The sequence below is a fragment of the Rutidosis leptorrhynchoides genome, chromosome 4, assembly GCF_046630445.1.
Source record: "Rutidosis leptorrhynchoides isolate AG116_Rl617_1_P2 chromosome 4, CSIRO_AGI_Rlap_v1, whole genome shotgun sequence".
Classification (NCBI taxonomy): domain Eukaryota; kingdom Viridiplantae; phylum Streptophyta; class Magnoliopsida; order Asterales; family Asteraceae; genus Rutidosis; species Rutidosis leptorrhynchoides.
In genome coordinates this window covers 289,701,365-289,773,453 of record NC_092336.1, presented here as the reverse complement: position 1 = coordinate 289,773,453, position 72,089 = coordinate 289,701,365, and positions in this window count along the sequence as shown.

Here is a 72,089-nt window from a genome sequence, read left to right as displayed (position 1 = left end):
AACTAAGTTCCTAATAGAAGGAAATAGTGAAAGGAAGATAGATCTTGAAGAGGTTCAAGATCAAGTAGATGATACACAATTGGCTGACACTAGCACTCAACATGAAAATGTTGAGAGTGATCAGATGGATGATCAAAATACACAAGACGTTCGCAAATCTAGTAGGATTAGTAATCCTCCTGAGAGATATGGGTTTCTCATGGATGGTTGCTATGTGGTTGATTTGGATGAACCGACAAACTACCAAGATGCTTTGTCAAGGACTGATAAAGATAAATGGTAGGAAGCCATGAAAGCTGAGATGCAATCCATGTATGACAACCAAGTTTGGGAACTGGTTGTACAACTTACTGCTCAAGGCTAGTTGATTGCAAATGGCTTTTCAAAATGAAAACAGACATACATGGAAACTTGGATACATATAAAGCAAGACTTGTAGCAAAAGGTTTCACTCAAACTCAAGGGGTTGACTATGATGAAACTTTTTCGCCTGTGGCAATGCTAAAGTCTATTAGGATATTGTTTGCCATTGCTGCTCATTATGATTATGAAATATGGCAAATGGATGTCAAGACCGCTTTCCTAAATGGATATCTTGTGGAAGATGTCTATATGGTTCAGCCTGAAGGTTTTGTTGATCCGAAATATCCTAAAAAGGTATGCAAGTTAAAGAAGTCAATCTACGGATTGAAACAAGCATCTAGAATGTGGAATCATCGTTTTAATGAGGAAGCCGAGAAATTTGGCTTAATTAAAAATGGAGATGAAGCTTGTGTATATAAGAAAGCTAGTGGGAGCACTATCATGTTCCTTGTACTGTATGTGGATGATATATTGTTATTTGGAAATGATATTCCGGCAATGCAAGGAGTTAAAACTTGGCTAAGTAAATGCTTCTCCATTAAGGATCTTGGAGAAGCACAATATGTTTTAGGGATTGGGATCTACAGGAATAGATCCAAGAAACTGATAGGTTTGAATCAAAGTGCATACATTGAAAAGATCTTGAAAAGGTTCAAGATGGACAACTCTAAGAAAGGTTTGGTACCTATTCAAAGAGGAACGCCTCTCAGTTCATCTCAGTATCCTACCACGAAAGATGAACAAGAGAGAATAAAGAAGGTCCCTTATGCATCTGCTATTGGGTCAATCATGTATGCAATGATATGCACTAGACCGGATGTGTCATGCGCTCTTAGCCTGACAAGTAGATACCAGAATAACCCAGGAAACAGTCATTGGATTGCTGTTAAAAGTATATTGAAATACCTTAGGAGGACTAAGGATATGTTTCTTATATACGGGTCTGGTGAGGAGGAACTCGCTGTAAAAGGTTACGTGGACGCGAGTTTCCAAACTGATCGAGATGATTCTCGATCACAATCCGGTTATGTCTTCACGTTAAATGGAGGTGCAGTCTCTTGGAAGAGTTCAAAACAGGATGTTGTTGCATTATCCACTACAGAGTCGGAGTACATCGCCGCATCATTGGCAGCTCAGGAAGCTGCATGGATGAAGAAATTCATCGATGACTTAGGAGTAGTCCCTTCCATTCAGGACCCTCTTGAGATCTTTTGTGACAACGAGGGTGCGATTGCTCAAATCAAAGAACCTCGTGCTCACCAAAAGACCCGTCACATTGAGCGGAGATTCAACTACATTAGGGATGAAGTTGAAAAGGGAAAGATATGTATTCGCAAAGTTCACACAGATGTTAATATAGCGGATCCTCTCACGAAGCTCTTACATGGACCAAAACATGCAGGACATGTTTGTGCATTAGGGCTTCGATATTCTAGTGATTGGTCATGATCTGTTTAAGTATTGTAACGGAACGAAATTGTTCAAACTCATTTATATAATTATGGCATTAATTTATTTTGAGTTATGTTCCTATTTTGCATATTTTATCCATGAATAAGTAATTATTCTAAATTCCGTAGTCGATCACATTTGTGGGAGCGAATGTGAGGTTTAGACTATTATAAACTTAGATTGGTATGCATTCACGGGATGAATGTGGGGCAAGGTTGCAACCAAGGTTCATAGATATTTGTAGGATACAAATATTGGAAGACCCGCCCTCAAGATTTACTAAATGGAGCCTTTGTGGTTGATCACAGGTAATCTTGAGTAAAGGTGAATATCATTGTATCCTCTGACCTGAGATACGTATTGGGCTCGGATATTTACCAAGTATTGTGCCTTGATTCTTTCCTTCGCTATTCTGAAATATGGTAGTTCATAAGGAAGAGCTCAGGTACAATGCAAGGTATATATTTAAGACGTATGTAGTCAAGATGGAATTTATCCCTCTTATTCGTTGAGAATCAGATGTCTAAGGCCTGATAAAGTTAAATCTAGAAGAGAGTGATCACTCTGTGTCTCTAGGATTTAACATGACATCTAGGATGAAAGGATGCAATGAAAAGATTCGCCTATTCATATTCGAGATGGAACTCGAAAGGGATGATGTTATTGAATGGCAAAAGTCATAACATATTGGGGGTGATGGACGGCCGTTAGGTGGTATCCGTCACTTGCATTAATTTCTTATGTTACTCGTGCAAGTGGGAGATTGATGGTATTTCGTATGCCCGAGAGACATATTAAATTAATGTGGCTAATGTGTTATGATCCAAGTCGGGTCATACCCAATAACAAGCTTACCGACACTTTATATGTATTTAATTTTAACGATTGGGTCGTTAAATATATATACGCGACACTTGAATTTTAGAAAATGGGTTTTCTAAAATATAATCACTTGAGATAAATTATTTGGATAATTTACATTTAATTATTTATAAGGTTAAATAATTATAGTGTGTGTTAAATTTTATAAAAGGGTTTATAAAACTTGCAAGTTTTATTAATAATTACATAGTTTTATTACATGTTTATAAAAAAATTAGTGTGATTATTATAAGACATGGGGGGCGGTTTTGAGGAGCCCCATGACCACCTCCCATGCTTATTCCTTTGGTACTTGTGTGGTCTCAAACCCCATGCTCATGCTTTACAAGTATTCCAAGGTTTTGACTCATTTTTGAATGCAAGTAACACACACATAAGAACAACAAAAAATTCTGCTCTCCCTTGGGCTGCTGGCTGATTTGTTTGAGTAAGAAAATAGAGCATTTTGTTTGCTAAACCAAGTGATTGAGTGTTCTAAAATCCTAACTAAACAAAGGTAGGTGTTGGTGATTGATTGCTTGGGGTATCACTTGCTTGAGGCTTCAAGTTAGAAGCTATATTCTCCATCATCTTCTTCATAAACTTGCTGTCCAAATTCAGCTCCTAACTCATCTTAGAGGATGTATAATCTTCTTCCTTCTTTGTTATATGTAAGCATTATTTCATAACTTGATAACTATATGGAATTCAACTAAAATGGTTATGCATATTAACTTGTTTTCTTAGTAATTATGCTTCTGCTTGTTATAACATAATATGAATTGGTTTCATGATTTTATTAACATTAAGAAACTTGTTATTATGTTGAATTCCATCAGACGGAACCCGGTATAGGGCTGAAAGAATTTGGGTACCAAAATTTGGAGATATGAGAGAAATGGTACTTAGAGAAGCTTATAAAACTAGATACTCAATACATCCTGGAACGGGAAAGATGTACAAGGATCTTAAGAAACATTTTTGGTGGCCGAGCATGAAAGCCGATGTTGCTAAATATGTAGGAGAATGTTTGACGTGTTCTAAGGTCAAAGCTGAGCATCAAAAACCATCAGGTCTACTTCAACAACCCGAAATCCCGGAATGGAAATGGGAAAACATTACCATGGATTTCATCACTAAATTGCCAAGGACTGCAAGTGGTTTTGATACTATTTGGGTAATAGTTGATCATCTCACCAAATCAGCACACTTCCTGCCAATAAGAGAAGATGACAAGATGGAGAAGTTAGCACGACTGTATTTGAAGGAAGTCGTCTCCAGACATGGAATACCAATCTCTATTATCTCTGATAGGGATGGCAGATTTATTTCAAGATTCTGGCAGACATTACAGCAAGCATTAAGAACTCGTCTAGACATGAGTACTGCCTATCATCCACAAACTGATGGGCAGAGTGAAAGGATGATACAAACACTTGAATACATGCTACGAGCATGTGTTATTGATTTCTGAAACAATTGGGATAGACACCTTCCATTAGCAGAATTTTCCTACAACAACAGCTACCATTCAAGCATTAAAATGGCGCCGTTTGAAGCACTTTATGGTAGAAAGTGCAGGTCTCTGATTTGTTGGAGTGAAGTGGGGGATAGACAGATTACGGGTCCGGAGATAATACAAGAGACTACTGAGAAGATCATCCAAATTAAACAACGGTTGAAAACCGCCCAAAGTCGACAAAAGAGCTACGCTGACATTAAAAGAAAAGATATAGAATTTAAAATTCGAGAGATGGTCATGCTTAAGGTTGCACCTTGGAAAGGCGTTGTTCGATTTGGTAAACGGGGGAATTAAATCCAAGGTATATTGGACCATTCAAGATTATTGATCGTGTCGGACCAGTTGCTTACCGACTTGAATTACCATAAAAACTCGCGACTGTACATAACACTTTCCATGTCTCGAATTTAAAGAAATGTTTTGCTAAAGAAGATCTCACTATTCCGTTAGACGAAATCCAAATCAACGAAAAACTACAATTCATCGAAGAACCCGTCGAAATAATGGATCGTGAGGTTAAAAGACTTAAGCAAAACAAGATACCAATTGTTAAGGTTCGATGGAATGCTCGTAGAGGACCCGAGTTCACCAGGGAATGAGAAGATCAGATGAAGAAGAAATACCCGCACTTATTTCCAGAAGATACGTCAACACCTCCAACTGCTTAAAATTTCGGGACGAAATTTATTTAACGGGTAGGTACTTTAGTGACCCGAACTTTTCCATGTTTATATATATTAAATTAAATTGATATTTATATGATTAAGTGTTTCCAACATGTTAAGAAATCAAACTTGTTAAGACTTGATTAATTGAAATAGGTTTTATATAGACAATTGACCACCCAAGTTGACCGGTGATTCACGAACGTTAAAACTTGTAAAAACTATATGATATCATATATACGGATATATATATAGTTAACATGATATTATGATAAGTAAAAATATCATTAAGTATATTAACAATGAACTACATATGTAAAAATAAGACTACTAACTTAATGATTTCGAAACGAGACATATATGTAACGATTATCGTTGTAACGACATTTAATGTATATATATCATATTAAGATATATTAATACATCATGATATCATGATAATGTAATAATTTAACATCTCATTTGTTATAATAAATAATGGGTTAACAATATTTAACATTATCGTTAACCTGAAGGTTTTAAAACAACATTTACATGTAACGACTAACGATGATTTAACGACTTAGTTAAAATGTATATACATGTAGTGTTTTAATATGTATTCATACACTTTTGAAAGACTTCAAGACACTTATCAAAATACTTCTACTTAACAAAAATGCTTACAATTACTTCCTCGTTCAGTTTCATCAACAATTCTACTCGTATGCACCCGTATTCGTACTCGTACAATACACAGCTTTTAGATGTATTTACTATTGGTATATGCACTCTAATGATCAGCTCTTAGCAGCCCATTTGAGCCACCTAACACATGTAGGAAGCATCATTTGGCAACTAGCATGAAATATCTCATTAAATTACAAAAATATTAGTAAACATTCATGACTTATTTACATGTAAACAAAATTACACATCCTTTATATCTAATCCATATACCAACGACCAAAAACACTTACAAACACTTTCATTCTTCAATTTTCTTCATCTAATTGATCTCTCTCAAGTTCTATATTCTAGTTCTAAGTGTTCTTCATAAATTCTATAAGTTCTAGTTTCATAAAATCAAGAATACTTCCAAGTTTGCTAGCTTACTTCCAATCTTGTAAAGTGATCATCCAACCTTAAGAAATATTTCTTATTTACAGTAAGATATCTTTCTAATACAAGGTAATACTCATATTCAAATTTTGATTCAATTTCTATAACTATAACAATCTTATTTCGAGTGGAAATCTTACTTGAACATGTTTTCGTGTCATGATTCTGCTTCAAGAACTTTCAAGCCATCCAAAAATCCTTTGAAGCTAGATCTATTTTTCTCATTTCCAGTAGGTTTATCCATAAAACCTTAGGTAGTAATGATGTTCATAACATCATTCAATTCATATATATAAAACTACCTTATTCGAAGGTTTATACTTGTAATCACTAGAACATAGTTTAGTTAATTCTAAACTTGTTCGCAAACAAAAGTTAATCCTTCTAACTTGACTTTTAAAATCAACTAGACACATGTTCTATATATATATATATATATATATATATATATATATATATATATATATATATATATATATATATATATATATATATATATATATATATATATATATATATATATATATATATGATATGCTAACTTAATGATTTAAAACCTGAAAACACGGAAAACACCATAAAATCGGATATACGTCGTCGTAGTAACACCGCGGGCTGTTTTGGGTTAGTTAATTAAAAACTATGATAAAATTTGATTTAAAAGTTGTTCTTCTGGGAAAATGATTTTTCTTATGAACATGAAACTATATCCAAAAATCATGGTTAAACTCAAAGTGGAAGTATGTTTTCCAAAATGGTCATCTAGACGTCGTTCTTTCGACTGAATGACTATCTTTACAAAAACGACTTGTAATCCGTATTTCCGACTACAAACCTATACTTTTTCTGTTTTGATTCATAAAATAGAGTTCAATATGAAACCATAGCAATTTGATTCACTCAAAACAGATTTAAAACGAAGAAGTTATGGGTAAAACAAGATTGGATATTTTTGATTGTTGTAGCTACGGGAAATATTGTAACAATTCTATACAAATCATATCCTAGCTAACTTATATTGTATTATAAATGTATTCTAATATATTATGTAATCTTGGGATACCATAGACATGTATGCAAATGTTTTGACATATCATATCGACCCATGTATATATATTATTTGGAACAACCATAGACACTCTATATACAGTAATGTTGGAGTTAGCTATACAGGGTTGAGGTTGATTCCAAAAATGTATATACTTTGAGTTGTGATCTAGCCTGAGACGTGTATACACTGGGTTGTGGATTGATTCAAGATAATTTATATCGATTTATTTCTGTACATCTGATTTTGGACAACTAGTTGTAGGTTACTAACGAGGACAGCTGACTTAATAAACTTAAAACATTAAATCGTATTAAAAATTTTGTAAATATATTTTGAACATACTTTGATATATATGTACATATTTGTTATAGGTTCGTGAATCGACCAGTGGCCAAGTCTTACTTCCCGACGAAGTAAAAATCTGTGAAAGTGAGTTATAGTCCCACTTTTAAAATCTAATATTTTGGGATGAGAATACATGCAATTTTATAAATGTTTAATAGACACAAGTAAATAAAACTACATTATATGGGTGAATAATCGAAGCCGAATATGCCCCTTTTTAGTCTGGTAATCTAAGAATTTAGGAACAGACCCCCAAATTGACGCGAATCCTAAAGATAGATCTATCGGGCCCAACAAGCCCCATTCTGGAATTTGGAATGCTTTAGTACTTTGATTTTATTATGTCCGATGGGTGTCCCAGAATGATGGGGATATTCTATATGCATCTTGTTAATGTCGGTTACCAGGTGTTCACCATATGAATGAATTTTATCTCTATGTATGGGATGTATATTGAAATATGAAATCTTGTGGTCTATTATTATGATTTGATAATATATAGGTTAAACCTATAACTCACCAACATTTTTGTTGACGTTTTAAGCATGTTTATTCTCAGGTGATTATTAAGAGCTTCCGCTGTTGCATACTAAAATAAGGACAAGATTTGAAGTCGATGCTTGTATGATATTGTGTAAAAACTGCATTCAAGAAACTTAATTTTGATGTAATATATTCTTAATGTAAACCATTATGTAATGGTCGTGTGTAAACAGTATATTTTAGATTATCATTATTTGATAATTTATGTAATGCTTTTTAAACCTTTATCGATAAAATAAAGGTTATGGTTGTTTTAAAAATGAATGCAGTCTTTGAAAAACGTCTCATATAGAGGTCAAAACCTCGCGATGAAATAAATTAATATGGAACGTTTATAATCAATATGAACGGGACATTTCAAAATAACCCTCTAAATTTCGGTTCCCATCACCACCTTTACTTCCTCTCCAAGTCCAACTTGTTCCCTAAGTAATTCCTAATTAAACCCTAATTCTAGAATTTTCCTAACACTCCTATAAATTGAGGCCTAACCTAAACGTTTTCATTGTACCAAATCACAACAACAATTCTCTCCCAAAAATCTCTCTCCCTCCCTCTTGTTTTCGGCCAAAACCGAAACCATCATCATCATCACCATCGAAAATCATCAATAATCTTCAAGGGTTTTGCAAGTGATCTTCAAGCGTTCTTCGTGTTCTTCATGAATCTTCAAAGTGTTCTTCAAGTTTTTCAAGGCTTTGATCTTCAATCTTCATCGTGTTCATCTTTTCTTTGTTAGTCATCTTCGAATCTTCAAAGGTATAAACATAAACCCTAAACTATCTACATAATCTTTGATTTTGTTTAATTCATATTCATGATTATAACTCATTCATACATAAACACACACAGATCTATATATACATGAAAAAGAAAAAAAATTATATATATATATATATATATATATATATATATATATATATATATATATATATATATGTATGTGTCGACCAAAAAAGAAAAAAAAAAGGAAAAAATAAAGTTTGATCTTTAAAACCTAGAAGATTAGATAAAGATTTGTTTGTGTTTAATTAAGGAAACAAAATAACTACATATATATATATATGCATGTAAAATATATATATATATATATATATATATATATATATATATATATATATATATATATATATATATATATACGAGTTATATATACATATACATATTAAAACCCTAAACCCTAATTACACCTAAACTATATTACTTTAATTAAAACCCTAACACTACTTTTTAACCCTAATCATTACCTAATCATTACTACATTAATTAAAACCCTAAACCTAACCCTAATTATTAAAACCCTAATTTATTAAACCCTAATTTACTAAACCCTAAGACATTAATTAAACCCTAGTCATTTATTACAAACCCTAATCCTTAAAATACTACTTTAATTAACTAACCCTAATTAATGAAACCCTAATACTACTTATACTATTCATTAACATGTATACACTATTACTGTTACTAACACCTACAACCTACTATTTATATTATACCACATAAGAACATTTTTAGATATGTATTAGAGATGTATAGATCTTCGAACTTTCTTGGCGAATGGTTTCTACGAAACTCTAGGTGGAAGGTTTTGGATTTTCTGATTTAAAGGATCCTATAGCTCAAGCCCCTAGATCTGAAATGGCCATTCGAAGGGAAATGGGTGATTGGAAGCTTATCTAATACGGCAAGTATCCTAAAATGGAAAACACCCTTAAAAGTAGAAACTTTCTAATTATATAAACTTACTAAAATAAGAACCCTACTAAAAGTGGAAACTTTCTAAAAATGGAAATTTACTAGGGAAGAAAACTTAGTAAAATGAACTATACTTAAAACACTATCATACCTAAACACTTACTTAAACATGGGCAAAAATACTTACTACTCTTAAATGTCAATAGGTTGACTTTCTGCTCGTTCATCCAAACTTTCTATTCCGAGGAATAACTCTCTCTCTCTACTTACTAAGGTGAACTCATAGCCCCTCTCTTTATTGCTAGCAAACTTACTTACTTATTTGGGGTGAGACACATGCTGTTTTTACATTTTACAATTTAGACACAAGTGCCAAACTTTTAAACTATGCTATGTCCGACTAAGTCCCTACAGTGATATTTTTAATTGCTCGTTGATCGCATGCTTAATTATTGGGGGTAGGCCTATCGGGAGTAACGTCCCCGATACATTTGACCAAGTCATTGTATTACTTAATAATGAAATTTAAACCGACAAGTATATACTACAACTTGTCATGGGGCAAACTTGATCGTTTAGTCAAAATATCACGAACTGGCATAACTTTTTGATCTGCGAGATCAACTTTACAAACTAAATCTTGTGGTATAAAACAACGGTCAAACTTATTTGTTAAACCTATGATTTCAATCAACCTTTTTGGTTGACACTTTAGCATGTTTTGTCTCAGGTGCAGTTTGATTCAAGCTTTATTTCTTACTGCTTACATAATGCTACTTAGACATAGGATCAAGAGATATCACATTATTTACTTTTGCATTTGAACATTTACATTATTGTTATTTCCGACATTGTAACGACATTTCATTTTCCGCTGCGTATGTAGTGACCCGAACTTTTCCATGTTTATATATATTAATTGAGATTGATATTTACATGATTAAATGTTTCCAACATGTTAAGCAATCAAACTTGTTAAGACTTGATTAATTGAAATATGTTTCATATAGACAATTGATCACCATGGTTGACCGGTGATTCACGAACGTTAAAACTTGTAAAAACTATATGATGACATATATATGGATATATATATATATATAGTTAACATGATACTATGATAAGTAAACATATCATTACGTATATTAACAATGAACTACATATGTAAAAACAAGACTACTAACTTAATGATTTTTAAACGAGACATATATGTAACGATTATCGTTGTAAAGACATTTAATGTATATATATCATATTAAGAGATATTCATACATGATAATATCATGATAATTTAATAATTTAAAATCTCATTTGATATTATAAACATTGGGTTAACAACATTTAACAAGATCGTTAACCTAAAGGTTTCAAAACAACACTTACATGTAACGACTAACGATGACTTAACGACTCAGTTAAAATGTATATACATGTAGTGTTTTAATATGTATTTATACACTTTTGAAAGACTTTAATACACTTATCAAAATACTTCTACTTAACAAAAATGCTTACAATTACATCCTCGTTCAGTTTCATCAACAATTCTACTCGTATGCACCCGTATTCGTACTCGTACAATACACAGCTTTTAGATGTATGTACTATTGGTATATACACTCCAATGATCAGCTCTTAGCAGCTCATGTGAGTCACCTAACACATGTGGGAACCATCATTTGGCAACTAGCATGAAATATCTCATAAAATTACAAAAATATGAGTAATCATTCATGACTTATTTACATGAAAACAAAATTACATATCCTTTATATCTAATCCATACACCAACGACCAAAAACACCTACAAACACTTTCATTCTTCAATTTTCCTCATCTAATTGATCTCTTTCAAGTTCTATCTTCAAGTTCTAAGTGTTCTTCATATATTCTACAAGTTCTAGTTACATAAAATCAAGAATACTTTCAAGTTTGCTAGCTCACTTCCAATCTTGTAAGGTGATCATCCAACCTCAAGAAATCTTTGTTTCTTACAGTAGGTTATCATTCTAATACAAAGTAATAATCATATTCAAACTTTGGTTCAATTTCTATAACTATAACAATCTTATTTCAAGTGATGATCTTACTTGAACTTGTTTTCGTGTCATGATTCTGCTTCAAGAACTTCGAGCCATCCAAGGATCCGTTGAAGCTAGATCCATTTTTTTCTTTTCCAGTAGGTTTATCCAAAGAACTTAAGCTAGTAATGATGTTCATAACATCATTCGATTCAAACATATAAAGCTATCTTATTCGAAGGTTTAAACTTGTAATCACTAGAACATAGTTTAGTTAATTCTAAACTTGTTCGCAAACAAAAGTTAATCCTTCTAACTTGACTTTTAAAATCAACTAAACACATGTTCTATATCTATATGATATGCTAACTTAATGATTTAAAACCTGGAAACACAAAAAACACCGTAAAACCGGATTTACGCCGTCGTAGTAACACCGCGAGCTGTTTTGGGTTAGTTAATTAAAAACTATGATAAACTTTGATTTAAAAGTTGTTATTCTGAGAAAATTATTTTTATTATGAACAAGAAACTATATCCAAAAATTATGGTTAAACTCAAAGTGGAAGTATGTTTTCTAAAATGGTCATCTAGACGTCGTTCTTTCGACTGAAATGACTACCTTTACAAAAATGACTTGTAACTTATTTTTCTGACTATAAACCTATGTTTTTCTGTTTAGATTCATAAAATAGAGTTCAATATGAAACCATAGCAATTTGATTCACTCAAAACGGATTTAAAATGAAGAAGTTATGGGTAAAACAAGATTGGATAATTTTTCTCATTTTAGCTACGTGAAAATTGGTAACAAATCTATTTCAACCATAACTTAATCAACTTGTATTGTATATTATGTAATCTTGAGATATCATAGACACGTATACAATGTTTCGACCTATCATGTCGACACATCTATATATATTTCGGAACAACCATAGACACTCTATATGTGAATGTTGGAGTTAGCTATACAGGGTTGAGGTTGATTCCAAAATATATATAGTTTGAGTTGTGATCAATACTGAGATACGTATACACTGGGTCGTGGATTGATTCAAGATAATATTTATCGATTTATTTCTATACATCTAACTGTGGACAACTAGTTGTAGGTTACTAACGAGGACAGCTGACTTAATAAACTTAAAACATCAAAATATATTAAAAGTATTGTAAATATATTTTGAACATACTTTGATATATATATGTATATATTGTTATAGGTTCGTGAATCAACCAGTGGCCAAGTCTTACTTCCCGACGAAGTAAAAATCTGTGAAAGTGAGTTATAGTCCCACTTTTAAAATTTAATATTTTTGGGATGAGAATACATGCAGGTTTTATAAATGATTTACAAAATAGACACAAGTACGTGAAACTACATTCTATGGTTGAATTATCGAAATCGAATATGCCCCTTTTTATTAAGTCTGGTAATCTAAGAATTAGGGAACAGACACCCTAATTGACGCGAATCCTAAAGATAGATCTATTGGGCCTAACAAACCCCATCCAAAGTACCAGATGCTTTAGTACTTCGAAATTTATATCATATCCGAAGGGTGTCCCGGAATGATGGGGATATTCTTATATATGCATCTTGTTAATGTTGGTTACCAGGTGTTCACCATATGAATGATTTTTATCTCTATGTATGAGATGTGTATTGAAATATGAAATCTTGTGGTCTATTATTATGATTTGATATATATAGGTTAAACCTATAACTCACCAACATTTTTGTTGACGTTTTAAGCATGTTTATTCTCAGGTGATTATTAAGAGCTTCGACTGTCGCATACTTAAATAAGGACGAGATTTGGAGTCCATGCTTGTATGATATTGTGTAAAAACTGCATTCAAGAAACTTATTTTGTTGTAACATATTTGTATTCTAAACCATTATGTAATGATCGTGTGTAAACAGGATATTTTAGATTATCATTATTTGATAATCTACGTAAAGCTTTTCAAACCTTTATTGATGAAATAAAGGTTATGGTTTGTTTTAAAATGAATGCAGTCTTTGAAAAACGTCTCATATAGAGGTCAAAACCTCGCAACGAAATCAATTAATATGGAACGTTTTTAATCAATAAGAACGGGACATTTCAGTTGGTATCCGAGCGTTGGTCTTAGAGAACCAGAATTTTGCATTAGTGTGTCTTATCGAGTTTGTTAGGATGCATTAGTGAGTCTGGACTTCGACCGTGTTTACTTGAAAAATGATTGCTTAACAAATTTTGTTGGAAACTATATATTTTTAACATGTGAATATTATGTGATATATTAATCTCTTAACGCGATTGATATTATGTGATAGATGTCTACCTCTAGAACAAGTCCCATTGACTCACCTAATAATAATGAAGAGTCAAATGTAAATTGGAATGATTCGTGGACTGATTCACAAGTTTCCGAAGAGGAACCGGAAGAAGAGTCGGAACCGGAAGAAGAATCGGAACCGGAAGAAGAATCGGAACCGGATGAAGAAATAGAACCGGTGGGGGAAATAATAAAACGGTTGAGTAAAAGAAAATCCTCAACCAACCGACCAAGGTTAATTATGGTCAATGGTGTTTCCTCCAAGGAAGCAAAATATTGGGAGGATTACCAATTCTCCGATGAATCGGATTCCGACGAGAATTCCGATGATGTTATAGAAATTACCCCAACTGAATTTAAAAAGGCAAAAAAAAATAATAAGGGAAAGGGCATAAAAATAGAGAAATCTAATTCCAACCCCGATGAACTTTATATGTATCGTCAACCCCCGAAGTCCTTAAGTTGTAACAATGACCCGGGAACCTCTAAACCACCAGGTTTTTCTAAACCAATGTGGAAAACGACGGCTCGTATTAGGGGAACATCATATATCCCTAGAAACTTGGCAAAACGAACCAAAACTGAAGAAGAAGAAACAAGCGAGTCGGAATAAGATAGTTGTATTCGTGTGGTGTAATATATGTAATATAGTGTGCTTATGCTTTATGATATATGTAAAAATTGCTTGTATTAATAAGTATTTTTTTTTAATCTAACTCTTGTCTATTTTACAGTATAAAAACACAAAATGGATAGACAACCCAATATTTTAAGAGACCTACCCGGAGACATGATTGATGAAATCTTGTCTAGAGTCGGTCAGAATTCTTCGGCATAACTATTTAAGGCAAGATCAGTTTGTAAGACATTCGAAGAACGTTCCAAGAATGCCTTGGTTTATAAAAGGCTTTCGTTCAAAAGATGGGGGATATCACATTGGGAAATCCATAAGTTACGATGTGTTTACTTTGACGCATATATTGCGGGGAACCCAAATGCTATTTTACGCAATGGGTTAAGAAATTATTTTGACTCAATATATCCGAATATTGGACTTCGTGATTTAGAAAAAGCGGCTAACATGCAACATAAAGAAGCATGTTATGCTTACGGATTAGTAATGTTCGCTTCTCACCAAAGTGAGAACAAGAACATCGGGCTACAACTATTAAACAAAACGTTTCCACAAGTGACGGAGTCGGTAATTGGGGTAAGAAATGAGGTTTTTAGATTGTTACGGGACTGTTGGACATTACGTAACCCTCGTCCCTTTGACAACGTTACAACACGCTGTCTTATCAACAGCCATAACGGTTATGTTCCACAAGACCAAGGATGGGAAGTAATCCTAGTAAAACCAGAATGCATGACTTGTTTCTGGACGTATGAATTACGTGTCTTTATTGCCTTTGCTGAACGACTTGTGTACTAGCTGTAGTGACCCGAACTTTTCCATGTTTATATATATTAATTGAGATTGATATTTACATGATTAAATGTTTCCAACATGTTAAGCAATCAAACTTGTTAAGACTTGATTAATTGAAATATGTTTCATATAGACAATTGACCACCCAAGTTGACCGGCGATTCACGAACGTTAAAACTTGTAAAAACGACATGACGATATATATATGGATATACATATGGTTAACATGAGATTATGATAAGTAAGTATCTCCATAAGTATATTAACAATGAGTTATATACATATAAACAAGACTACTAACTTAAGGATTTCGAAACGAGACATATATGTAACGATTATCGTTGTAACTACATTTAAATGTATATATATCATATTAAGATATATTAATATATCATAATATCATGATAATATAATAATTTAACATCTCATTAGATATAATAAACAATGGGTTAACAACATTAATTGAGATCGTTAACTTAAAGGTTTCAAAACAACACTTACATGTAACGACTAACGATGACTTAACGACTCAGTTAAAATGTATATACATGTAGTGTATTTAGATGTATTAAAATACTTTTGGAAGACTTCAAGACATATATCAAAACACTCATACTTAACGAAAATGGTTACAGTTACTTTCCCATTCTTTTCTTTCATCAAGAATTCTAGTCGTATTCTTACCCGTATTATACACAGCTTCAAAACGTACTTACTATGGGTATATACCAATAGGAACTAGCATGGGATTCCACTCTTGATTATGTCATGTATGACTAATCAATTTTAACTTCTACCATGAGCTAGTCAACTAACTAGAACTCCTTTTAACCTCACTCACCACTCACCAATTACCACTCATCATTCACTCCATTTCACTTCCAATTCTCTTTCTAATTCTCTCTCAACACACACACACTATTATGAACATATTTTTCCAGTAGTTAATCATCATATTCATCAAAAATCACTTCAAGAATCAAGCTATAATCATCATAGGAAGAACACTTCAAGAACACTTCAAAAATCCCTTCAAGTTTACTAATTTACTTCCAAGCTTTCTAATCCATTCCAAGTAATCATCTAAGATCAAGAAACCTTTGTTATATACAGTAGGTTATCTTTCTTATTCAAGGTAATATTCATATTCAAACTTTGATTCAATTTCTATAACTATAAACTATCTTAATTCGAGTAAAAATCTTACTTGAACTTGTTTTTGTGTCATGATCCTACTTCAAGAACTTTCAAACCATCCAAGATCCTTTGAAGCTAGATCATTTCTTGTCACTTCCAGTAGGTTTACCTACTAAACTTGAGGTAGTAATGATGTTCATAACATCATTCGATTCATATATATAAAACTATCTTATTTGAAGGTTTAAACTCGTAATCACTAGAACATAGTTTAGTTAATTCTAAACTTGTTCGCAAACAAAAGTTAATCCTTCTAACTTGACTTTTAAAATTAACTAAACACATGTTCTATATCTATATGATATGCTAACTTAATGATTTAAAACCTGGAAACACGAAAAACACCGTAAAACCGAATTTACGCCGTCGTAGTAACACCGCGGGCTGTTTTGGGTTAGTTAATTAAAAACTATGATAAACTTTGATTTAAAAGTTGTTATTCTTAGAAAATGATTTTTATTATGAACATGAAACTATATCCAAAAATTATGGTTAAACTCAAAGTTGAAGTATGTTTTCTAAAATGGTCATCTAGACGTCGTTCTTTCGACTGAAATGACTACCTTTACAAAAATGACTTGTAACTTATTTTTCCGACTATAAACTTATACTTTTTCTGTTTAGATTCATAAAATAGAGTTCAATATGAAACCATAGCAATTTGATTCACTCAAAACGGATTTAAAATGAAGAAGTTATGGGTAAAACAAGATTGGATAATTTTTCTCATTTTAGCTACGTGAAAATTGGTAACAAATCTATTCCAACCATAACTTAATCAACTTGTATTGTATATTATGTAATCTTGAGATACCATAGACACGTATACAATGTTTCGACCTATCATGTCGACACATCTATATATATTTCGGAACAACCATAGACACTCTATATGTGAATGTTGGAGTTAGCTATACAGGGTTGAGGTTGATTCCAAAATATATATAGTTTGAGTTGTGATCAATACTGAGATACGTATACACTGGGTCGTGGATTGATTCAAGATAATATTTATCGATTTATTTCTGTACATCTAACTGTGGACAACTAGTTGTAGGTTACTAACGAGGACAGCTGACTTAATAAACTTAAAACATCAAAATATATTAAAAGTGTTGTAAATATATTTTGAACATACTTTAATATACATGTATATATTGTTATAGGTTCGTGAATCAACAGTGGCCAAGTCTTACTTCTCGATGAAGTAAAATCTGTGAAAGTGAGTTATAGTCCCACTTTTAAAATCTAATATTTTTGGGATGAGAATACATACAGGTTATATAAATGATTTACAAAATAGACACAAGTACGTGAAACTACATTCTATGGTTGAATTATCGAAATCGAATATGCCCCTTTTTATTAAGTCTGGTAATCTAAGAATTAGGGAACAGACACCCTAATTGACGCGAATCCTAAAGATAGATCTATTGGGCCTAACAAACCCCATCCAAAGTACCGGATGCTTTAGTACTTCAAAATTTATATCATATCCGAATGGTGTCCCGGAATGATGGGGATATTCTTATATATGCATCTTGTTAATGTCGGTTACCAGGTGTTCACCATATGAATGATTTTTATCTCTATGTATGAGATGTGTATTGAAATATGAAATCTTGTGGTCTATTATTATGATTTGATATATATAGGTTAAACCTATAACTCACCAACATTTTTGTTGACGTTTTAAGCATGTTTATTCTCAGGTGATTATTAAGAGCTTCGACTGTCGCATACTTAAATAAGGACGAGATTTGGAGTCCATGCTTGTATGATATTGTGTAAAAACTGCATTCAAGAAACTTATTTTGTTGTAACATATTTGTATTGTAAACCATTATGTAATGATCGTGTGTAAACAGGATATTTTAGATTATCATTATTTGATAATCTACGTAAAGCTTTTCAAACCTTTACTGATGAAATAAAGGTGATGGTTTGTTTTAAAATGAATGCAGTCTTTGAAAAACGTCTCATATAGAGGTCAAAACCTCACAACGAAATCAATTAATATGGAACGTTTTTAATCAATAAGAACGGGACATTTCAGTTGGTATCCGAGCGTTGGTCTTAGAGAACCAGAATTTTGCATTAGTGTGTCTTATCGAGTTTGTTAGGATGCATTAGTGAGTCTGGACTTCGACAGTGTTTACTTGAAAAATGATTGCTTAACAAATTTTGTTGGAAACTATATATTTTTAACATGTGAATATTATGTGATATATTAATCTCTTAACGCGTTTGATATTATGTGATAGATGTCTACCTCTAGAACAAGTCCCATTGACTCACCTAATAATAATGAAGAGTCAAATGTAAATTGGAATGATTCGTGGACTAATTCACAAGTTCCCGAAGAGGAACCGGAAGAAGAGTCGGAACCAGAAGAAGAATCGGAACCGGAAGAAGAATCGGAACCGGATGAAGAAATAGAACCGGTGGGGGAAATAATAAAACGGTTGAGTAAAAGAAAATCCTCAACCAACCGACCAAGGTTAATTATGGTCAATGGTGTTTCCGCTAAGGAAGCAAAATATTGGGAGGATTACCAATTCTTCGATGAATCGGATTCTGACGAGAATTCCGATGATGTTACAGAAATTACCCCAACTGAATTTAAAAAGGCAAAAGAAAATAATAAGGGAAAGGGCATAAAAATAGAGAAATCTAATTCCAACCCCGATGAACTTTATATTTATCGTCAACCCCCGAAGTCCTTAAGTTGTAACAATGACCCGGGAACCTCTAAACCACCAGGTTTTTCTAAACCAATGTGGAAAACGACGGCTCGTATTAGGGGAACATCATATATCCCTAGAAACTTGGCAAAATGAACCAAAACCGAAGAAGAAGAAACAAGCGAGTCGGAATAAGATAGTTGTATTCGTGTGGTGTAATATAAGTAATATAGTGTGCGTATGCTTTATGATATATGTAAAAATTGCTTGTATTAATAAGTATTTTTTTATGAATCTAACTCTTGTCTATTTTACAGTATAAAAACACAAAATGGATAGACAACCCAATATTTTAAGAGACCTACCCGGAGACATGATTGATGAAATCTTGTCTAGAGTCGGTCAGAATTCTTCGGCACAACTATTTAAGGTGAGATCAGTTTGTAAGACATTCGAAGAACGTTCCAAGAATGCCTTGGTTTATAAAAGGCTTTCGTTCGAAAGATGGGGGATATCACATTGGGAAATCCATAAGTTACGATGTGTTTACTTTGACGCATATATTGCGGGGAACCCAAATGCTATTTTACGCAATGGGTTAAGAAATTATTTTGACTCAATATATCCGAATATTGGACTTCGTGATTTAGAAAAAGTGGCTAACATGCAACATAAAGAAGCATGTTATGCTTACGGATTAGTAATGTTCGCTTCTCACCAAAGTGAGAACAAGAACATCAGCCTACAACTATTAAACAAAACGTTCCCACATGTGACGGAGTCGGTAATTGGGGTAAGAAATGAGGTTTTTAGATTGTTACGGGACTGTTGGACATTACGTAACCCTCGTCCCTTTGACGACGTTACAACACGCTGTCTTATCAACGGCCATAACGGTTATGTTCCACAAGACCAAGGATGGGAAGTAGTCCTAGTAAAACCAGAATGCATGACTTGTTTCTGGACGTATGAATTACGTGTCATTATTGCCTTTGCTGAACGACTTGTGTACTAGCTAGAATTATCTTCACAACTATCTTGTATCAAAGTTATTGTGTGCTATATTTCATGCTTTATGTAAAATAAGCGGTATTGTAAGTTTGTAAAATATTGTATAAAAGTTTGAACGCGAAATATTATTATAATCAGTTTTTCATATAGAATTATAGTAGTTGAATTGTATATTAGCTACTAAGTATGAACTTAACGGGTAGGTACTACCCGAATTTAAACTTATAAAACGCTAATATGAAGAAAAAGCTTTTATAAATGAGTTCATATTATGCTACAAAATACTATTAACTACTCTTAATATTCTGTATGATTAACTTGTTCCATTTGACTATTTTGAAGGAAATGGCACCGACTACTCGACACACCGTGAATATGAATGAAGAGGAATTCCGTATTTTTCTAGCTTCAAACATAGCCGCAGTACAGGCTGCGCTACATACCAACAATAACCTTGGATCTAGCAGTACAGGAAATCGTGTAGGATGCACCTACAAAGAATTCACTGCCTGCAAACCTTTGGAATTTGATGGAACCGAAGGACCGATCGGATTGAAACGGTGGACTGAGAAGCTCGAATCGTTGTTTGCCATAAGTAAGTGTACTGAAGAGGACAAAGTAAAGTACGCTACGCATACCTTCACAGGTTCTGCATTAACATGGTGGAATACCTATCTAGAGCAAGTGGGACAAGACGATGCGTACGCACTACCGTGGTCAGCATTCAAGCACTTGATGAACGAGAAGTACCGTCCCAGAACCGAGGTCAATAAGCTCAAGACAGAACTTAGAGGGTTACGAACCCAAGGATTTGATATTACCACGTACGAAAGACGATTCACAGAATTGTGCCTATTGTGTCCGGGAGCATTCGAAGATGAGGAAGAGAAGATCGACGCGTTTGTGAAAGGATTACCGGAAAGAATCCAAGAAGATATAAGTTCACACGAGCCCGCCTCCATACAACAGGCATGTAGAATGGCTCACAAACTAGTGAACCAAATTGAAGAAAGAATTAAAGAACAGACTGCTAAAGAGGCCAATGTGAAGCAAGTCAAAAGAAAGTGGGAGGAAAACGGTGATAAGAATCACCATTACAACAACAATAGCAATTACAACAATAATCGCAACAATTATCCCAACAATCGCAACATCAATCACAACTACAACAAATGGCCCAACAACAACAACAACAACAACAACAACAACAACAACTACAACAATCATCCCAGCAACAATAATAACCGCAACAACAACAACAATCAGAAGCAGCTATGCCAAAGGTGTGAAAAGTATCACTCGGGGTTCTGCACCAAATTTTGCAACAAGTGTAAAAGAAATGGTCATAGCGCGGCGAAGTGTGAGGTCTACGGACCAGGGGTTAATAGAACGAAAGGAACAAATGTTGTCGGAACGAGTAATGGCGGAGCAAGTAGTGTCAGAGCAAGTTATGTCAATGTAGTTTGTTATAAATATGGAAAACCGGGCCACATTATTAGAAATTGCCCGAACCAGGAGAACAAGAATGGACAAGGCCGCGGAAGAGTTTTCAATATTAATGCGACAGAGGCACAAGAAGACCCAGAGCTTGTTACGGGTACGTTTCTTATTGACAATAAATCTGCTTACGTTTTATTTGATTCGGGTGCGGATAGAAGCTATATGAGTAGAGATTTTTGTGCAAAATTAAGTTGTCCATTGACACCTTTGGATAGTAAATTTTTACTCGAATTAGCAAATGGTAAATTAATTTCAGCAGATAATATATGTCGGAATCGAGAAATTAAACTGGTTAGCGAAACATTTAAGATTGATTTGATACCAGTAGAGTTAGGGAGTTTTGATGTGATAATCGGTATGGACTGGTTGAAAGAAGTGAAAGTAGAGATCGTTTGTTACAAAAATGCAATTCGCATTATACGAGAAAAAGGAAAACCCTTAATGGTATACGGAGAAAAGGGCAACACGAAGCTACATCTTATTAGAAATTTGAAGGCACAAAAACTAATAAGAAAAGGTTGCTATGCTGTTCTAGCACACGTCGAGAAAGTACAAACTGAAGAAAAGAGCATCAATGATGTTCCCATTGCAAAAGAATTTCCCGATGTATTTCCGAAAGAATTACCGGGATTACCCCCACATCGATCCGTTGAATTTCAAATAGATCTTGTACCAGGAGCTGCACCAATAGCTCGTGCTCCTTACAGACTCGCACCCAGCGAGATGAAAGAACTGCAAAGCCAATTACAAGAACTTTTAGAGCGTGGTTTCATTCGACCAAGCACATCACCATGGGGAGCTCCTGTTTTGTTTGTCAAGAAGAAAGATGGTACATTCAGGTTGTGTATCGACTACCGAGAGTTGAACAAACTTACCATCAAGAACCGCTACCCACTACCGAGAATCGACGACTTATTTGATCAACTACAAGGCTCGTCTGTTTATTCAAAGATTGACTTACGTTCCGGGTATCATCAAATGCGGGTGAAAGAAGATGATATTCCAAAGACTGCTTTCAGAACATGTTACGGTCATTACGAGTTTATGGTCATGCCATTTGGTTTAACTAATGCACCAGCTGTGTTCATGGACCTTATGAACTGAGTGTGTGGACCATACCTTGACAAGTTTGTCATTGTTTTCATTGATGACATACTTATTTACTCAAAGAATGACCAAGAACACGGTGAACATTTGAGAAAGGTGTTTGAAGTATTGAGGAAGAAAGAATTGTACGCTAAGTTTTCAAAGTGTGCATTTTGGTTGGAAGAAGTTCAATTCCTCGGTCACATAGTGAACAAAGAAGGTATTAAGGTGGATCCGGCAAAGATAGAAACTGTTGAAAAGTGGGAAACCCCGAAAACTTCGAAACACATACGCCAGTTTTTAGGACTAGCTGGTTACTACAGAAGGTTCATCCAAGACTTTTTTAGAATAGCAAAACCCTTGACTGCATTAACGCATAAAGGGAAGAAATTTGAATGGAATGATGAACAAGAGAAAGCATTTTAGTTATTGAAGAAAAAGCTAACTACGGCACCTATATTGTCATTGCCTGAAGGGAATGATGATTTTGTGATTTATTGTGACGCATCAAAGCAAGGTCTCGGTTGTGTATTAATGCAACGAACGAAGGTGATTGCTTATGCGTCTAGACAATTGAAGAATCACGAACAAAATTATACGACGCATGATTTGGAATTAGGCGCGGTTGTTTTTGCATTAAAGACTTGGAGGCACTACTTATATGGGGTCAAAAGTATTATATATACCGACCACAATAGTCTTCAACACATATTTAATCAGAAACAACTGAATATGAGGCAGCGTAGGTGGATTGAATTATTGAATGATTACGACTTTGAGATTCGTTACCTCCCGGGAAAGGCAAATGTGGTAGCCGATGCCTTGAGCAGGAAGAACAGAGAACCCATTCGAGTAAAATCTATGAATATAATGATTCATAATAACCTTACTACTCAAATAAAGGAGGCGCAACAAGGAGTTTTAAACGAGGGAAATTTAAAGGATGAAATACCCAAGGGATCGGAGAAGCATCTTAATATTCGGGAAGACGGAACCCGGTATAGGGCTGAAAGGATTTGGGTACCAAAATTTGGAGATATGAGAGAAATGGTACGTAGAGAAGCTCATAAAACCAGATACTCAATACATCCTGGAACGGGGAAGATGTACAAGGATCTCAAGAAACATTTTTGGTGGCCGGGTATGAAAGCCGATGTTGCTAAATATGTAGGAGAATGTTTGACGTGTTCTAAGGTCAAAGCTGAGCATCAGAAACCATCAGGTCTACTTCAACAACCCGAAATCCCAGAATGGAAATGGGAAAACATTACCATAGATTTCATCACTAAATTGCCAAGGACTGCAAGTGGTTTTGATACTATTTGGGTAATAGTTGATCGTCTCACCAAATCAGCACACTTCCTACCAATTAGAGAAGATGACAAGATGGAGAAGTTTGCACGACTGTATTTGAAGGAAGTCGTCTCCAGACATGGAATACCAATCTCTATTATCTCTGATAGGGATGGTAGATTTATTTCAAGATTCTGGCAGACATTTCAGCAAGCATTAGGAACTCGTCTAGACATGAGTACTGCCTATCATCCACAAACTGATGGGCAGAGCGAAAGGACGATACAAACGCTTGAAGACATGCTACGAGCATATGTTATTGATTTCGGAAACAGTTGGGATCGACACCTACCGTTAGCAGAATTTTCCTACAACAACAGCTACCATTCAAGCATTGAGATGGCGCCGTTTGAAGCACTTTATGGTAGAAAGTGCAGGTCTCCGATTTGTTGGAGTGAAGTGGGGGATAGACAAATTACGGGTCCGGAGATTATACAAGAAACTACCGAGAAGATCATCCAAATTCAACAACGGTTGAAAACCGTCCAAAGTCGACAAAAGAGCTACGCTGACATTAAAAGAAAAGATATAGAATTTGAAATTGGAGAGATGGTCATGCTTAAAGTTGCACCTTGGAAAGGCGTTGTTCGATTTGGTAAACGAGGGAAATTAAATCCAAGGTATATTGGACCATTCAAGATTATTGATCGTGTCGGACCAGTAGCTTACCGACTTGAGTTACCTCAACAACTCGCGGCTGTACATAACACTTTCCACGTCTCGAATTTGAAGAAATGTTTTGCTAAAGAAGATCTCACTATTCCGTTATATGAAATCCAAATCAACGAAAAACTTCAATTCATCGAAGAACCCGTCGAAATAATGGATCGTGAGGTTAAAAGACTTAAGCAAAACAAGATACCAATTGTTAAGGTTCGATGGAATGCTCGTAGAGGACCCGAGTTCACCTGGGAGCGTGAAGATCAGATGAAGAAGAAATACCCGCATCTATTTCCAGAAGATTCATCAACACCTTCAACAGCTTAAAATTTCGGGATGAAATTTATTTAATGGGTAGGTACTATAGTGACCCGAACTTTTCCATGTTTATATATATTAATTTAGATTGATATTTACATGATTAAATGTTTCCAACATGTTAAGCAATCAAACTTGTTAAGACTTGATTAATTGAAATATGTTTCATATAGACAATTGACCACCCAAGTTGACCGGCGATTCACGAACGTTAAAACTTGTAAAAACGACATGACGATATATATATGGATATACATATGGTTAACATGAGATTATGATAAGTAAGTATCTCCATAAGTATATTAACAATGAGTTATATACATATAAACAAGACTACTAACTTAAGGATTTCAAAACGAGACATATATGTAACGATTATCGTTGTAACGACATTTAAATGTATATATATCATATTAAGATATATTAATATATCATAATATCATGATAATATAATAATTTAACATCTCATTAGATATAATAAACAATGGGTTAACAACATTAATTAAGATCGTTAACTTAAAGGTTTCAAAACAACACTTACATGTAACGACTAACGATGACTTAACGACTCAGTTAAAATGTATATACATGTAGTGTATTTAGATGTATTAAAATACTTTTGGAAGACTTCAAGACATATATCAAAACACTCATACTTAACGAAAATGGTTACATTTACTTTCCCATTCTTTTCTTTCATCAAGAATTCTAGTCGTATTCTTACCCGTATTATACACAGCTTCAAAATGTACTTACTATGGGTATATACCAATAGGAACTAGCATGGGATTCCACTCTTGATTATGTCATGTATGACTAATCAATTTTAACTTCTACCATAAGCTAGTCAACTAACTAGAACTCCTTTTAACCCCACTCACCACTCACCAATTACCACTCATCATTCACTCCATTTCACTTCCAATTCTCTTTCTAATTCTCTCTCAACACACACACACTATTATGAACGTATTTTTCAGTAGTTAATCATCATCTTCATCAAAAATCACTTCAAGAATCAAGCTATAATCATCATAGGAAGAACACTTCAAGAACACTTCAAAAATCCCTTTAAGTTTACTAATTTACTTCCAAGCTTTCTAATCCATTCCAAGTAATCATCTAAGATCAAGAAACCTTTGTTATATACAGTAGGTTATCTTTCTTATTCAAGGTAATATTCATATTCAAACTTTGATTCAATTTCTATAACTATAAACTATCTTAATTCGAGTAAAAATCTTACTTGAACTTGTTTTTGTGTCATGATCCTACTTCAAGAACTTTCAAGCCATCCAAGATCCGTTGAAGCTAGATCATTTCTTGTCACTTCCATTAGGTTTACCTACTAAACTTGAGGTAGTAATGATGTTCATAACATCATTGGATTCATATATATAAAACTATCTTATTCGAAGGTTTAAACTCGTAATCACTAGAACATAGTTTAGTTAATTCTAAACTTGTTCACAAACAAAAGTTAATCCTTCTAACTTGACTTTTAAAATTAACTATACACATGTTCTATATCTATATGATATGCTAACTTAATGATTTAAAACCTGGAAACACGAAAAACACCGTAAAACCGGATTTACGCCATCGTAGTAACACCGCGGGCTGTTTTGGGTTAGTTAATTAAAAACTTTGATAAACTTTGATTTAAAAGTTGTTATTCTGAGAAAATGATTTTTATTATGAACATGAAACTATATCCAAAAATTATGGTTAAACTCAAAGTGGAAGTATGTTTTCTAAAATGGTCATCTAGACGTCGTTCTTTCGACTGAAATGACTACCTTTACAAAAATGACTTGTAACTTATTTTTCCAACTATAAACCTATACTTTTTCTGTTTAGATTCATAAAATAGAGTTCAATATGAAACCATAGCAATTTGATTCACTCAAAACGGATTTAAAATGAAGAAGTTATGGGTAAAACAAGATTGGATAATTTTTCTCATTTTAGCTACGTGAAAATTGGTAACAAATCTATTCCAACCATAACTTAATCAACTTGTATTGTATATTATGTAATCTTGAGATACCATAGACACGTATACAATGTTTCGACCTATCATGTCGACACATCTATATACATTTCGGAACAACCATAGACACTCTATATGTGAATGTTTGAGTTAGCTATACAGGGTTGAGGTTGATTCCAAAATATATATAGTTTGAGTTGTGATCAATACTGAGATACGTATACACTGGGTCGTGGATTGATTCAAGATAATATTTATCGATTTATTTCTGTACATCTAACTGTGGACAACTAGTTGTAGGTTACTAACGAGGACAGCTGACTTAATAAACTTAAAACATCAAAATATATTAAAAGTGTTGTAAATATATTTTGAACATACTTTGATATATATGTATATATTGTTATAGGTTCGTGAATCAACCAGTGGCCAAGTCTTACTTCCCGACGAAGTAAAAATCTGTGAAAGTGAGTTATAGTCCCACTTTTAAAATCTAATATTTTTGGGATGAGAATACATGCAGGTTTTATAAATGATTTACAAAATAGACACAAGTACGTGAAACTACATTCTATGGTTGAATTATCGAAATCGAATATGCCCCTTTTTATTAAGTCTGGTAATCTAAGAATTAGGGAACAGACACCCTAATTGACGCGAATCCTAAAGATAGATCTATTGGGCCTAACAAACCCCATCCAAAGTACCGGATGCTTTAGTACTTCGAAATTTATATCATATACGAAGGGTGTCCCGGACTGATGGGGATATTCTTATATATGCATCTTGTTAATGTCGGTTACCAGGTGTTCACCATATGAATGATTTTTATCTCTATGTATGGGATGTGTATTGAAATATGAAATCTTGTGGTCTATTGTTACGATTTGATATATATAGGTTAAACCTATAACTCACCAACATTTTTGTTGACATTTAAAGCATGTTTATTCTCAGGTGAATACTAAGAGCTTCCGCTGTTGCATACTAAAATAAGGACAAGATTTGGAGTCCATGTTTGTATGATATTGTGTAAAAACTGCATTCAAGAAACTGATTTCGATGTAACATATTTGTATTGTAAACCATTATGTAATGGTCGTGTGTAAACAGGATATTTTAGATTATCATTATTTGATAATCTACGTAAAGCTTTTTAAACCTTTATTTATGAAATAAAGGTTATGGTTTGTTTTAAAAATGAATGCAGTCTTTGAAAAACGTCTCATATAGAGGTCAAAACCTCGCAACGAAATCAATTAATATGGAACGTTTTTAATCAATAAGAACGGGACATTTCACATATATGTAACGATTATCGTTGTAAAGACATTTAATGTATATATATCATATTAAGAGATATTCATACATGATAATATCATGATAATATAATAATTTAAAATCTCATTTGATATTATAAACATTGGGTTAACAACATTTAACAAGATCGTTAACCAAAAGGTTTCAAAACAACACTTACATGTAACGACTAACGATGACTTAACGACTCAGTTAAAATGTATATACATGTAGTGTTTTAATATGTATTTATACACTTTTGAAAGACTTCAATACACTTATCAAAATACTTCTACTTAACAAAAATGCTTACAATTACATCCTCGTTCAGTTTCATCAACAATTCTACTCGTATGCACCCGTATTCGTACTCGTACAATACACAGCTTTTAGATGTATGTACTATTGGTATATACACTCCAATGATCAGCTCTTAGCAGCCCATGTGAGTTACCTAACACATGTGGGAACCATCATTTGGCAACTAGCATGAAATATCTCATAAAATTACAAAAATATGAGTAATCATTCATGACTTATTTACATGAAAACAAAATTACATATCCTTTATATCTAATCCATACACCAACGACCAAAAACACCTACAAACACTTTAATTCTTCAATTTTCCTCATCTAATTGATCTCTCTCAAGTTCTATCTTCAAGTTCTAAGTGTTTTTCATATATTCTACAAGTTCTAGTTACATAAAATCAAGAATACTTTCAAGTTTGCTAGCTCACTTCCAATCTTGTAAGGTGATCATCCAACCTCAAGAAATCTTTGTTTCTTACAGTAGGTTATCATTCTAATACAAGGTAATAATCATATTCAAACTTTGGTTCAATTTCTATAACTATAACAATCTTATTTCAAGTGATGATCTTACTTGAACTTGTTTTCGTGTCATGATTCTGCTTCAAGAACTTCGAGCCATCCAAGGATCCGTTGAAGCTAGATCCATTTTTCTCTTTTCCAGTAAGTTTATCCAAACAACTTAAGGTAGTAATGATGTTCATAACATCATTCGATTCATACATATAAAGCTATCTTATTCGAAGGTTTAAACTTGTAATCACTAGAACATAGTTTAGTTAATTCTAAACTTGTTCGCAAACAAAAGTTAATCCTTCTAACTTGACTTTTAAAATCAACTAAACACATGTTCTATATCTATATGATATGCTAACTTAATGATTTAAAACCTGGAAACACGAAAAACACCGTAAAACCGGATTTACGCCGTCGTAGTAACACCGCGGGCTGTTTTGGGTTAGTTAATTAAAAACTATGATAAACTTTGATTTAAAAGTTGTTATTCTGAGAAAATTATTTTTATTATGAACATGAAACTATATCCAAAAATTATGGTTAAACTCAAAGTGGAAGTATGTTTTCTAAAATGGTCATCTAGACGTCGTTCTTTCGACTGAAATGACTACCTTTACAAAAATGACTTGTAAATTATTTTTCCAACTATAAACCTATACTTTTCTGTTTAGATTCATAAAATAGAGTTCAATATGAAACCATGGCAATTTGATTCACTCAAAATGGATTTAAAATGAAGAAGTTATGGGTAAAACAAGATTGGATAATTTTTCTCATTTTAGCTACGTGAAAATTGGTAACAAATCTATTCCAACCATAACTTAATCAACTTGTATTGTATATTATGTAATCTTGAGATACCATAGACACGTATACAATGTTTCGACCTATCATGTCGACACATCTATATATATTTCAGAACAACCATAGACACTCTATATGTGAATGTTGGAGTTAGCTATACAGGGTTGAGGTTGATTCCAAAATATATATAGTTTGAGTTGTGATCAATACTGAGATACGTATACACTGGGTCGTGGATTGATTCAAGATAATATTTATCGATTTATTTCTGTACATCTAACTCTGGACAACTAGTTGTAGGTTACTAACGAGGACAGCTGACTTAATAAACTTAAAACATCAAAATATATTAAAAGTGTTGTAAATATATTTTGAACATACTTTGATATATATGTATATATTGTTATAGGTTCGTGAATCAACCAGTGGCCAAGTCTTACTTCCCGACGAAGTAAAAATCTGTGAAAGTGAGTTATAGTCCCACTTTTAAAATCTAATATTTTTGGGATGAGAATACATGCAGGTTTTATAAATGATTTACAAAATAGACACAAGTACGAGAAACTACATTCTGTGGTTGAATTATCGAAATCGAATATGCCCCTTTTTATTAAGTCTGGTAATCTAAGAATTAGGGAACAGACACCCTAATTGACGCGAATCCTAAAGATAGATCTATTGGGCCTAACAAACCCCATCCAAAGTACCGGATGCTTTAGTACTTCGAAATTTATATCATATCCGAAGGGTGTCCCGAAATGATGGGGATATTCTTATATATGCATCTTGTTAATGTCGGTTACCAGGTGTTCACCATATGAATGATTTTTATCTCTATGTATGGGATGTGTATTGAAATATGAAATCTTGTGGTTTATTATTATGATTTGATATATATAGGTTAAACCTATAACTCACCAACGTTTTTGTTGACGTTTTAAGCATGTTTATTCTCAGGTGATTATTAAGAGCTTCCGCTGTCGCATACTTAAATAAGGACGAGATTTGGAGTCCATGCTTGTATGATATTGTGTAAAAACTGCATTCAAGAAACTTATTTTGTTGTAACATATTTGTATTGTAAACCATTATATAATGGTCGTGTGTAAACAGGATATTTTAGATTATCATTATTTGATAATCTACGTAAAGCTTTTTAAACCTTTATTGATGAAATAAAGGTTATGGTTTGTTTTAAAATGAATGCAGTCTTTGAAAAACGTCTCATATAGAGGTCAAAACCTCGCAACGAAATCAATTAATATGGAACGTTTTTAATTAATAAGAACGGGACATTTCCGCGTACTCTCAATAAAGTTTGATTTTATCATGTAGTATTGTTCTCATATATTATAATATGTTGGTTAGTTTGATATTAAGTCACATTTCGCCCAGGCCCTAACTGGGGGTGTGATAGATTGGTATCAGAGCATAACCAGGCTGTTATAGAGAACCAGGATTGCATCTTTATGTGTGCCTTACTTATTAGCTAGGGTGCCTTAGCAATCTAGGAAACTATAACCTTTCCTGCCTTAGACTTTAAAGCACTTAGGGTTACCCTATAATCTTAACACTTATGCTTTACTACACTTGACTTAAAGATTCTAATCAAAGTCTCTTTCCTAACGTTAGGATGTCAAGCTCAAGCATTAATAAACCAATTCTCCTCAAGCCAATCGAAGAAGATACTAAAAGGTCTTCTACTGAAAGATCAGTCCAAAGTCCACCTTATGGCTTTGGTGGTCCTCGTTCACCAAACTATTGCCCGGATACTCTACCTGCTTCTCCTGATTATCACCCGACTCAAGGATCTGAAAGTGAAGGAGAAAGCCCTGCTAATTCTGGTGACTCCGGCCCTTTTCACTCATTGGTACATAAACCGATGAGTACTCCCGAATGGGATGCGCTTCAAAATCCCCCTAACTATGACAGTGACTTCTCAAATTATGAGCCTGAAGAAGAGCCTATTGAAGAATCGTCTGAAAACTTAACTCTAAAGAGAAAGCAACCCGAACCCGCTATTGGTCCATTATTTTGTAATAACATGGAGCACGTTAGGGTGAAGTATGATATCATCAACCTTCAAAGTAGTTGTGAGAAGAATAGGGAGTTTAGCAAACGCCACGTTGCTCGGATAGAAGTGCGTCTAAATAACCTAGAAAAAGAAAACAAAATCTTGAAGGAAATCCTCAAAGAGTCCCTCGATTCTCAAACCGAAAGGGTAGAGAATCTTGTGAAGGATAACATGGAAAAGTGATGAAGCAATTTAAGGACGAGAAGAAGAAATATGAAGACTACTTCAATCTTAATATTTCTTAGTTATTTTTCCATTTTCCATCGATGTAAAGGCTAGGCCTTAAACTATCTTCTATTTCCGAATCGTGTATTAAAAGTTTTATTTAACGCCTCGTTCCTTAATAATATAAAGTGTTTTATTTATATCATGTGATATCAATACTTTATCTTATTCATACTTGTAATTGCTCAAACCTATAATTTGTTAACTTATCTGACTTATGTCGACTTCTATGTAGCAACATCATGGTTCGTCCAGCTGCACCTACTGTTAATAATATCATGTTGACTACCAAGCAATTCCAATAGTTACTCACTGCTGCACAAGGCAACGCTCAAGCTAATAATGTTAATCCTCAACTGAAACCTTGTTCATACAAGGACTTTACAAACTGTCATCCTCCCGCATTCAAGGGAAATGAAGAATCTGTCGAACTAGTTCGTTGGTTTGAGAAGATGGAATCCATTTTCCGTATTTGCAACTGTGGTGATAACGATCGAGTAAAGTATGCCACTAGCTCATTGGGTGGCAATGCTTTAACTTGGTGGTCTGCTCATGCCAAGTCTGTAGGGATTGAAAATGCTAATGCAATTCCATGGGATGAACTCAAAAGCATGATGATTAATAAATTCTGCCCTCAAAGTCAAGTTCAGAAACTTGAAGCTGAGTTCTGGGAACTCAAGGTGAAGGGTACTGATATTGAGAACTGCACCAACCAATTTCTTGAACTCTCTACTCTGTTTCCTGAGATGTTTCCTAAAGAAGCAAGGAAGATCGAACGATATATTGATGTTCTCCCCGAGGATGTTCAGGGGAATGTTATTGCTACCGAGAAGGTTACTCTGGATGCTGTGATTCTCATGGCACAGAATCTAATGTTGGCCAAGAGAAGAAGAGCGTCGGCCATTAAGCCTATTGATACTAAGGGTAATGAAGGAAAAAGGCAGTTTGAGCCATCTCAAGGTTCAACTCAGAGTGACAGTAAGAAGCTTGCGGATAGTACGAGGACGAATTATAAGGGTACCTATCCTTTTTGTATTCATTGTAAAAGGCATCACCCGGGGCGGTGCACTGCTACTTGTTCGTTGTGTAAGAAAGTGGGACACGTTGCTAAGACGTGTAAGACTCCTCCAAAGGATAAGGCTATTGTTCCAGCCAAAGCTCCTCCTACATGTTATACTTGCGGAGAAAAGAGACACATTAGTCCAAATTTCCCTAAGAAGAAGGATAATCCTGCTCCTGGAACTAATACTACTGCTCCGAAGGGTCGTGCATTTGTTCTTACTGCTGCGGAAGCTTGAGATGAGGATGAGGTCATCACGGGTACGTATCTTGTCAATAATTGTTATGCCACTATTATATTCGATACTGGTGCCGACAGAAGTTACGTGTCTAGTGAATTTTGTACCCTATTTACTGAAAAGTCTCAACCCTTAGAAACTAAACGATTAGTAGAAGTAGCCAATGGAAAGATCATGCAAGTCGATAAAATCTATAAAAACTGCAACCTAATCTTAGCCAATAAAGAATATAAGATAGACCTTTTGCCGGTCGAGCTTGGAAGTTTTGACGTCGTAGTTAGAATGGATTGGTTACGTCCATTACATGCTGCTATCTTGTGTTACGATAAAACTGTTCATGTTCCGTTGGGAAATGGAGAGACTCTCATCATCTAAGGTGAAAAGAGTGGTTCCAATCTCAATATTATCTTATGTATCAAAACCCGCAAATACCTTATGAAAGGTTATCCAGCTATTCTAGCCCACGTTAAGATGATTGAATCGAAAGAGAAGAGTATTGAAGATGTACCAGTGGTTAAAGACTTTCCCGATGTATTTCCCGAAGATCTTTCTGGTCTTCCACCTCCTCGACAAGTTGAATTTCAAATTGATTTAACTCCCAGTGCTGGGCCTATTGCTAAAGCTCCATACCGATTAGCACCCTCCGAGATGAAGGAATTATCTAACCAACTCCAAGAACTATTGGATAAAGGTTTCATTCGTCCAAGCTCTTCCCCATGGGGTGAAAGGACCCGTCCTAATCCATCAGGACGAATACATTACATTTGGTTACATCGCGAGGTAATTGACCTCTATATGATACAATTTTACAAACATTGCATTCGTTTTTAAAAGACAAACTTTCATTACATCGAAAGTTGATGGCATGCATACCATTTCATAGTATATCCAACTATAATTGACTTAAAAATAATCTTGATGAACTCAATGACTCGAATGCAACGTCTTTTGAAATATGTCATGAACGACTCCAAGTAATATCTCTAAAATGAGCAAATGCACAGCTGAAGATTTCTTTTATACCTGATAATAAACATGCTTTCAAGTGTCAACCAAAAGGTTGGTGAGTTCATTAGTTTATCATAAATAATCATTTCATCATTTTAATAGACCACAAGATTTTCATTTTTCATTTCTCATAAATATACGTCCCATGCATAGAGACAAAAATATCATTCATATGGTGAACACCTGCTAACCAACCTTAACAAAATGCATATAGAATATCCCATATCATTCCAGGACTCCCTTCGAACATGATAAATTCGAAGTACTAAAGCATCCGGTACTTTGAATGGGGCTTGTTGGGCCCGATAGATCTATCTTTAAGATTCACGTCAATTAGGGTGTCTGTTCCCTAATTCTTAGATTACCAGACTAAAAAGGGGCATATTCGGTTTAATAATCTAGCCATAGAATGTAGTTTCATTTACTTGTGTCTATTTCGTAAAACAATTATAAAAGCAGCGCATGTATTCTCAGTCCCAAAAATATATATTGCAAAAGCATTTAAAAAGGGAGTAATGAAACTCACCATACTGTATTTTGTAGTAAAAATACATATTACGACATTGAACAAGTGTAGGTTGGCCTCGGATTCACGAACCTATATCATTTGTATTTTTATTAATATACATATTTAAAATCGAACAAATATATATATAAATTTATTTGTTATAACCTTTTTATATTAATAGTATATCTATGTTTCATATTTTCATGACCCATCCTAATCCATCCGGACGAAGTCCATATCGATTAGAAACGATTCACAACAGTTGATTACATTGCGAGGTAGTTGACCTCTATATGATACATTTTACAAACACTACATTCGTTTTTGAAAAGACAATCTTTCATTACATCGAAAGTTGATGGCATGCATACCATTTCATAATATATCTTAACTATAATTGACTTAATAATAATCTTGATGAACTCTACGACTCGAATGCAACGTCTTTTGAAATATGTTATGAATGACTCCAAGTAATATCTCTAGATTGAGCAAATGCACAGCAGAAGATTTCTTTCGTACCTGAGAATAAACATGCTTTAAAGTGTCAACCAAAAGGTTGGTGAGTTCATTAGTTTATCATAACAATCATTTCAATATTTTAATAGACCACAAGATTTCATATTTCAATACACATCCCATACATAGAGATAAAAATCATTCATATGGTGAACACCTGGTAATCGACATTAACAAGATGCATATATAAGAATATCCCCTATCATTCCGGGATCCTCCTTCGGACATGATATAAATTTCGAAGTACTAAAGCATTCGGTACTTTGGATGGGGCTTGTTGGGCCCGTTAGATCTATCTTTAGGATTCGCGTCAATTAGGGTGTCTGTTCCCTAATTCTTAGATTACCAGACTTAATAAAAAGGGGCATATTCGATTTCGATAATTCAACCATAGAATGTAGTTTCATTTACTCGTGTCTATTTCGTAAAACAGTTATAAAAGCAGCGCATGTATTCTCAGCCCAAAAATATAAAGGGTAAAAAGGCAAATGAAACTCACTGTACTGTATTTTGTAGTAAAAATACATATGACGATATTGATCAATGCAGGGTTGGCCTCGGATTCACGAACCTATATCATTTGTATATATATTAAAACATATAATGGAAATCACATAATTTTTATTTATTAATATATATTATTTATATATATTTGTATTTATATAGGATTTATATTAAATTACATTTAAAACATATACTTATATGATATCTTAAATTATATGCGATATATATTTATTTTGTATATATATATATATATATATATATATATATATATATATATATATATATATATATATATATATATGTTTAGTATTATATAGTAATTTGTTATACGAAGGTATTTATAAGAAAATATATATATTTGTTTGATATACAGTTATATGGAATGTTAGTGTAATTATGGTATGTGTAATATGTATACCTTATATACATAATATTTATAAAAAAAATATAGTTTTAATAAAAAATGGTTTACTAATAGTAACGATATTGTTAATAATAATAATAATATTTATTCATATCTTAAGAACTTAATGGTTTTATACCTATACTTACGTATGTATATATACTTCGTTTACAATATGCACGATCATAGTTATATCCTAATCAATATAAATCTTATATTTATCTAAATATCTATCTTATTCAAGATCATAAGAATTTCCATTATTTCCAAGTTTAATTCATAAATGTATAATACTTATTAATAATAATCATAATTGTACTGTAATAACAATAATAAATGATAATTAATACTTATGTTAATGATAAAAATTACATTTTTAATGATAATAATAATATTAGTAGTAACAAAAATAGTAACAATATTAATTTTACTAGAAATCTTATTACTCATATTACTAAATAACAACAATCATAAATAATAATAATAATAATAATAATAATACTAACAAATATAATAATATTAATAATAATAATTATCAAAAATAATAATAATATTAAAAGAAATAATGAGGCTACCTTTAAAAGAACAATTCCAAAAAAAAATGCTATAGCCCGGGCTCGAACCCTCGACCTCTCACCCACCCGCTAATCCATTTAACCATCTGAGCTACACCTGTTTTTTTGATTTATTATCACTTTCAATCCTTATAACCCGTATTTCGTTTTTTTTTCCCTATTTCCTCATCTTCTTCATATGTAAACCGACCCAATCAATCAACTAATCAAAACAACAATTAAATTCTTACAAGCAATTGCTAAATCGAATTTAAGAATTTAATGACCAATATATACAAAATTATACGTGATTAAATAGATTTAAAAAATATATATAAAAAAAATACAGCAAAAATGCTGTTGTCGCAGTTTTTACTAAAAAAAATAACGATTTCATTTATAAGAACGTTTTAGGCAAAGGATAAAACACGAAATATATTCCAAATTGATCCTAAAAACTTTCCAAATCCTCAATTGATCTTGAATCGTAACAGGTATCACGAATTTGAGTGAAGAACAATAAGTTTGACTTTTTAAATAAAAACTTTGACTTCGAAATTCTCGATTGTTTCTTCGAATTGGCTTTTGAAATTTTGAAGAAAGTTTCAATCAATGGATTAGAACGTTTCTGCAATTCCACTTTTCTTCAATTGACTTCGAATAATTTTTATGATTAAATGGGTTCCGTATAAAGCAGAATGAAGAACAGAAAAAATAAAATAAAGAATCTGACTGCAATTTCGTGAAGGAGGATTATGAGGTGCGGTTGTATGTTACATTCCAAAATAAATTGATCAAAGTCTTCATGTAGGGTTGGGGTAAGATCACGAGTATAATAGAAGTGCAGAGAAAAGAACAAAAAATTAAATAAAAGGATCTCTGCTAATGATCTGTACACTTAATTATATATCCTTATATATTATTTTTAATATTAATTATTAATTATTAATAAATAATAAATATATAAATACAAATATGTTAATAACAATAATATTATTAATGATAAATATTTTGATAGAGATAATAATAATATTTAATAATAATACAAGTATTAATTTAGATACAACAAGTCACATGTATCGAATATTATATTAGAAACAATAATATTAATAATACTGATGTTAATATTAATTAATATTAATGTTGATAATACTAATGAATGTAATTATATTAATAACAATTTGTATTATAACTTGTAACATATAATAAATTACGTATCATTAAATAATTATATCTATCATACATATAATATTTATATCTTTTATCTCAAATAATATTTATATCTTTTATATGTAATCCAATATATATATATATATATCATAATATTTATTTATAGAATTCATACATTTTTATGTGTAGCTTTATTTTAATAACCAATTTATTATTTTGTATATTATTTTTCATAATAAATCTTACGGATCTATTGTACTTTATTATTTATATTTAATCAATATACTTTTATTTATTTGAATATATATATATTTTTATTTACAAACAATTGTTCGTGAATTGTCAGGCATGGTCAAAGGTTACATGAATCCATCTAAACAGTTCAAAATTTTTGTGACTCAACATTACAGACTTTGCTTATCGTGTCGAAATCATATAAGATTAGGTTTAAATTTGGTCGAAAATTCCTAGGTCATCACAGTACCTACCCGTTAAAGAAATTTCGTCCAGAAATTTGAGTGAGGTGGTCATGGCTAACAATAAAAATGTTTTCATGACGAATATGAGTTGATAAATAGAGTTTTATTACCATAGAGTAATATAGATAAAATAATTCGATTACTCGAAGAATACGAGTGAAACTATCACAAAAGAGTGAAATGAATAAATGTAGATTTGTCATATCTTTTGACGTAGTCACGGTTGGTTTCCGGAATTCAAGGGATTCGGAGAAAATCTTCGAAATCTAAAAGATTTGATTCTTCGGTGAATAAGGAAATTAAGATCTCTATAATTAAATACAGTGATCTACCTCGATTACTCTGTCTGATATTTCCTTTATAAATTAAACTCCTTCGTTCCATTATTCTCACCATTTCTATACTTTCTTCTTAGTTCATACATCCAAAAGATTGTGAAAATGTTTAATCCAGTTCTGATTCTTGTCCTTATCCTGATTATTGCAACAATCATTCTCCTTTTCCAATTTCCACCGGAGGAATCTGTTTTCTTTTACTTCACCCTTAGGGTTATAGTGTTTTTAATTCTACCGTGTCTTTATGTTGCGATAAACATTGATATACACGGTCTGTAATTTCCGTGTTGTTATTGGGCTTTATATCTCCCCTTATATTTCAATGTCCCTATTTATGTTTCCTATAATCATTGTTATCCACAGTTAATACTCCCTCCTATTTGCTGCGATTTATACTCCACTTTCTATTTCGAAGCTTTGTCCCTTTGTTTCTTCTTCTTGCGATTGGGCATCTCTTGTAATGGTCCAGAATTCGTAGATGTGGAGTTTCGAATGAATTTAATGTTCTAAACAAGAAAGAACGTTATAACACGATTTGATTTGTCAAATTACCAGAATTACTGAGAATAGAACTATCAAGAATATATTTTCTTGATATGTTCAGAAGTTAATCAGAATGAAAGAGTTATGTAACATGACACATGATGACGTTATAATCTGTGAATCATCATGTTCCATTTAGAAACTCAGCATGACTTACTGTAATATAATCACGTTGATCAAGTGTCATTATATTATACTAACTCATGCATCAGTTCCCAACATTACTTCAATAACTTTCATATTTTAAGCTCGAAAGTTTACAAAATATAGAAAATAACAGTTTCTATATGATGTAACACTGATAGTACGAAGAGATTAATGATTTCAGATAAGAATAGTTATAAAATATCTCCAGAAATATGGAGAATATTTATAATGAAAGATACGATAATATCTCAGAATATCTAAGATCAGAGAATGATAGAAACTATTGTCTGCAAGGGTTTAGAGTAAGAAGCAAGATATTCGCTAAAGACTTTAGCAGGCATTGAATCATTTGGATTCTTTGAAGTCAAACTTATTCTTTGTGATTTTTCCACGGCTTCCTTCATATTTTCGCATAATCCGATTTTCGGTACTAAATTTTCTATTGAATATTTCCAATACTCCATTATTTATCATCAATCTTTTGACGATTAAGGTCGTGTACAGTTTTTTTTTTGCCGCTGTATTCAGCTTTTTCAGAATTTGTGGTATTGATTTGTAGACTGGGTGCTTTTCAGAATTTCAGAATGGAAGATCATAATTCTAAGAGATAAATGTTATATGTTTACATATAACTATTGATGTAGACATGCTGCGAGATTTCAAAATATTGGTTGTTGATTCTCGGTGTTTGGTACGGCAATTCTTGTTAACAGATGCAGATGAGTAGGTGATAGGATTTCAATGAATATAATAACTTTTCGTAAAGTCAAAGATCAATGATGTTGCTGGTAAGCTTACTGCTAATGTAGTGAGATATAAACGGTTTTCCGGTATCGATGACGAAAGATAAACTTATATATATCAGGGTTATAATAAACTAATCCAAGTGAAAAGTCGAAGTTGACTTGTTGGAGCTGTGACAAAATTTTCTACTTTAATAGGAATTACCAAGTTATTTTTGGTAATAATAATACTAAATGAATTAGCACAGATACGTGTTAAACGTTTACTCAGGTTCCAAGAGTTTTCAAGTGCATAACTATATGCATCAATCTCTTCTTACGTAGATGAAGTGCGGTTGATTCATCCTCTCGATTGAGGTGTTTTCAAGAATTACGAAAGGTTTGGACGCAGATTGTAATCATCAAGATACAAATGAGGTTTTAGGGTGAAATCAAGTGGCAACTTGAAGAATTGTTTAGTTTCATATGTTATAAACAATATTTTAATTCATTTTAATTATCCAAAGTTATTAGTCCACAGTCGATAGTCCACAATTGACAGTCCAATAATTAATATATAATTTAATATATAATATTCGAATTAATTAATACGTATCGTGACCCATATATGTCTCAGACTCGATCACAACTCAAATTATATATATTATTTGAGAATCAACCTTAACCCTGTATAGCTAACTCCCGCATTACTGCATATAGAGTGTCTATGGTTATTCCAAATAATATATATAGATGCGTCGATATGATATGTCAAAACCTTGTATATGTGTCCCGATATTTAAAGTGCGAAGAAAAAAAAATAAATAACAAAAATTAAATGACAATAAATAAAGTGCGTAAAGTAAATAACAGAAATTAAATGACGATAAATAAAATTGTGAGAATATAAATTGCGATAAATAAACTGCGATAAATAAATTTCGATAAAATAAAATGTAATACGGAATTAACAGTTAGCTAGGAACAGTTAGCTAGGATCTTGTTAGCGTGGTTTCTTAACAAAATTTTATATTGTTAATTAGTCTGTTTCTAATAAAAAAAAAAAATTTATTGTATCCATTATTTCTTCATTATGCCACTTGTTGATTTCTGATAGATCAAAATCCAAATATGAAATTGAATGAAAATGGTTATTTTGCGGTGAACGGATACGTATATCGGTGAATGTAAGTAGGATAGTAAATGACTGTTGAATCAGATTCGAAAAATGTACAGTGTAACTTACTAATGTGAAAACTAAATATTCCTCGGGTATTACCTACCCGTTAAAATATTTTCACCATTAACAGTTTGTACGAAGGAATTTTTAATTACAATCTTTATGAAAATATACTTACATATATATTTTCTTCAGATGAAATCATGGATTTAATGAGTTAATATAATATTAATCTCATTTGATTTATCGTTAAAACTAGAATACATAATCTCTAAAACATTAGAGATTACATAATCGTCATGTAGAACGGAGATAATTGATGTAGAACGATTCGTAGAATGATGATTATATTCGAGGTACAGAATGAGATGTTGAGTCATGGATTACTGATGGTACTGATGCTGTTATAGATGGTACTGTTGGTGCCGGTGATGTTGCTGAAGCTGGTAAATTTTGCACCATATTCTCAAAATTTATTTTTCGAACACGAAGTTTGTTGACTTCTTCTATTATTCCGGGATGATTGTCGGTTGGAACGAGCAAATGAATAAAGTTTAGAATTTTAGATAGGATATAATCTTGGCGAGATATTCGGGAAATGAGAGAGAAAATAGTATTAGGAACAGGTTCGCCGGTAAGTGCTTCAGGTTCATCGCCAAGAGGTAAATTTAGTTGGTGGAAGGGATCGCCTTCTTCGCGTCTCCATTGATTAAGTCGACTACGAACCCATCAGATGAATTGAGGATGACTGATTGGTTGATTCATTCTGGTTATACTGCTTTCGGAGTTCGAGTGGAAATCCATATCGGAATAGCTGTCGGAATAACTATCAGAATAGCTATCGGAATCTGAGGGACTCGAACTGGTTGAGGGATTCATCTCGTACGATCAACTGAAGGATTTTTGATAAGAAACAGATTATAGGATGTAGATTAGTACCCTGCTGTAGTGACCCAAACTTTTCCATGTTTATATATATTAATTGAGATTGATATTTACATGATTAAATGTTTCCAACATGTTAAGCAATCAAACTTGTTAAGACTTGATTAATTGAAATATGTTTCATATAGACAATTGACCACCCAAGTTGACCGGCGATTCACGAACGTTAAAACTTGTAAAAACGACATGACGATATATATATGGATATAAATATGGTTAACATGAGATTATGATAAGTAAGTATCTCCATAAGTATATTAACAATGAGTTATATACATATAAACAAGACTACTAACTTAAGGATTTTGAAACGAGACATATATGTAACGATTATCGTTGTAACGACATTTAAATGTATATATATCATATTAAGATATATTAATATATCATAATATCATGATAATATAATAATTTAACATCTCATTAGATATAATAAACAATGGGTTAACAACATTAATTGAGATCGTTAACTTAAAGGTTTCAAAACAACACTTACATGTAACGACTAACGATGACTTAACGACTCAGTTAAAATGTATATACATGTAGTGTATTTAGATGTATTAAAATACTTTAGGAAGACTTCAAGACATATATCAAAACACTCATACTTAACGAAAATGGTTACAGTTACTTTCCCATTCTTTTCTTTCATCAAGAATTCTAGTCGTATTCTTACCCGTATTATACACAGCTTCAAAACGTACTTACTATGGGTATATACCAATAGGAACTATCATGGGATTCCACTATTGATTATGTCATGTATGACTAATCAATTTTAACTTCTACCATGAACTAGTCAACTAACTAGAACTCCTTTTAACCCCACTCACCACTCACCAATTACCACTCATCATTCACTCCATTTCACTTCCAATTCTCTTTCTAATTCTCTCTCAACAAACACACAATACTATGAACGTATTTTTCCAGTAGTTAATCATCATCTTCATCAAAAATCACTTCAAGAATCAAGCTATAATCATCATAGGAAGAACACTTCAAGAACACTTCAAAAATCTCTTCAAGTTTACTAATTTACTTCCAAGCTTTCTAATCTATTCCAAGTAATCATCTAAGATCAAGAAACCTTTGTTATATACAGTAGGTTATCTTCTTATTCAAGGTAATATTCATATTCAAACTTTGATTCAATTTCTATAACTATAAACTATCTTAATTCGAGTAAAAATCTTACTTGAACTTGTTTTTGTGTCATGATCCTACTTCAAGAACTTTCAAGCCATCCAAGATCCTTTGAAGCTAGATCATTTCTTGTCACTTCCAGTAGGTTTACCTACTAAACTTGAGGTACTAATGATGTTTATAACATCATTCGATTCATATATATAAAACTATCTTATTCGAAGGTTTAAACTCGTAATCACTAGAACATAGTTTAGTTAATTCTAAACTTGTTCGCAAACAAAAGTTAATCCTTCTAACTTGACTTTTAAAATTAACTAAACACATGTTCAATATTTATATGATATGCTAACTTAATGATTTAAAACCTGGAAACACGAAAAACACCGTAAAACCGGATTTACGCCGTCGTAGTAACACCGCGGGCTATTTTGGGTTAGTTAATTAAAAACTATGATAAACTTTGATTTAAAAGTTGTTATTCTGAGAAAATGATTTTTATTATGAACATGAAACTATATCCAAAAATTATGGTTAAACTCAAAGTGGAAGTATGTTTTCTAAAATGGTCATCTAGACGTCGTTCTTTCGACTGAAATGACTACCTTTACAAAAATGACTTGTAACTTATTTTTCCGACTATAAATCTATACTTTTTCTGTTTAGATTCATAAAATAGAGTTCAATATGAAACCATAGCAATTTGATTCACTCAAAACGGATTTAAAATGAAGAAGTTATGGGTAAAACAAGATTGGATAATTTTTCTCATTTTAGCTACGTGAAAATTGGTAACAAATATATTCCAACCATAACTTAATCAACTTGTATTGTATATTATGTAATCTTGAGATACCATAGACACGTATACAATGTTTTGACCTATCATGTCGACACATCTATATATATTTCGGAACAACCATAGACACTCTATATGTGAATGTTGGAGTTAGCTATACAGGGTTGAGGTTGATTCCAAAATATGTATAGTTTGAGTTGTGATCAATACTGAGATACGTATACACTGGGTCGTGGATTGATTCAAGATAATATTTATCGATTTATTTCTATATATCTAACTGTGGACAACTAGTTGTAGGTTACTAACGAGGACAGATGACTTAATAAACTTAAAACATCAAAATATATTAAAAGTGTTATAAATATATTTTGAACATACTTTGATATATATGTATATATTGTTATAGGTTCGTGAATCAACCAGTGACCAAGTCTTACTTCCCGACGAAGTAAAAATCTGTGAAAGTGAGTTATATTCCCACTTTTAAAATCTAATATTTTTGGGATGAGAATACATGCAGGTTTTATAAATGATTTACAAAATAGACACAAGTACGTGAAACTACATTCTATGGTTGAATTATCGAAATCGAATATGCCCCTTTTTATTAAGTCTGGTAATCTAAGAATTAGGGAACAGACACCCTAATTGACGCGAATCCTAAAGATAGATCTATTGGGCCTAACAAACCCCATCCAAAGTACCTGATGCTTTAGTACTTCGAAATTTATATCATATCTGAAGGGTGTCCCGGAATGATGGGGATATTCTTATATATGCATCTTATTAATGTCGGTTACCAGGTGTTCACCATATGAATGATTTTTATCTCTATGTATGGGATGTGTATAGAAATATGAAATCTTGTGGTCTATTATTATGATTTGATATATATAGGTTAAACCTATAACTCACCAACATTTTTGTTGACGTTTTAAGCATGTTTATTCTCAGGTGATTATTAAGAGCTTCCGCTGTCGCATACTTAAATAAGGACGAGATTTGGAGTCCATGCTTGTATGATATTGTGTAAAAACTGCATTCAAGAAACTTATTTTGTTGTAACATATTTGTATTGTAAACCATTATGTAATGGTCGTGTGTAAACAGGATATTTTAGATTATCATTATTTGATAATCTACGTAAAGCTTTTTAAACCTTTATTGATGAAATAAAGGTTATGGTTTGTTTAAAAATGAATGCAGTCTTTGAAAAACGTCTCATATAGAGGTCAAAACCTCGCAACGAAATCAATTAATATGGAACGTTTTTAATCAATAAGAACGGGACATTTCAGTTGGTATCCGAGCGTTGGTCTTAGAGAACCAGAATTTTGCATTAGTGTGTCTTATCTAGTTTGTTAGGATGCATTAGTGAGTCTGGACTTCGACCGTGTTTACTTGAAAAATGATTGCTTAACAAATTTTGTTGGAAACTATATATTTTTAACATGTGAATATTATGTGATATATTAATCTCTTAACGCGTTTGATATTATGTGATAGATGTCTACCTCTAGAAAAAGTCCCATTGACTCACCTAATAATAATGAAGAGTCAAATGTAAATTGGAATGATTCGTGGACTAATTCACAAGTTCCCGAAGAGGAACCGGAAGAAGAGTCGGAACCGGAAGAAGAATCGGAACCGGAAGAAGAATCGGAACCGGATGAAGAAATAGAACCGGTGGGGGAAATAATAAAATAGTTAAGTAAAAGAAAATCCTCAACCAACCGACCAAGGTTAATTATGGTCAATGGTGTTTCCGCCATGGAAGCAAAATATTGGGAGGATTACCAATTCTCCGATGAATCGGATTCCGACGAGAATTCCGATGATGTTATAGAAATTACCCCAACTAAATTTAAAAAGGCAAAAGAAAATAATAAGGGAAAGGGCATAAAAATAGAGAAATCTAATTCCAACCCCGATGAACTTTATATGTATCGTCAACCCCCGAAGTCCTTAAGTTGTAACAATGACCCGGGAACCTCTAAACCACCAGGTTTTTCTAAACCAATGTGGATAACGACGGCTCGTATTAGGGGAACATCATATATCCCTAGAAACTTGGCAAAATGAACCAAAACCGAAGAAGAAGAAACAAGCGAGTCGGAATAAGATAGTTGTATTCGTGTGGTGTAATATAAGTAATATAGTGTGCTTATGCTTTATGATATATGTAAAAATTGCTTGTATTAATAAGTATTTTTTTATGAATCTAACTCTTGTCTATTTTACAGTATAAAAACACAAAATGCATAGACAACCCAATATTTTAAGAGACCTACCCGGAGACATGATTGATGAAATCTTGTCTAGAGTCGGTCAGAATTCTTCGGCACAACTATTTAAGGCGAGATCAGTTTGTAAGACATTCGAAGAACGTTCCAAGAATGCCTTGGTTTATAAAAGGCTTTCGTTCGAAAGATGGGGGATATCACATTGGGAAATCCATAAGTTACGATGTGTTTACTTTGACGCATATATTGAGGGGAACCCAAATGCTATTTTACGCAATGGGTTAAGAAATTATTTTGACTCAATATATCCGAATATTGGACTTCGTGATTTAGAAAAAGCGGCTAACATGCAACATAAAGAAGCTTGTTATGCTTACGGATTAGTAATGTTCGCTTCTCACCAAAGTGAGAACAAGAACATCGGGCTACAACTATTAAACAAAACGTTCCCACAAGTGACGGAGTTGGTAATTGGGGTAAGAAATGAGGTTTTTAGATTGTTACGGGACGGTTGGACATTACGTAACCCTCGTCCCTTTGATGACGTTAAAACACGCTGTCTTATCAACGGCCATAACGGTTATGTTCCACAAGACCAAGGATGGGAAGTAATCCTAGTAAAACCAGAATGCATGACTTGTTTCTGGACGTATGAATTACGTGTCTTTATTGCCTTTGCTGAACGATTTGTGTACTAGCTAGAATTATCTTCACCACCATCTTGTATCAAATTTATTGTGTGCTATATTTCATGCTATATGTAAAATAAGCGGTATTGTAAGTTTGTAAAATATTGTGTAAAAGTTTGAACGCGAAATATTATTATAATCAGTTTTTCATATAGAATTGTAGTAGTTGAATTGTATATTAGCTACTAAGTATGAACTTAACGGGTAGGTACTACCCGAATTTAAACTTATAAAACGCTAATATGAAGAAAAAGCTTTTCTAAATGAGTTCATATTATGCTACGAAATACTATTAACTACTCTTAATATTCTGTATGATTAACTTGTTCCATTTGACTATTTTGAAGGAAATGGCACCGACTACTCGACACACTGTGAATATGAATGAAGAGGAATTCCGTACTTTTCTAGCTTCAAACATAGCCGCAGTACAGGCTGCGCTACATACCAACAATAACCTTGGATCTAGCAGTACAGGAAATCGTGTAGGATGCACCTACAAAGAATTCACTGCCTGCAAACCTTTGGAATTTGATGGAACCGAAGGACCGATCGGATTGAAACGGTGGACCGAGAAGGTCGAATCGGTGTTTGCCATAAGTAAGTGTACTGAAGAGGACAAAGTGAAGTACGCTACGCATACCTTCACAGGTTCTGCGTTAACATGGTGGAATACCTATCTAGAGCAAGTGGGACAAGACGATGCGTACGCACTACCGTGGTCAGTATTCAAGCACTTGATGAACGAGAAGTACCGTTCCAGAACCGAGGTCAATAAGCTCAAGACATAACTTAGAGGGTTACGAACCCAAGGATTTGATATTACCACGTACGAAAGGCGATTCACAGAATTGTGCCTATTGTGTCCGGGAGCGTTCGAAGATGAGGAAGAGAAGATCGACGTGTTTGTGAAAGGATTACCGGAAAGAATCCAAGAAGATATAAGTTCACACGAGCCCGCCTCCATACAACAGGCATGTAGAATGGCTCACAAACTAGTGAACCAGATTGAAGAAAGAATTAAAGAACAGACTGCTGAAGAGGCCAGTATGAAGCAAGTCAAAAGAAAGTGGGAGGAAAACAGTGATAAGAATCACCAATACAACAACAGCAATTACAACAATAATCGCAACAATTATCCCAACAATCGCAACATCAATCGCAACTACAACAAACGGCCCAACAACAACAACAACAGTAACTACAACAATCATCCCAATAACAATAATAACCGCAACAACAACAACAATCAGAAGCAGCTATGCCAAAGGTGTGAAAAGTATCACTCGGGGTTCTGCACTAAATTTTGCAACAAGTGTAAAACAAATGGTCATAGCGCGGCGAAGCGTGAGGTCTACGGACCAGGGGTTAATAGAACGAAAGGAACAAATGGTGTCGGAACGAGTAATGGCGGAGCAAGTAGTGTCGGAGCAAGTTATGCCAATGATGTTTGTTATAAATGTGGAAAACCGGGCCACATTATTAGAAATTGCCCAAACCAGGAGAACACGAATGGACAAGGCCGCGGAAGAGTTTTCAATATTAATGCGGCAGAGGCACAGGAAGACCCGGAGCTTGTTACGGGTACGTTTCTTATTGACAATAAATCTGCTTACGTTTTATTTGATTCGGGTGCGGATAGAAGCTATATGAGTAGAGATTTTTGTGCTAAATTAAGTTGTCCATTGACGCCTTTGGATAGTAAATTTTTACTCGAATTAGCAAATGGTAAATTAATTTCAGCAGATAATATATGTCGGAATCGAGAAATTAAACTGGTTAGCGACACATTTAAGATTGATTTGATACCAGTAGAGTTAGGGAGTTTTGATGTGATAATCGGTATGGACTGGTTGAAAGAAGTGAAAGCAGAGATCGTTTGTTACAAAAATGCAATTCGCATTATACGAGAAAAAGGAAAACCCTTAATGGTGTACGGAGAAAAGGGCAACACGAAGCTACATCTTATTAGTAATTTGAAGGCACAAAAACTAATAAGAAAAGGTTGCTATGCTGTTCTAGCACACGTCGAGAAAGTACAAACTGAAGAAAAGAGCATCAATGATGTTCCCATTGCAAAAGAATTTCCCGATGTATTTCCGAAAGAATTACCGGGATTACCCCCACATCGATCCGTTGAATTTCAAATAGATCTTGTACCAGGAGCTGCACCAATAGCTCGTGCTCCTTACAGACTCGCACCCAGCGAGATGAAAGAACTGCAAAGCCAATTACAAGAACTTTTAGAGCGTGGTTTCATTCGACCAAGCACGTCACCGTGGGGAGCTCCTGTTTTGTTTGTCAAGAAGAAAGATGGTACATTCAGGTTGTGTATCGACTACCGAGAGTTGAACAAGCTTACCATCAAGAACCGCTACCCATTACCGAGAATCGACGACTTATTTGATCAACTACAAGGCTCGTCTGTTTATTCAAAGATTGACTTACGTTCCGGGTATCATCAAATGCGGGTGAAAGAAGATGATATTCCAAAGACTGCTTTCAGAACACGTTACGGTCATTACGAGTTTATGGTCATGCCGTTTGGTTTAACTAATGCACCAGCTATGTTCATGGACCTTATGAATCGAGTGTGTGGACCATACCTTGACAATTTTGTCATTGTTTTCATTGATGACATACTTATTTACTCAAAGAATGACCAAGAACACGGTGAACATTTGAGAAAGGTGTTAGAAGTATTGAGGAAGGAAGAATTGTACGCTAAGTTTTCAAAGTGTGCATTTTGGTTGGAAGAAGTTCAATTCCTCGGTCACATAGTGAACAAAGAAGGTATTAAGGTGGATCCGGCAAAGATAGAAACTGTTGAAAAGTGGGAAACCCCGAAAACTCCGAAATACATACGCCAGTTTTTAGGACTAGCTGGTTACTACAGAAGGTTCATCCGAGACTTTTCCAGAATAGCAAAATCCTTGACTGCATTAACGCATAAAGGGAAGAAATTTGAATGGAATGATGAACAAGAGAAAGCGTTTCAGTTATTGAAGAAAAAGCTAACTACGGCACCTATATTGTCATTGCCTGAAGGGAATGATGATTTTGTGATTTATTGTGACGCATCAAAGCAAGGTCTCGGTTGTGTATTAATGCAACGAACGAAGGTGATTGCTTATGCGTCTAGACAATTGAAGATTCACGAACAAAATTATACGATGCATGATTTGGAATTAGGCGCGGTTGTTTTTGCATTAAAGACTTGGAGGCACTACTTATATGGGGTCAAAAGTATTATATATACCGACCACAAAAGTCTTCAACACATATTTAATCAGAAACAACTGAATATGAGGCAGCGTAGGTGGATTGAATTGTTGAATGATTACGACTTTGAGATTTGTTACCACCCGGGGAAGGCAAATGTGGTAGCCGATGCCTTGAACAGGAAGGACAGAGAACCCATTCGAGTAAAATCTATGAATATAATGATTCATAATAACCTTACTACTCAAATAAAGGAGGCGCAACAAGGAGTTTTAAAAGAGGAAAATTTAAAGGATGAAATACCCAAAGGATCAGAGAAGCATCTTAATATTCAGGAAGACGGAACCCGGTATAGGGCTGAAAGGATTTAGGTACCAAAATTTGGAGATATGAGAGAAATGGCACTTAGAGAAGCTCATAAAACCAGATACTCAATACATCCTGGAACGGGGAAGATGTACAAGGATCTCAAGAAACATTTTTGGTGGCCGGGTATGAAAGACGATGTTGCTAAATACGTAGGAGAATGTTTGACGTGTTCTAAGGTCAAAGCTGAGCATCAGAAACCATCAGGTCTACTTCAACAACCCGAAATCCCGAAATGGAAATGGGAAAACATTACCATGGATTTCATCACTAAATTGCCAAGGACTGCAAGTGGTTTTGATACTATTTGGGTAATAGTTGATCGTCTCACCAAATCATCACACTTCCTACCAATAAGAGAAGATGACAAGATGGAGAAGTTAGCACGACTATATTTGAAGGAAGTCGTCTCCAGACATGGAATACCAATCTCTATTATCTCTGATAGGGATGGCAGATTTATTTCAAGATTCTGGCAGACATTACAGCAAGCATTAGGAACTCGTCTAGACATGAGTACTGCCTATCATCCACAAACTGATGGGCAGAGCGAAAGGATGATACAAACTCTTGAAGACATGCTACGAGCATATGTTATTGATTTCGGAAACAGTTGGGATCTACATCTACCGTTAGCAGAATTTTCCTACAACAACAGCTACCATTCAAGCATTGAGATGGCGCCGTTTGAAGCACTTTATGGTAGAAAGTGCAGGTCTCCGATTTGTTGGAGTGAAGTGGGGGATAGACAGATTACGGGTCCGGAGATTCTACAAGAAACTACCGAGAAGATCATCCAAATTCAACAACGGTTGAAAACCGCCCAAAGTCGACAAAAGAGCTACGCTGACATTAAAAGAAAAGATATAGAATTTGAAATTGGAGAGATGGTCATGCTTAAAGTTGCACCTTGGAAAGGCGTTGTTCGATTTGGTAAACGAGGGAAATTAAATCCAAGGTATATTGGACCATTCAAGATTATTGATCGTGTCGGACCAGTAGCTTACCGACTTGAGTTACCTCAACAACTCGCGGCTGTACATAACACTTTCCACGTCTCAAATTTGAAGAAATGTTTTGCTAAAGAAGATCTCACTATTCCGTTAGATGAAATCCAAATCAACGAAAAACTTCAATTCATCGAAGAACCCGTCGAAATAATGGATCGTGAGGTTAAAAGACTTAAGCAAAACAAGATACCAATTGTTAAGGTTCGATGGAATGCTCGTAGAGGACCCGAGTTCACCTGGGAGCGTGAAGATCAGATGAAGAAGAAATACCCGCATCTATTTCCAGAAGATTCGTCAACACCTTCAACAGCTTAAAATTTCGGGACGAAATTTATTTAACGGGTAGGTACTGTAGTGACCCGAACTTTTCCATGTTTATATATATTAATTGAGATTGATATTTACATGATTAAATGTTTCCAACATTTTAAGCAATCAAACTTGTTAAGACTTGATTAATTGAAATATGTTTCATATAGACAATTGACCACCCAAGTTGACCGGCGATTCACGAACGTTAAAACTTGTAAAAACGACATGACGATATATATATGGATATACATATGGTTAACATGAGATTATGATAAGTAAGTATCTCCATAAGTATATTAACAATGAGTTATATACATATAAACAAGACTACTAACTTAAGGATTTCGAAACGAGACATATATGTAACGATTATCGTTGTAACGACATTTAAATGTATATATATCATATTAAGATATATTAATATATCATAATATCATGATAATATAATAATTTAACATCTCATTAGATATAATAAACAATGGGTTAACAACATTAATTGAGATCGTTAACTTAAAGGTTTCAAAACAACACTTACATGTAACGACTAACGATGACTTAACGACTCAGTTAAAATGTATATACATGTAGTGTATCTAGATGTATTAAAATACTTTTGGAAGACTTCAAGACATATATCAAAACACTCATACTTAACGAAAATGGTTACAGTTACTTTCTCATTCTTTTCTTTCATCAAGAATTCTAGTCGTATTCTTACCAGTATTATACACAGCTTCAAAACGTACTTACTATGGGTATATACCAATAGGAACTAGCATGGGATTCCACTCTTGATTATGTCATGTATGACTAATCAATTTTAACTTCTACCATGAGCTAGTCAACTAACTAGAACTCCTTTTAACCTCACTCACCACTCACCAATTACCACTCATCATTCACTCCATTTCACTTCCAATTCTCTTTCTAATTCTCTCTCAACACACACACACTATTATGAATGTATTTTTCCAGTAGTTAATCATCATCTTCATCAAAAATCACTTCAAGAATCAAGCTATAATCATCATAGGAAGAACACTTCAAGAACACTTCAAAAATCCCTTCAAGTTTACTAATTTACTTCCAAGCTTTCTAATCCATTCCAAGTAATCATCTAAGATCAAGAAACCTTTGTTATATACATTAGGTTATCTTATTATTCAAGGTAATATTCATATTCAAACTTTGATTCAATTTCTATAACTATAAACTATCTTAATTCGAGTAAAAATCTTACTTGAACTTGTTTTTGTGTCATGATCCTACTTCAAGAACTTTCAAGCCATCCAAGATCCTTTGAAGCTAGATCATTTCTTTTCACTTTCAGTAGGTTTACCTACTAAACTTGAGGTAGTAATGATGTTCATAACATCATTCGATTCATATATATAAAACTATCTTATTCGAAGGTTTAAACTCGTAATCACTAGAACATAGTTTAGTTAATTCTAAACTTGTTCGCAAACAAAAGTTAATCCTTCTAACTTGACTTTTAAAATTAACTAAACACATGTTCTATATTTATATGATATGCTAACTTAATGATTTAAAACCTGGAAACACAAAAAACACCGTAAAACCGGATTTACGCCGTCGTAGTAACACCGCGGGCTGTTTTGGGTTAGCTAATTAAAAACTATGATAAACTTTGATTTAAAAGTTGTTATTCTGAGAAAATGATTTTTATTATGAACATGAAACTATATCCAAAAATTATGGTTAAACTCAAAGTGGAAGTATGTTTTCTAAAATGGTCATCTAGACGTCGTTCTTTCGACTGAAATGACTACCTTTACAAAAACGACTTGTAACTTATTTTTCCGACAATAAACCTATACTTTTTCTGTTTAGATTCATAAAATAGAGTTCAATATGAAACCATATCAATTTGATTCACTCAAAACGGATTTAAAATGAAGAAGTTATGGGTAAAACAAGATTGGATAATTTTTCTCATTTTAGCTACGTGAAAATTGGTAACAAATCTATTCCAACCATAACTTAATCAACTTGTATTGTATATTATGTAATCTTGAGATACCATAGACACGTATACAATGTTTCGACCTATCATGTCGACACATCTATATATATTTCGGAACAACCATAGACACTCTATATGTGAATGTTGGAGTTAGCTATACAGGGTTGAGGTTGATTCCAAAATATGTATAGTTTGAGTTGTGATCAATACTGAGATACGTATACACTGGGTCGTGAATTGATTCAAGATAATATTTATCGATTTATTTCTGTATATCTAACTGTGGACAACTAGTTGTAGGTTACTAACGAGGACAGATGACTTAACAAACTTAAAACATCAAAATATATTAAAAGTGTTGTAAATATATTTTGAACATACTTTGATATATATGTATATATTGTTATAGGTTCGTGAATCAACCAGTGGCCAAGTCTTACTTCCCGACGAAGTAAAAATCTGTGAAAGTGAGTTATAGTCCCACTTTTAAAATCTAATATTTTTGGGATGAGAATACATGCAGGTTTTATAAATGATTTACAAAATAGACACAAGTACGTGAAACTACATTCTATGGTTGAATTATCGAAATCGAATATGCCCCTTTTTATTAAGTCTGGTAATCTAAGAATTAGGGAACAGACACCCTAATTGACGAGAATCCTAAAGATAGATCTATTGGGCCTAACAAACCCCATCCAAAGTACCGGATGCTTTAGTACTTCGAAATTTATATCATATTCGAAGGGTGTCCCGGAATGATGGGGATATTCTTATATATGCATCTTGTTAATGTCGGTTACCAGGTGTTCACCATATGAATGATTTTTATCTCTATGTATGGGATGTGTATTGAAATATGAAATCTTGTGGTCTATTATTATGATTTGATATATATAGGTTAAACCTATAACTCACCAACATTTTTGTTGACGTTTTAAGCATGTTTATTCTCAGGTGATTATTAAGAGCTTCCGCTGTCGCATACTTAAATAAGGACGAGATTTGGAGTCCATGCTTGTATGATATTGTGTAAAAACTGCATTCAAGAAACTTATTTTGTTGTAACATATTTGTATTGTAAACCATTATGTAATGGTCGTGTGTAAACAGGATATTTTAGATTATCATTATTTGATAATCTACGTAAATCTTTTTAAACCTTTATTGATGAAATAAAGGTTATGGTTTGTTTAAAAATGAATGCAGTCTTTGAAAAACGTCTCATATAGAGGTCAAAACCTCGCAACGAAATCAATTAATATGGAACGTTTTTAATCAATAAGAACGGGACATTTCACCTGCAATACATAAGTTACATATGCAAATATAATACTAAAATCCCATAAGTTACGGAGGAATATACGGAATATATCAGGCAGAGTTTACAGTAATAGATATGCTAAGATATGAATTAGCGGCTACGCTAAGATATGAGTTTTGTCTATACACTATTTATGTAATCAATGCAGTAAGATGTGTCTAGACTAAGAATAATAAGTAGGTAATTTCCTAAGGAGGATTAGTAGATGATTTCCGACTAGAAATGATAAGCAAAACTTTTGACATGCAGACAAGGTCGAAGTCCAGACTCACTAATGCATCCTACCGACTTATCAGTTATACACACTAATGCAGACCTGGTTCGCTAAGACCACCGCTCTGATACCAACTTTCATGACCCATCCTAATCCATCCGGACGAAGTCCATATTGATTAGAAACGATTCACAATAGTTGATTACATTGCGAGGTACTTGACCTCTATATGATACATTTTACAAACACTGCATTCGTTTTTGAAAAGACAATCTTTCATTACATCGAAAGTTGACGGCATGCATACCATTTCATAATATATCTTAACTATAATTGACTTAATAATAATCTTGATGAACTCTACGACTCGAATGCAACGTCTTTTGAAATATGTCATGAATGACTCCAAGTAATATCTCTAGATTGAGCAAATGCACAGCGGAAGATTTCTTTCGTACATGAGAATAAAAATGCTTTAAAGTGTCAACCAAAAGGTTGGTGAGTTCATTAGTTTATCATAACAATCATTTCAATATTTTAATAGACCACAAGATTTCATATTTCAATACACATCCCATACATAGAGATAAAAATCATTCATATGGTGAACACCTGGTAATCGACATTAACAAGATGCATATATAAGAATATCCCCTATCATTCCGGGATCCTCCTTCGGACATAATATAAATTTCGAAGTACTAAAGCATCCGGTACTTTGGATGGGGCTTGTTGGGCCCGTTAGATCAATCTTTAGGATTCGCGTCAATTAGGGTGTCTGTTCCCTAATTCTTAGATTACCAGACTTAATAAAAAGGGGCATATTCGATTTCGATAATTTAACCATAGAATGTAGTTTCATTTACTCGTGTCTATTTCGTAAAACAGTTATACAAGCAGCGCATGTATTCTCAGCCCAAAAATATAAAGGGTAAAAAGGCAAATGAAACTCACTGTACTGTATTTTGTAGTAAAAATACATATGACGATATTGATCAATGCAGGGTTGGCCTCGGATTCACGAACCTATATCATTTGTATATATATTAAAACATATAACGGAAATCACATAATTTTTATTTATTAATATATATTATTTATATATATTTGTATTTATATAGGATTTATATTAAATTACATTTAAAACATATACTTATATGATATCTTAAATTATATGCGATATATATTTATTTTGTGTATATATATATATATATATATATATATATATATATATATATATATATATATATATATATATATATATATATATATGTTTAGTATTATATAGTAATTTGTTATACGAAGGTATTTATAAGAAAATATATATATTTGTTTGATATACAGTTATATGGAATGTTAGTGTAATTATGGTATGTGTAATATGTATACCTTATATACAAAATATTTATTAAAAATAAAATTATAGTTTTAATAAAAAATGGTTTACTAATAGTAACGATATTGTTAATAATAATAATAATAATATTTATTCATATCTTAAGAACTTAATGGTTTTATACCTATACTTACGTATGTATATATACTTCGTTTACAATATGCACGATCATAGTTATATCCTAATCAATATAAATCTTATATTTATCTAAATACCTATCTTATTCAAGATCATAAGAATTTCCATTATTTCCAAGTTTAATTCATAAATGTATAATACTTATTAATAATAATCATAATTGTACTGTAATAACAATAATAAATGATAATTAATACTTATGTTAATGATAAAAATTACATTTTTAATGATAAAAATAATATTAGTAGTAAAAAAAATAGTAACAATATTAATTTTACTAGAAATCTTATTACTCATATTACTAAATAACAACAATCATAAATAATAATAATACTAACAAATATAATAATATTAATAATAATAAGTATCAAAAATAATAATAATATTAAAAGAAATAATGAGGCTACCTTTAAAAGAACAATTCCAAAAAAAATGCTATAGCCCGGGCTCGAACCCTCGACCTCTCACCCACCCGCTAATCCATTTAACCATCTCAGCTACACCTGTTTTTCTGATTTATTATCACTTTCAATCCTTATAACCCGTATTTCATTTTTTTTTTCCTATTTCCTCATCTTCTTCATATGTAAACCGACCCAATCAATCAACTAATCAAAACAACAATTAAATTCTTACAAGCAATTGCTAAATCGAATTTAAGAATTTAATAACCAATATATACAAAATTATACGTGATTAAATAGATTTAAAAAATATATAAAAAAATACAGCAAAAATGTTGTTGTCGCAGTTTTTACTAAAAAAATAACGATTTCATTTATAAGAACGTTTTAGGCAAAGGTTAAAACACGAAATATATTCCAAATTGATCCTGAAAACATTCCAAATCCTCAATTGATCTTGAATCATAACAGGTATCACAAATTTGAGTGAAGAACAATAAGTTTGACTTTTTAAATAAAAACATTGACTTCGAAATTCTCGATTGTTTCTTCGAATTGGATTTTGAAATTTTGAAGAAAGTTTCAATCAATAGATTAGAACATTTCTGAAATTCCACTTTTCTTCAATTGACTTCGAATAATTTTTATGATTAAATGGGTTCCATATAAAGCAGAATGAAGAACAGAAAAAATAAAATAAAGAATCTGACTGCAATTTCGTGAAGGAGGATTATGAGGTGCGGTTGTATGTTACATTCCAAAATAAATTGATCAAAGTCTTCATGTAGGGTTGGGGTAAGATCACGAGTATAATAGAAGTGCAGAGAAAAGAACAAAAAAATAAATAAAAGGATCTCTGCTAATGATCTGTACACTTAATTATATATCCTTATATATTATTTTTAATATTAATTATTAATTATTAATAAATAATAAATATATAAATACAAATATGTTAATAACAATAATATTATTAATGATAAATATTTTGATAGAGATAATAATAATATTTAATAATAATACAAGTATTAATTTAGATACAACAAGTCACATGTATCGAATATTATATTAGAAACAATAATATTAATAATACTGATGTTAATATTAATTAATATTAATGTTGATAATACTAATGAATGTAATTATATTAATAACAATTTGTATTATAACTTGTAACATATAATAAATTACGTATCATTAAATAATTATATCTATCATACATATAATATTTATATCTTTTATCTCAAATAATATTTATATCTTTTATATGTAATCCAATATATATATATATATATATATATATATATATATATATATATCATAATAGTTATTTATAGAATTCATACATTTTTATGTGTAGCTTTATTTTAATAACCAATTTATTATTTTGTATATTATTTTTCATAATAAATCTTACGGATCTATTGTACTTTATTATTTATATTTAATCAATATACTTTTATTTATTTGAATATATATATATATATATATATATATATTTTTATTTACAAACAATTGTTCGTGAATCGTCAGGCATGGTCAAAGGTTACATGAATCCATCTAAACAGTTCAAAATTTTTGTGACTCAACATTACAGACTTTGCTTATCATGTCAAAATCATATAAGATTATATTCATTTTATATATATAAATATTAATTTTTGTTATGTTTATTAATATAATTAAACTATTATATATAATTATTTATATATGTGTAATTATTTATATCTACATTTCTGTTTAAAATCAAAGGATCGTGAATCGTCGGGAATGGTCAAAGATCAAACGCATCAATGTAAACAGTTCCGAAATTTTTAAGACTCAATCTTACAGACTTTGCTTATCATGTCGACATCATATAATATTTTAAGTTTAAATTTGATCGGAAATTTCCGGGTCGTCACAGTACCTACCCGTTAAAGAAATTTTGTCCCGAAATTTGATTGGGATCGTCATGGCTGAAAATAAATATGTTTTCATGACGAATATGAGCTGATAAATAGAGTTTTATTAATGTTGAGTAATATGGATAATATAATTTGATTACTCAAAGAGTACGAGTGAAGTTATCACAGAAGAGTGAAATAAAGAACAAAAGATTTGTATTAGCACAATCTGATTTGTTAAATTACCAGACATCACAGAAAAGATAGAACTATCAAGAAAATATGTTTTTGATATGGGTATAGATTTGATAGAATGTAAGAGTCGTGTAACATGGCACATGATGACGGTATGGTCTGTGAATCATCAAGTTTCATTAGAAACTCAGCATGACTTACTGTAATATAATCACGTTGATCAAGTGTCATTATATTATACTAACTCATGCTTCAGTCCCCAACACAACTTCAATATCATTCATATTTTAAGTTCAAAGTTTTACATAATATAGAAACTAAACAGTTTCCTTTATGATGTAATACAGATATCCCGAAGAGATAAATAATATCAGAAAAGAATATTTATGAAGATATCTTCAGAAATATTGAGGATATTAATAAATAAAGATACGATGATATCTTAGGATTTCTAATATCGATAGATGATGATGAAGATTTGTTCGTAAAAGTGTAGATTTCAGGAGTAAGGCATTCATTAATGACTTCAGCAGATGCTGATTCATTTGGATTCTTTGAAGGTAGGTTTAGTCTTTGTGATTTATCCACAACTTCCCTCATAGTTTGCTCAATCCATTTTCCAGTTCCAACTTTTCTGAGCTTTGCTCACATACTATTCTTTATCGTTATACCTTCGACTGTTAAGGTCGTGTACAGTTTTTGCTGCTGTATTCAGCTTTTTTCAGAATTCAGAGTATTGATTCGTAGACTTGGTGTTTTTCAGAATTCCAAGATGGAAGATCATGATTCTAAGAGATAAATGTTATATATATACATATAACTGTTGATGTAAACATGCTGCGAGATTTCAAAATACTGATTGTTAATTCCGGGTAATTGGTATGGTCATTCTCGTCATAAGGTGTGGATGAGTATATATAACAACCCTCACTTTTCCATTCTGAATTTACTAATTTACCCTTAGGGTTTCTTTGTCTGATCCTGTATACTGTCACTAGGGTTATTACTGAGATATTAAATGCTCATAAAATATAAACCTAAACCCTAACCATAATTAATGACATAAAACCCTAAACATTTATTAATATTATAAGCTTAACCCTAATTAGTAATCAATACTATAAACCTTAATTATTCAAAACCCTAACCCTAAATAGTAACTCATCATATAAACCCTAAATCTAATATTAACTAAGTACATGACTTATTAATATTATGAATATATATGTAATCTATATTAACTTGTTAATAATTAAAGTGTTACATAACTAACTTAGTAAAAAAAAAAATAATAGGTAATGTGTCACAACTATAAATAATAAAAACTATAAGTTGATAATTTAAAAATAAAAGTTTAATATTGTTAATTACCAAAAATATAAATAAATATATATAAATTTGTAATTAAAAATTAAATAAAAATAAAAAGGAAATCTTAAAAATTCTAGAGTAATCTTCTTCTTATCTAAAAAAAAAAAGTATATATATTTATGTAAAGTCTCGGCCGATTAAAAAAAAAGGATAAAACATTCAAAAAAAAATTTTAACATTTCATGGATGGATAAAGTTTACAAATTTGACCAAGTAAGTGATCAACCAAATTCAAAAAAGGTATCCACCAAAATCTCAGCCATCTTGCTCTATTTTTTTTCTTTTATTTTATTTAACAAGTATTTATCCTATAAATACCACTACTTTGATCATTTTTTTTATCACTCACAACACACTAATCTTTCTCTCAAAGAAATTTCAAGAAAAAAATTGAGGTATATCTCTACCCATCTTCGTATATTTTTATTTATTTATTATTTCGGTGTATTTTTTTTATTATTTATTCTATTAGCCGATTGTATTTTTAATTGTTAATAAATTGTAACACAATGTTAAAACTCATATGACTATACTATAATTAATATTATGTATTATGGAATGTTATAAAATTATTTTTATGAATTTAATATTCAGATTTTTATTTTAAATACAATTAAAAACAAAATTTTTATAAATATGGGTATATACTCGAGTAAAAAACAAATAAATATATATAATAGATAAAAATTATTTTTGCAGGTTCTTAAATGTTAATATGATATAAAAGTAATCAAAAAAAGTTTTGTAGATTTTATAAGTATTTAAATTCGAATTATTATGTATTTAAGGAATATATATATCGTATAACATGCAAAAATTAAAAGTAATTGTTATAAATACTTATAATTCATTATGATAATTTTTACAGAAGCTATTAGTCATATAAATATTATTGAATACGAAAAATTAATTAAAATAACATTTTATATATTTATCCTATATTTAAATAGTTATCGAATTAGTTTAATGAATAAAACGAATTTAAATTGAATAAAAATATTTGCAACAGTAATTTTTGCTTAGAAATTATTTATAACAGTAGAGTTATTCATAAAAATATTTATAATAAGTTTTATAATATTATTTATAGTAAATTACAAATTAAGTAGTTATTAAAGACAAAAACTGAGTGAAATTCGTAATAAATATTAAACAGAATTAAAAATAATTCTAAAAAACGTTTCTGAGATTATTATAACTGTGTAAAGCTTCAAAAATTATAAAAAATAAATAAATAGGTCGATTAGTATTTAATACGAATTTGTTTGTGTTTAATTGTAAACCGAGAAGGAAAAGAAAAATAAATACAAAATAAATACCAAAGAGTATTAAATCTGATAATATAAAATTTTTATATAATCATAGGGATGTATAGGTACTGTAAAAATTATAAAAATTAATTTTAAATTAACTTGTATTATTTATTCAATTATAAGCCCAATTTAATGGTTAAATGATAAGAAAATATTAAATAAATAATATATTAATATAAAATTCGAATTTATAATTTTTATAACATATTTACAGAATATAGAACCTATAAAAAATATAGAATTATTTAATTAGGTCAATTTAATAATTATTAACTAGTTAACCTGATTAAAGTGAATTGAATATATATATATATATATATATATATATATATATATATATATATATATATATATATATATATATATGTGAAGAAAATTGGGAAATAAATATAAAAATGAGCTATATTTATATTTATAAGATTTTACACAGTTTAAAATACTTAAATAAACTTATAAAAATTTTATTTATATTTATTTGGAATTTATTATAATTAAAAACGAATTTAAGGAGATAAATAATAAATATAATGTTTATAATATAAGTTAATAAAAATAATAATAATACCTTATTAACAAATACTTACGTTATAAATTATTAAAATACTTTAGTTATTATATACTACCTCCGTCCCTAAATTATTGTCCAGTATTCCATTTTGAGATGTCCCAAATTAATTGTCTACTTCCATAAATAGAAAGGAAAGGAGATATTTCATTGGTGGATCTGGAGAGAGAAGATATTTCATTGGTGGAGAAATAAAGTTAGTGGGATTTTCTAAAATTGTGTGTTTTTTGTCTGGGGACAATTAATCTGGGACGGAGGGAGTAATAATTAAAGTTAATAATAATTCATAATAATAAACATAGTAACACATTAATAGCAAATAATTATAATGTAACCATTAATACTTTTTACTATAAGTATAAATAATACGTCATTAATAAATAAATATAATATAACTTATAATGTAATAGGAAACGTTCCAAAGATAGTAACTTTCAAAAATAGAATTCTTTTAGTAAATCATCACTACGGATATAGGTTGTTATACTTATAAGTATACTTATATTCGTTCTTACGTTCTATCTCTAGGTTGAGATTCCCGGTCTACTACTTCCGTTCATTCATTTAGTTCGTGAAATAACTCTTCTTGTTACTAAGGTGATTTCATAGCTCCATTTTCTTTTACTGTTTTTATATATATTGGGGTGAGACAAATGCTATCTTTTAAGTGTTTTACATGTTAGACACAAGTACAAAATCATAAAATGCCATGTTATATGCTTAAGTCATATTAAATTCCCCTTAGAGTAATATCGTTAATTGCTATGTTTAGTGAGCTTACTTATTGTGAATAGCGCTGTTGAGGGTAACGCCTCTGTCCATTAACCTATGGTTGTGGACACATAATAACGATTTGGGGCCAGAAAGAGCCTTGGGGTTACCGTTTAGTCTCGATATTACAATTCAACATATATTTTAAAGATTGATATGATGAATGTCAGTCTATTTTATTGAAATCTTGTGGTCTTAACAATTCATGAATAATTATAAACCTATGATATCACTCAACCTTTGTGTTGACTTTTTTAAGCATGTTTTGTCTCAGGTAATTACGATGCTGATAATGTGGATTGCTAGCTTTACATGGAGTCTGCATATTATCATCATTTATTTTAGTTTCATTTAATACATTGTTATTTCAATGTAAAGACAATATTTACTTCCGCTGCAAATAAAGACGTTTACTTTTATAAAACGTCTCATATAGAGTCGTTGTCGTTTATGTACAATACTTTTTTTTATATAATTGGTCACAAATACCCCCGGCCCTATTTGGGGGTGTGACAGACTGGTATCAGAGCCAGGTTGAGTATAGAGAACCAGGATTGTATTTTATGTGTGCCTTATACAAATAGGTACCTTAGCAGTGTAGGACTATACCTCTCCTTGACCTTAGTGCTTTTAATTGACACATTTAGGTGTTATCTGCTTATACTTACACCCTTTATTTCTTTCTTAGAATGTCGAGCCACTCAGGAAACTTAGTTAACTCTCCTAAGTACTCTCCAGCTACTCCACTACACTCTAATGACTCCGCAGACTCTGCTGATTCAGCAAAGTATAAGCCAATGAGTACTCCTGAGTGGAAAGCTTACGAAAGTCTCCCAAACTACGACAGTGACTTCTCAGACTATGAGCCTGAAGAAGAGCCCACTCCTAAGGAGGCATCTCTAAAAAGAAAGCAACCAGAAACTGCTACTGCTGATGAAGTCGGTCCATCAAAAAGGGCTAGCTCACCATTCTGTAATAACATGGAGCATGTGCTGAACAAATGTGATCTCATAAACCTTCAGCGCAGTAATGAAAAGTGTAAGAAAGCTTTACGTCACCATGTTGCTCGAATTGAAGTGCGTTTAAACAGTTTGGAGAAAGAGAACAAGGTCTTGAAAGAGATCGTAATAGACTCCTTTGCCACTCAAACTGAGAGACTAGAGAAGCTTGTTTAAAACAACTTGAAGGGATTGAGAGAAGAGATCTTGAAGGTAAAGGCTGATGAGTAATGTGGTATACGATGGGGTAAACAGTCCATGGCTTATTTGGAAAAAGACATGGAGGTTAAAATGAAAGTGGAGAGAACCCGTGTTGATAATCGGTTTGCTATGATGGACTATCATCTCAACGTGCTCGGAGGCAGGGTTGATAACTTCTATAACAACCTTGAGTACCTTGATGATAAGCAGAAGGAAAAGAATGAAAAAGTGGAGAAGTTCATGAAAGATGCCCAAAACACTCTCAAGGACAAAAAGAAGAAGGGTCCCGATCCTAAGTAGGAGTCATGTCTACTAGGATATCTATTCATGTTTTTCCATTCCTTAGTTGTTAATTTTAAATTAATAGTTGATTGTAATGGCTTTGCCTGCGTATTTCCCTTTTTCAGTTCAGTGTAATAAAGAGGATTTTCCTCTAGAACTTATTAATAAAAGCTGTTATGTGTTTTAATGACTTGCCTTGAATTTATTACTACAAGTGTTATATGAACTTAATGATCACCTGTCATAAAATGTTTAGACGTTACCACTCTATTCATCTAACTCGATTTGTCTATGTCTCTTGAAGGAAATGGTTCGCCCACGAGCTCCAGCTACTCCAACTTATACCTTAACTGTAGAACAATTTCAGCAGCTACTCGCTGTAGCTCAAGGCGGTGGTGCTGCTCAAGCTCCGCCCTACAATGTTACTTGCTCCTACAAAAATTTTATGGATTGCAATCCTACATCTTACAACGGAACTGAAGGACCAATCGAATTGATTCGTTGGTTCGAGAAACTTGAATCTGTGTTTTGAATCAGCAACTATTTAGAAGCTGATCGTGTTAAGTATGCCACCCACACCCTTTCTGGGAGTGCTCTGACCTGGTGGAATGCCCATTGCCAAACTGTGGGGATTGATGTTGCTAACGCTACTCCATGGGATATCGTCAAAAGAATAATGACCGATAAGTACTGTCCTAGGAATCAGGTCCAGATATTGGAGGCCGAATTCTATGGACACGTGGTAAAGAATGACAACATAGAGTCGTACAATCATCGTTTTCTGGAACTAGCATCCTTGTGTCCATCTATGGTCACCCCCTTATACAAGATGATAGAAAAGTATGTTGAGGGTCTACCTTCTGATATCCAGGGGAATGTTATATCTGCTGGTAAGGAAACTATTGAGGGTGCTATACTGTAAGCCTAAGATTTAATTATGGCTGCTAGAAGAAAGAAGGTAATTAGTAAACCAGCTGCGGGAAGGACAGGGGATAACAAAAGAAAGTTTGACAATCAGAGTAATAGTCCCAGCCAGAACTCAGGTAAGAAGCCAGCTAATGGGAAACCTAGATGTAACCGATGTGAGAAAAACCACTATGGGAGATGTATGGTACCGTGCACCAACTGCAAGAAAATAGGTCATCTTTCCAAAAACTGTAGACTTCCTTCTACTACAGCTTCTGCCGCAAAGGCCTATGTCCCTACCTGCTATGGTTGTGGGGAAAAAGGTCATATCAAGCCTCACTGTCCAAAGAAGAAAACTGATGCTGGTAATGCTAAAGGCAGGGCTTTTGTCATGACTACTGAAGAAGCCCGTGATGATGATGAAGTGATAACGGGTATGTTCCTTGTTAACAACTTCTACGCTAGTGTTCTATTTGATTCTGGTGCTGATAAAAGTTATGTATCTACTGAATTTTGTGCCTTATTCACTGAAAAACCGCAAGCCTTAGAAATGAAGCGTCTTGTAGAAGTAGCAAATGGTAAACTTATGAAAGTAGACAGTGTTTATAAAAACTGTGATCTGATTATAGCTACAAACACTTTAAGATAGACTTATTGTCAGTCGAGTTGGGAAGCTTTGATGTAGTTGTAGGGATGGATTGGTTATCCCCAATAAAGGCGGGAATTATGTGCTTCGATAAAACCATTAACATTCCCCTTGAGAATGATGAAACCTTAATCATTCAAGGAGAAAAAAGTGCTTCCAAACTTAACCTCATTTCATGCATCAAAACCCGGAAGTACCTAATGAAAGGATACCAAGCCATTCTAGCTCATGTAAAGGAAGTCAAGCTGAATGAGAAATGAGTTGAAGATGTACCGATAGTTAGAGACTTTCCTGAAGTTTTTCTTGAGGAACTCCCTGGTCTCCCTCCCCAATGGCGGGTTGAGTTTCAGATTGACTTGACTCCCGGTGCTGCACCCATTGCAAAGGAACCATACCGATTAGTTCCATCAGAGATGAAGGAATTATCCAACCAACTCCAGGAACTCTTAGACAAAGGTTTCATTCGTCCTAGTTCATCTCCATGGGGAGCACCCGTTCTCTTTGTTAAAAAGAAAGATGGCACGTTGAGAATGTGTATCGATTACCGTAAACTCAACAAGCTGACCATTAAGAACTGTTACCCACTTTTGCGTATTGATGATCTGTTTGACCAATTACAGGGTTCAAGTGTCTATTTGAAGATTGATCTTAGGTCGGGTTATCATCAATTGAGGGTCAAGGAAGCTGATGTTTCTAAGACTGCTTTTCGAACTCGTTATGGACACTATGAGTTTCTTGTCATGCCTTTTGGATTAACCAATGCTCCTGCTGTATTCATGGATCTTATGAACCATGTATGCAAACCTTATCTTGACAAATTTGTGATCGTTTTCATCGATGATATCTTAATCTATTCCAAGAGCGAGAAAGAGCATGAGCAACATCTGTGATTAATTCTAGAACTCTTAAAGAAGGAACAGCTGTACGCCAAATTCTCTAAGTGTGAATTTTGGTTGAGAACCGTACAATTCCTCGGGCATGTAGTTGATAGTAATGGAATACATGTCGATCCTGCAAAAATCACCGCTATCCAGAACTGGGAAGTACCTAGAAGTGCGAAGCATATTCACCAATTTTTGGGACTTTCTGGTTATTACCGAAGGTTTATCAAAGACTTTTCTCTTATAGCCAAACCTCTCACCAAGCTAACTCACAAGGGGAAGAAATTCGAGTGGTCCGAGGAACGGGAATCTGCTTTCAAGATTCTAAAGGATAAATTGACCACAGCCCCGATTCTATCATTACCTGAGGGCACTGACGATTTTGTAGTCTATTGCGATGCCTCGAATCAAGGTTTCGGATGTGTTCTGATGCAACGTAAAAAGGTTATCGCCTATGCATCTAGACAGTTGAAGAAACATGAGAAGAACTATACCGCACAAGACTTGGAGTTAGGAGCTGTGGTATTTGCATTGAATATGTGGAGACATTACCTCTATGGGGTTAGAATCATGGTGTTTACCGATCATAAAAGTCTTCAACATATTTTTGACCAGAAGCAGCTAAACATGAGGCAAAGGCATTGGATCGAGTTGTTAAATGACTACGAATGTGAGCTTAAATATCATCCTGGAAAGGCAAATGTAGTAGCCGATGCCCTTAGTAGAAAGGATCGTGCCAAACCAATCCGAGTCCGAGCTTTGAATGTGCATATTCGTACTAATCTTACATCTCAAATCCATGAGGCACAACTTGAGGCATTGAAGGAGGAGGATGTCCAACTCGAGGGACTTAAAGGTCTCGAAAAGAAATTTGAAACCAAGGGAAATGGAACACGTTATTTCAATGGCCGAATCTGGGTCCCAATTTTTTGAAACATACGAGAACTAATCTTGGATGAAGCACATAAGACTAGATATTCTATTCACCCAGGCTCTAGTAAAATGTATCATGATGTGAAAGAGTTTTATTGGTGGCCTAACCTGAAATCAGACATTGCTACGTATGTTAGTAAGTGTCTGACTTGTTTGAAAGTCAAAGCCGAGCATCAGAAGCCGTCTGGTTTACTTCAACAACCGGATATTCCGCAGTGGAAGTGGGAATGCATCACTATGGATTTTATCACTAAGTTGCCCAAGACTTCTAGTGGCAATGATACTATTTGGGTCAGAGTGGATCGTCTTACTAAATCTGCACATTTCTTACCGATGAAGGAAACTGACAAGATGGAGAGATTATCACAACTATACATTAAAGAGGTCGTCTCCTGTCATGGAGTACCTATCTCTATCATTTCTGACCGCGACAGTCGATTCATTTCTAGATTCTGGAAATCTCTACAATCTGCACTTGGAACTCAACTCGACATGAGTACTATTTATCATCCGCAAACCGACGGTCAAAGTGAACGAACCATCCAAACGTTGGAAGATATGCTACGTGCTTGTGCTATCGATTTTGGCAAAGGATGGGATAGACATTTGCCTTTGGCTGAATTTTCTTACAACAGCAGCTATCACTCAAGTATTAAGGTTGCACCATTTGAGGCTTTATACGGGCAAAAATGTAGATCTCCATTGTGTTGTAATGAACTTGAAGATAGACAGTTAACTGGTCCTGAAATCATACATGAAACTACAGAAAAGATCTTTCAGATTAAGAAACGATTAGAAACTGCCCGTAGCCGACAGAAAAGCTATGCTAATATTCATCGAAAAGATATAGAATTCCAAGTCGGTGATAAAGTCATGTTGAAAGTATCTCCTTGGAAGGGCGTTGTCCGTGTTGGCAAGAGAAGTAAACTTAGCCCACAATTTGTTGGACATTTCAAGATTACTGAAAGAATTGGTCATGTGGCGTATCGATGAATTACCCTCTGAGCTTAATAATGTACATGATGTATTTCATGTCTCGAATCTTAAAAAGTGTCTTGCTGATGACACACTCGTTATTCCATTGGATGATATCTGCATTGATGATAAAATGCATTTCGTTGAAGAACCGATAGAGGTTATGGATCGTGAGGTTAAAGGCTTGAAACAAAGTACTATTCCTATTGTTAAGATCCGCTGGAATTCACGAAGAGGCCCCGAGTATACCTGGGAACGTGAAGACCAGATGAAGCGGAACTATCCTCATCTTTTTCCAACTGCTGATGCATCGGAGGAGTCTTCCTGAAACTTCGGGACGAAGTTTAAATTAACGGGGAGGTACTATAACAACCCTCACTTTTCCATTCTGAATTTACTAATTTACCCTTAGGGTTTCTTTGTCTGATCCTGTATACTGTCACTAGGGTTGTTACAGAGATATTAAATGCTGGTAAAATATAAACCTAAACCCTAACCATAATTAATGACATAAAACCCTAAACATTTATTAATATTATAAGCTTAACCCTAATTAGTAATCAATACTATAAACCTTAATTATTCAAAACCCTAACCCTAAATAGTAACTCATCATATAAACCCTAAATCTAATATTAACTAAGTACATGACTTATTAATATTATGAATATATATGTAATCTATATTAACTTGTTAATAATTAAAGTGTTACATAACTAACTTAGTAAAAAAAAATAATAATAGGTAATGTGTCACAACTATAAATAATAAAAACAATAAGTTGATAATTTAAAAATAAAAGTTTAATATTGTTAATTACCAAAAAGATAAATAAATATATATAAATTCGTAATTAAAAATTAAATAAAAATAAAAAGGAAATCCTAAAAATTCTAGAGTAATCTTCTTCTTATCTACAAAAAAAAACAAAAAGTATATATATTTATGTAAAGTCTCGGCCGATTAAAAAAAAGGATAAAACATTCAATTTTTTTTTAACATTTCATGGATGGATAAAGTTTACAAATTTGACCAAGTAAGTGATCAACCAAATTCAAAAAGGGTATCCACCAAAATCTCGGCCATCTTGCTGTATTTTTTTTCTTTTATTTTATTTAACAAGTATTTATCCTATAAATACCACTACTTTGATCATTTTTTTTAATCACTCACAACACACTTATCTTTCTCTCAAAGAAATTTCCAGAAAAAAAAATTGAGGTATATCTCTACCCATCTTTGTATATTTTTATTTATTTATTATTAAGGTGTATTTTTTTATTATTTATTCTATTAGCCAATTGTATTTTTAATTGTTAATAAATTGAAACACATTGTTAAAACTCATATGATTATACTACAATTAATATTATGTATTATGGAATGTTATAACATTATTTTTATGAATTTAATATTCGGATTTTTATTTTAAATACAATTAAAAATGAAATTTTTATAAATATGGGTATATACTCGAGTTAAAAAACAAATAAATATATATAATAGATAAAAATTATTTTTGCAGGTTCTTAAATGTTAATATGATATAAAAGTAATCAAAAACAGTTTTGTAGATTTTATAAGTATTTAAATTCAAATTATTATGTATTTAAGGAATATATATATCGTATAACATGCAAAAATTAAAAGTAATTGTTATAAATACTTATAATTCATTATGATAATTTTTACAGAGCTATTAGTCATATAAATATTATTGAATACGAAAAATTAATTAAAATGACATTTTATATATTTATCCTATATTTAAATAGTTATCGAATTAGTTTAATGAATAAAACGAATTTAAATTGAATAAAAATATTCACAACAGTAATTTTTGCTTAGAAATTATTTATAAAAGTAGAGTTATTCATAAAAATATTTATAATAAGTTTTATAATATTATTTATATTAAATTACGAATTAAGTAGTGATTAAACACAAAAACTGAGTGAAATTCGTAATAAATATTAAACAGAAATAAAAATAATTCTAAATTTTTTTTTGAGATTATTATAACTGTATAAAGTTGCGAAAATTATAAAAAATAAATAAATAGGTAGATTAGTATTTAATACGAATTTGTTTGTGTTTATTTGTAAACCGAGAAGGAAAAGAAAAATAAATACCAAAATAAATAACAAAATGTATTAAATCTGATAATATAAAATTTTTATAT